Source organism: Anolis carolinensis, chromosome 2 (assembly GCF_035594765.1).
Source record: "Anolis carolinensis isolate JA03-04 chromosome 2, rAnoCar3.1.pri, whole genome shotgun sequence".
NCBI lineage: Eukaryota > Metazoa > Chordata > Lepidosauria > Squamata > Dactyloidae > Anolis > Anolis carolinensis.
In genome coordinates, this window is record NC_085842.1 from 217553507 (window position 1) to 217624570 (window position 71064).

Consider the following 71064-nt stretch of genomic DNA (forward strand, 5'->3'; position numbering starts at 1 on the left):
ACCAGCTACTGGTTGAGGCACGTGGTATGAAGCTCTGAGAAGGACTGAAAAAGAGAGAACAGAAGAAAAAATAGAAAACTTCTGAGTTGCTATGAGTTTTCTGGGCTGTATGGCCATATTCCAGAAACATTCCCTCCTGATGCTTCACCCACATCTATGGCAGGCATCCTCAGAGGTTGTGAGGTCTCTTGGAAACTAGGCAAGTGGGGTTCATATATCTGTGGAATGTCGAGGGTGAGAGAAAGAACTCTTGTCTCTTTGAGGCAGGTGTTAATGTGTGGATGGTTATAGAAATAAATAAATGGAAGCTTTACCACAGTTTCTGAATCAAGATAAACCCTGCTGTGGCGCAGGCTGGTGAGCAGCCTGCTGCAATAAATCACTCTGACCATGAGGTCATGAGTTCGAGGCCAGCCCATGGCGGGATGAGCACCTGTCAATTAAAAAATAAAAAATAGCCCCTGCTCCTTGCTGACCTAGCAGCCCGAAAGATAGCTGCATCTATCAAGTAGGAAATAAGGTACCACTTATAAAGTGGGGAGGCAAATTTAACTAATTTACGACGTTGGAATAAGGAAGTGCCGTCACAGTGTATGATGAAGCAGCTGCTCCCCCCTGTGGCCAGAATCGAACATCCCCTCAGGAGAAGGTTAAATTGCCTCTGCGTCTGTCTCTGTCTCTGTCTCGGTTCTATGTGTGAATGTTTTGCATTGAATGTTTGCCTTATATGTATATAATGTGATCTGCCCTGAGTCCCCTTCGGGGTGAGAAGGGCGGAATATAAATACTGCAAATAAATAAATAAATAAATAAAATGTCACTCAGGCTTGTGCAACAGGTAACAGTATCTTTACTTTAGTTCAAAAGTTCAAACAGGGCAACAAAATATGTATCAGTCTTTCTGAATTCACACGGAGAACATAAGTCTCTTTAAATATGCCTCATTTGCCTTATAAATAACTAGGCTTTGGAGAGTATGGCAGCCATTTCCTCCCTGACCATTTTCAGCTAGCGCTCCCCTCCCTCTCCTAGAGGAAAGTGGCAGTTAAAACTGTTGGCTTCGGCATCAAGCTAGAGGCATCAGGCAATAGGAATTCTGGCTCCTAGCTGGCTCAGCCAATCAGCTGTCGCCACATGCCATTCCAGTCAACTCATTCCATGATGGTGTCTTTTATAAACCCTTACAGACTGTTGCAATTGGCCACCTTGATTAGCACTGAATAGCCTGGCAGTTTCAAAGCCTGGCTGTTTACTGCCTGGGGGAATCCTTTGTTGGGAGGTTTTTTGTTTTTTTTTCGTGTCAGGAGCAACCAGAGTTGCTTCTGGAGTGAGAGAATTGGCCGTCTGCAAGGATGTTGCCCAGGGGATGCCCAGATGTTTTGATGTTTTTACCATCCTTGTGGGAGGCTTCTCTCATGTCCTTGCATGGAGCTGGAGCTGGAACTGATAGAGGCAGCTCATCCGTGCTCTCCCGGGTGGGATTCGAACCTGGCAGCCTTCAGGTCAGCAACCCAACCTTCAAGTCATAAGGCTTTTATCCCCTAGGCCACCGGAGGCCCCTGTTGGGAGATATTAGCTGGACCTGATTGTTTCATGCCTGGTATTCCCATTTTCTGAGTGTTGTTCTTTATTTAAACAGTAAACTTCTGCTTCAAAGGTGGAGTTGAAAGAGCCATCTTAACAAGTCACTGGGCTAGAGGCGGATTGTAATATGTTGATTCCTTTTTTTTAGGGTGATCTGACAGGAATAGCAACCTCAGGATTTTGCAACAAAGGGAGGCATTAGTTAGCATGGGTGCCCTAGTAGTGCCGTCCCGGATGAGGGCTTGAGGCATGAGAAATTTGCTGACATGTCAACCCGGACTACTTCATGGTTTCTGCTGGACTGATTTTTATGTAACCCTTCAGCTGAACTGGGAAAGAAAAATGAAGCAAACTTTACCCTGCTGGTCTGCCTCAATCTGGCAACACTTTGGCTGAATCTCGGAAGGCCTTGCTTTGACGTAACACCTGAAATAGGATTGTTCCTCAGAAAGAGGCAATAGAACTATGGGGTGGGGAGGCCCTGAAGCTGTGAAACTGTCATCAACTGTTAAATGCCAAGCAATAGTTGTGCCCATGGCTCGTGGAGCAGCAGCCAGACTCCATCCCAATGATGTGATTTTCAGCAGAAACCATGGCTAATGGGTCTGTGCCTGGTGAGCGTCTGCTAAACCAGATGAGCCAGAACAGAGGATGTAAGACTTCAGGGTTGGTTGAAGGCCTTCCCGACTGGCTTAGAAACGAGCCAGCTAGGATCAGTGCCATGGTTGGCCAGGAGTCTCCTTCATGTCACAGACAAGAAAAGGGGCTTCTCCTGGCAAGAAGACAAACAGCTGCTTATTGATAGGTTTCCAGGTTCAGTCCATTGTGGGGATACCCCCGTGGAAAGTGTGAAACAGAAGAGTATTTTTTTTTCATGTTAGGAGCGACTTGAGAAACTGCAAGTTGATTCTGATGTGAGAGAATTGGCTGTCTGCAAGGACGTTGCCCAGGGGACGCCTGAATGTTTTACCATCTTGTGGGAGGTTTCTCCCATGTCCCCGCATGGGAAGCTGGAGCTGACAGACAGGAGCTCACTCCGCTCCCTGGGTTCAAACCGCCAACCTTTTGGTCAACAGTCCTGCCGGCACAAGGGTTTAATCCACTGCGCCACCGGGGGCTTCACTGAGGAGTATGATGGTATGGGTATACAGATGCATCCACGATTGACTTAATGATGAGAAGTACAGAAAACAAAAGGTGATGATGCCAGATATCCAGAGGCCCGGTAACTCATTTAAAAGGCTAATTTATTGATTCCTTCTTAGCTTTGTCTTCTGTGGGAATCATAAGCACCTGGACATCTTGTCAGGTAAACAATGCAAAACACAGCCCTATTGATAAAGAAATTGTCTGTCTTTCACCAACACACAAACTGGTTTTATGTTTAGGCTTGGGAGATCACTGGAGGGATATTTCAGTGAGCTCTGTTCTCAGGGGTTTAGGTTGATAGAGGGGGCTGGATAACAGGTGCCTTCACAATACATTTGATTTGACTTTATACAATATCAATTAATACAGCATATACCGAAATAGCATTTAATATATTCATTTAAGGATTCAATCTCATAAAGCATGGGGTACAGTTGCTGCTGAGTCCTTCCGGGGCTTCTAACTTCTAGCAAAGCTTTGGTGAAGCAGAATGGGTTAAAAAGAAAAAAAATTTTTTTAAAATTAAATCATGTGCAGTTTTATACATATCTGGATTAATTTGGAAGAGGGTGTCAATGGCTCAATAACACCTAGGGTTTTTTTTTACTCTTAGATGGGTGAGCAGCTTGATGTTCTGGTACTGTATTAGCAATGGCTAGTCAAAGAAGGCAAGTTCCACCTGCGAAACTCAGGTCCTCATCTTGGTTTATGGAAGCTCTGATTACTGAGGGAAAGTCCCTTGTTCATATTTCCTGTGCCAGAGGCCAGAGAACATGTGCTTTCCTTTTGTCCTGTATCTTCAAGGTATGGAACAGTTAAGTGTGATATGTTGTGATACTAACACAAATTACTGTACTGCAAAATGGTCAAAATAGGGGTGGCTATCCGAGATGGGAATCGTGTGTCCCTCCAGATATTTTGGACGGCAAATTTCAGCAGCCCTAGGCAATAGAATTATGGACAATATTAGGAAATATAACCCCATATGATATGGAAGGCTGCATGAGTCCTGTCTCTGAATTAGGGACTACTGCTATATAATTATCAAACTTAGTATGATCATTAATGAATCAGAGTTAGAAGAGACCCCAAGTGCCATCCAGTCCAACACTGTCATGTAAGAACACACAATAGAAGCACTCCTGGTAGGTGGCATCCAGACTCTTTTTTAAAAACCTGCAGAGAAGGAGACTCCACCACACTCTGAGGCAGGGTTTTTTTCAGTGACAAACACTGTCCTGTATTTGTCCCTTTCCGGGTTTTGCTGCAAGAGACTAAAATGGCTTCTTCTCTAATATGTCACAATTACAAACATTCTTAATAATAATAATAATAATAATAATAATAATAATAATAATAATAATAACAACAATGATAATGATAATAATAATAACAACAACAGCTGGCACAACAAAACATTGCATGGAAAGTTCCTTGACAAAATTGAAGGAAAAGCTGACAAGGAGAAGACCTGGCTATGGCTCACAAATGGGACACTAAAGAAGGAGACAGAAGCCCTGATCCTTGCAGCCCAGGAGCAAGCCATCAGGACAAATGTAATTAAGGCCAAGATCGAAAAATCAGTTGATGACCCAAAATGCAGACTGTGCAAGGAAGCCGACGAAACCATTGATCATATCCTCAGCTGCTGTAAGAAAATTGCACAGACTGACTACAAACAGAGGCACAACTATGTGGCCCAAATGATTCATTGGAACTTATGCCTCAAGTACCACCTCCCAGCAGCAAAGAACTGGTGGGATCACGAACCTGCAAATGTATTGGAAAATGAGCACGCAAAGATACTGTGGGACTTCCGAATCCAGATTGACAAAGTTCTGGAACACAACACACCAGACATCACAGTTGTGGAAAAGAAAAAGGTTTGGATCATTGATATCGCCATCCCAGGTGACAGTCGCATTGACGAAAAACAACAGGAAAAACTCAGCCGCTATCAGGACCTCAAAATTGAACTTCAAAGACTCTCGCAGAAACCAGTACAGGTGGTCTCGGTGGTGATGGGCACACTGGGTGCCGTGCCAAAAGATCTCAGCTGGCATTTGGAAACAATAGACATTGACAAAATTACGATCTGTCAACTGCAAAAGGCCACCCTACTGGGATCTGCATGCATCATCCGAAAATACATCACACAGTCCTAGACACTTGGGAAGTGTTCGACTTGTGGTTTTGTGACACAAAAAACCAGCATAACTATCTTGTTTGCTGTGTCATACAATGTTGTTATGTCAATAATAATAATAATAATAATAATAATAATAACTTTATTCTTTTATCCCACCTCATTTCCCTGAAGGGACTCGGGGTGGCTTACATGGGAACCAAGCCCATTAATACTAAATTAAAATGTATCACCATAAACTACAGTTACATTACCTTGAATTAAACATATAAAAACATAAAATATCATAAAAACATAAACTCAGCAACAACCAGTAGCCAGTAGCCGAACACAGTGGGTGTATTCGGAACAGAAGGGCAGGGCGGAGCTTGAGCAACATACTACAGGGCGGGGCTGGTAATAAAATGCAAGAACCAGATATTATGTTAGGGCTAGAAAGGCCAAATGAATTGTTGAATCATTTAGTCAAAGGCACATTGGAACAACCAAGTTTTCAGGTCTTTCCAGAAGGTGGCCAGGGTGGGCATTAATCTAATCTCTCTGGGGAGCGAGTTCCAGAGCCGGGGGGCCACCACGGAGAAGGTCCTCTCCTTCATCCTCCCCCCCAACCGTGCTTGTGACAGAGATGGGAGGGAGAGAAGGGCCTCCCCAGCAGATCTTAAGAGTCCACGCAGGTTGATAATGGGAGATGCGATCGCAAAGATAGGCTGGACTTAAACCATTTAGGGCTTTATAGGTGATAACCAGCACCTTGAATTGGGAGCGGAAGCTTATCAGCAGCCAGTGGAGCTGTTTTAATAGGGGGTTGTCTGCTCTCTATAATTTGTTCCAGTTAGCAACCTGGCCACCGACAGTTGCATCAATTGTAGTTTCCAGGCAGCCCCACGTAGAGCGTATTGCAGTAGTCCAATCTGGAGGTAACTAAGGCATGGAACACCGTGGTCAAGTCAGACTTCTCGAGGTACGGTCACAGGTAGCGTACAAGCTTTAACTATGCAAAGACCCTACCGGCCACCACCAATGCCTGAGCATCAAGCGTCAGTGCTGAATCCAGGAGGCCCCCAAACTGCGGACCTGTGTCCTCAGGGGGAGCACGGGTAGCTATCCAATACCCCGATTGGTTGCACGACTGACAAGGACCACCTCTGTCTTTTCAGGATTAAGTTTCAGCTTGTTAGCCCTCATCCAGTCCACCACAGCGGCCAGGCACTTGACCCTTGCTGACATAGAAGCTGGATCTACACTGCCATATTATTCAGTTTGAACTGCATTATATAGGTCTACACTGACCATATAGTGTAGACCTATATACATTTAGGAGTCCTGGTGGCGAAGTGTGTTAAAACGCTGAGCTGCTGAACTTGCAGACCGAAAGGTCCCAGGTTGAAATCCCGGGAGCGGAGTGAGCGGCTGCTGTTAGCTCCAGCTTCTGCCAACCTAGCAGTTCGAAAACATGCCAATGTGAGTAGATCAATAGGTACCGCTCTGGTGGGAAGGTAACAGCATTCTATGCAGTCATGCCGGCCACATGACCTTGGAGGTGTCTAAGGACAACGCCGATTCTTCGGCTTAGAAATGGAGATAAGCACCAACCCCCAGAGTGAGACATGACTAGATTTAACGTCAGGGGAAACCTTTACCTTTACCTTAGATTCAGCCAGAATGTTATGGTGCTTCTTCTTCTTTATTCACATAGTCATTTCCGACTCTTTGTGACCTCATGGACCAGTCCACGCAAGAGATCCCTGTTGGCCATCACCTCCCGCATTTCCTTCAAAGTCAAGCCAGTCACTTCAAGGATACCGTCCATCCATCTTGCCCTTGGTCGGTCTCTCTTCCTTTTTCCTTCCATTTCCCCCAGCATCATGATCTTTTCCAGGCTTTCCTGTCTTCTCATGATGTGGCCAAAATACTTCATCTTTGCCTCTAGCCTCTTTGCCGTTGCACGTACGGATAAATTTTGTCAGTGACTTTCCTTGTAAGACACTTTGTGTATCCAACAAAGAGAGCTAAAGTTGTATAGCACGCTAATGACAGTTACACTTTGTTCGATATTGTTTTGCCCCACATGAAAGTAGAGTCCAAGTGCCATGGGGTGTTCAGCTCCAATGAAGTCCGTTCAAGCTGGAAGGACATGCTTTACAAAATAGACACTATCTTGGAAGAAAATTTAAAGGTGCCACTTCTGAAGTGAGTGGGATTCTGTCTTGGATTTCTTCTAGAGAGTTTCTATTTCAAGCCCACAGCGCCCATAACATGGTCTACTTTGTGACTAGGACTCATGTGGGAGGATCACTGACATTTTCAGATGTCTGTGTAACAGGACTTCCCATGCCATGGACGGCTCTGAATGTCTGTGTTGAGGGCTTCCTGACATGAGTCTGAAGTTGCAGAGAAGTGGATCTGTAAGCTCAGCTGGTGCTGCTTGGTCAAGTATAGGCAATGCCAGCATTTGGTGGAAGGGCACTCTGCTCTGCTACTAGGAGGAGAAGTGGGAGGAAGCCTGGAAGGGAAACAGACACTGCAGTGTGAAGGCAGCAAGTGAGTCACCGGAAGGGACCTTGGGAAACGCCTTCCCCATAGCCCAAGAGGTGGGGCTCAACACTTGCAGACCAAGGGATAAACTTTTCCCTAGTTTGCTGTGTGTTAGTATGCAGCCAGTTACACTTTCTGCATAGTAGGAATAAAATAACTTTACTAAAGTGATGAAGGACATCTCTGTGTGTTCATGCATACCTGAATATGCACCCACACAGAGGGAGGCCTGAGCTGATACATTTTCAGGTCTGATTATCTTTTGAATGGAACTGGCCATCTTTTGCCTTCACTGTGGAATAAAACCAGTTCCCATGTTAATGCATTAAATAGAGGTATTTATCAGGTTTTAGAAACTAGAAAGAGCCCCCGGTGGCGCAGTAGATTAAACGGCTGAGCTGATGAACTTGCTGACGGAAAGGTAGGCGGTACAAATCCGGGGAGTGGAGTGAGCTCCCACTGTTAGCCCCAGCTTCTGCCAACCTAGCAGTTCGAAAACATGCAAATGTAAGTAGATCAATAGGTACCGCTCCGGCAGGAAGGTAATGGCACTCCATGTAGTCATGCCAGCCACATGACCCTCGATGGATTGTCACCTTGACATGGTGAGGGGGCTTGCGTGTTCCAATGAACCTGCAGGCACAACCACGGGAGTCACACACTCCCAGGAGTGGCCACAGGGGAGGATCCAGACCAAGAACAATCCAAAGACCTCAACGGCGGAGCAGGCGGAGGATAACATGGTACATGTTACAACGGCTGTGAAGGCGGAAGAAGGTTGCAACAGACTGAGAAGCCACTCTCGTTGTGTTAATCACACCACTGCTGGGACCTCAATCTGTGAAGACTGTGTGTTGACCGGCCGTGCACCAACCTCCACACATTAAAAAAAATCACGCGCAGGCGTCTTCCAAGAAATGGAGGACCATCATCCTCGAACTACGAGGAATCGCCTAAGTAAGAAGGAGGTGCCTATGGACAATGCCGGCTCTTCGACTTAGAAACGAAGTTGAGCACCAACCCCCAGAGTCGGACATGACTGGACTTTTTGTCACGGGAAAACTACCTTTACTAGAAGATAGTTGTCTACCATTGGTTTATTAGTTTTTCTTATTTATGTAAAGGAAATTGCTTCCCAAAAAATACCCTGCTGAAAATACTCAGGCATTGGGTGAACAGAGGTGGGTTTTGATGTTACCATCACCGATCAGACTGGAAATATAATTTCATACAACATGGTGAGTAATCTTCCATTGCTCATATATCACGCATCGAATACCACGCATCCAAACAGAAACAAGAACCAATTGTGCATAAAAAGCCTCTTTATGAACCAACATGTAAGAAATAGTACATATATGAATTCATTAATGGAAATGCGGGATCGTAAGGATCATAGAGGAGTGAACTAGAAGTCATTGCAACTACCATCCTCTTTTGGATTCTTTTCTAAGTTACAGAGTGTTATAAGAGCCCTGTTTGGGGGGAAACCCAATTACTGCTTAAAAGGGACATTTCAATTTTGCAGTCATTATGAACAGATTTAACAGTTGGTGGGTCCACAGTGAAATCACTATGCAAGATGGACAAGAAAGAGTCTGCAATACGTAATGCACAGAAGAGTCTGTGCAGTATGTAATGTCCATGAAATGAGAGTCATAGACACAAACTGGTTTTATTTTTCTGCTTCCTCATCCTCTCTGTTGACGCTACCCTTCTGTGCAGTTATGATTCAGCGACGCTTGAAAATTTCTCACTCCACTGCAGCACTTCATCTTCTCCTTCACCCTTGTTGAGCACATTGTAGGTTTCATTTTTAAGGCATCCCGTCCGAAACAGCTGGAGACAAAAATGTGAAGGAATCAGAACTAGTAGCTATAGGTGATTCCTTGAATCAGCTGGCCACAGAACCAGCTAAGAAGCCAGCAAACAGGCCAGGACCATAAATAAGCATAGCTAGACATCTGCTGAGAGAACTGTCAACCTCTAGCCCAGTGGTTTTCAACCTGTAGGTCCCCAGGTGTTTTAGGCTATAACTCCCAGAAATCCCAGTCAGTTTACCAGTTGCTAGGATTTCTGGGAGTTGAAGGCCAAAATATCTGGGGATCCACAGGTTGAGAACTACTGCTCTAGCCCTACTGCTGCTTTGCCTTGGTGCTCCTACTTACTTGCACCTTTCCTCTGAGCATATAAGAATACAAAAGTGACCTGCATGCTTCACTTGCCTTGCTTTCTCTTCTCTACACAACTACATAGATTTAGACCACAAGAGGAATTCGGAAGGGGGGGGGGGTTCCATCTTCGCCCAAACACCTTCAAAACTGAAATTCTGTGCTGCTCAACATCTTTCAAAAGCCCTTTGACAAGAAGGATCTTGGAGCATGTAGCAGGATGTGGACACATCAAAGAAGGGACTGAAGTTGTGAAACACAATGATGATTGGTTTGAAGTGAATTTCTAAAAGAACTTACAATTATGATCCGGTGAAAAGATTGTCTGTGTTGCTCATCAATTTTATTTTTAAATAGAAGGTTGTATATGCTTCGATTTTCTCATTTGGGGGGACTGCTGAATCAAATGTGTATTGTGTGTATATGTGTGTGTGTGTGTGTGTGTGTGTACACATACACATTACAGTATCCCATACCATATCCAGACAGTGTTATGGGCCATTCCAGATGGCCATTAATATAGCAACAAACTGTTTCTCAAAGAAAAGCAGTTGGAGCCAACATATTGTATGTTGTTATATCTAAACCTGGTGAGCTTTAAACCACCAGAAAAGGAAGATACTGACAAGCTTTGTTGTTGTTGCTGCAAACACTGAAATCTTATACAGGCCCACACTAATATCGTTCAAACTCATATGTTGCCTGAAATGGACATTATAGTTCACATTTTTATTTTTAAAAAATGGCCAAGCCACTGCAAACTCACTGCTTTGCAATGTTGTACCATTCTTGCATTTGTGTTCAGTCTTGGATTTGTGGCAATTGTGCTGACCAAGGAGTCCCCAGTGGCACAATGGGTTAAACCCTTTGTGCCGGCAGGACTGATGACTTGAAGGTTGGGTTGTTGACCTGAAGGTTGTCAGTTCGAATTCAACCCAGAGAGAGTGTAGACGAGTTCCCTCTATCAGCTCCAGCACCACGTGTGGACATGAGAGAAGCCTCCCACAAGGAAGGTAAAAACATCAAAACATCTGGGCGTCCCCTGGGCAACATCCTTGCAGACAGCCAATTCTCTCACACCAGAAAAGACTTGTAGTTTCTCAAGTCACTCCTGACACACACACAAAATTCTTACCAAAATACCTTTGTGGCTTGAGTCTGTGCAGTGTAGATTAGGTAAGCACAGGTCTCTGGCCTCCTGTGCTTTTCATGTGCATTACAATTAGCAGCATTAATTACTATTATGTACGCTGGAACTCAATTGACAGACCCAGTCTTTTAAACTTGAACACGCCTATCTGTATTTTATAATGCGTTTATGAATGTCTGGTGTAAGTTAATTTTTTAACTGATTTATAGTGTATTGTACAATTTGTATATATACGTTTTATTGTAAGCCGCCCTGAGTCCCCTGTTGGGTGAGAAGGGCGGGATATAAATATTGTAATAAATAAATAAATAATAAATGTGCAGTAGCATTCTTGACCATTTCAGTTGAAGTTAAATATGCCCTGCTCATTTACAGTTTCAGTTGCAGCCATAGTGGGGCCCTTTCCATCCTGTCAGAGTTTTTATGATTGATTATATTCTTCCTCTTGGCTCTTAGATTTGATTATGTCAGGATAGAAATTTAATCAGTATTTGATATTATGTATAACTGTTATTTACTGGGTACATTAGGAACCCCCAGTGGTGCAATAGGTTAACCCTTGTGCTGGCAGGACTGCTGATCGAAAGGTCAGCTGTTTGAATCCGGGGATCGGAGTGAGCTCCTGTCTGTCAGCTCCAGCTTCCCATGTGGGGACATGAGAGAAGCCTCCCACAGGATGGTAAAACATCTGGGCGTCCCATGGGCCATGTCCTTGCAGACGGCCAATTTTCTCACACCAGAAGCGACTTGCAGTTTCTCAAATCACTTTTGACACGAAAAAAACCTGGGTACATTTTAGATGGCGTTCTACTTTTGTTTTGTTTCCTTCTTTATAAGTCTTCCTGGGGGGCAGAGGAGATTTTAAAGGCAAGATAGGTAAGTCATGAACAAATGAATGAGTCAATGGAGAAACGAATGAAAAAAAGAAGGATGAGTATTGCAATTAACAGGTGGGAAGTCCTCAATGGGGTAGTGTGAGATTTTTATGCGCTACAAAAATTCCATTTGTTTCTGTTCTCAGTTTGACTTTTGAAGACGTTCCCAGAGAAGCACTGACTAAAAAGGTGAGGGGGAAAAAGACAAGTAATTATATTTCTAGAAACAGCCTCCCACTTTTGAAGGGTTCCTGAAGAACTACGGGGCTGCCCACTCACCTTCTTCTTATTGAGGGTGTACTCTAGACACTGCTTGCTCTTGAAAGCACAATAGGTAGGATGTTGATTTCCTTCTGAGTCACAGATCTGGGATGAATGAAATAACACATAGAAGTGGGGAGCAGGAAATGAGAGGAACCATCAAATGAGGGGCGAGGGGCAGCTGATGGTTACCTTGTCGGGGAAATCTCCTCCTTGAAAGGAGGAATATTCTGACTGCAACCAGAGCGCTGCACGGTAGTCGTCACAACCGTGGGTAGCCAGGCGACCACACCAGTACTCGGTCTGTAAGCCACCATAATCCTCAATCCCATAATACTCATTTTCCACCGAGGTGATCTGATGGCAAAAGAGGTAAAAGGAGGATCTGGCACCAAAACACCTGCTCTTTCTTCAGTCATTCAGCAAAAGCTTTACCTTACCATAGGGACCATGGCCTTGTGCTGGGCCAAGATCCCGGGATTGATGTAGTCACTAAACTTGTCGCCTTCACAGTGGGTGCGTTTCAGGTTGGTAGTCCCTTGACACTGCTCTATCTTCAGGGAGCAGAATGCACACCCAGTACACAGATTTGTGTGCCGTCGACCAAAGTTGTCACATACCTAGAAAGTGATGGAGCAGTAAGAAGGACAACGGTAACATTAATTTAATTCCTCAAACTATTGTGTGGCATTTGGCAAGTTGGGCGTGGGATGGCCAGCAGTCTTCCTAACATGCTCCTTCTTGATCTCCAGGAATTACTAGCACTGTTACTAAACTCAAAGTGAAGATTACTCTAGCTAAAAGCCTCCAGTCTCTCATATTTTGCAGATGTTCTAGAAAGTGGCACAAGCATTTGAGTTGGGGTTACAGATGTCAGTGTCTTCCAAGTGATGGACTCTGTTGGAGGGAAAATGAGGCTCGTATCGAGAACTGAAGCTTACCAAATCCCCATAGCCAAAGAATTTTGCTTCCACTTCTTGCCAGGCCTTACTAACAGCGGTAGTTATGCAAATATCTTGCAGGACTGAATAACACAGAATCACCAATGCTGCATTCTTGTCAAGAGATAAGATGCTAATGCAACAAGGGAGAGAAGAAGAAAACCAAATTGTGAGAACTGACAAGTAGAAATGTTTGGATTTTGAACCTTTCCCTCTCCCCATTTCCCCCCAAAGTAGAGGCAACTGACCTCTGGGTTATCTGAGATTTCGACACCAGATTCTAAGTGGGTTTTATGGGAAATATAATTCACTGCTGAAAATTGTAGCTTTCATATAATTAACCTCCACCATGACTACTTACCACTAGGGAAATATTTACCTTTGGGGATTTAGCTCCCTGAGAAGAGGAAGCACGCGTTCTTATTTCTCTGCAGTCCCAAAAAGTTGGGCCAGGTCTAATGGTCTGAAGCTACAAGGCAGTTGTGGTTGTTGTGACAGCTCAGGTCCACCCTCTTTAAAGATTTCAGCAGGGATCCCATCAGGTCCACTGGCTTTGTTATTTTTATTTGGCTGTTGGCTTTGCTGACTTACAACTCCACCAGTTCATTGAAAACGTGTGGGTGAACAAGAAAATCCCAGCATACCTCAAGGATGCTACCACCACCATCCTCTTCAAAATAGGGGGAGGGGAACACTGTAGAAAGTATTGAGGTGTCTCCTTTCTAACCTCCGCTGGGAAAATGCTCACAAGAATCCTTGCAAACCACCTTCTACCTACTTCAGAAGACATCCTCCCAGAATCCCAGAACAGCTTCCGCCCCTCCAGAGGAAAAGTGGACTTGATCTTTACTGCATGACAGCTCCAAGAAAAATGCAGAGAACAAAATCAACCTCCGTACATGGCATTCATTGACCTTGCAAAGGCATTTGACACAGTGAATTGCAATGCTGTCTTCTTTTAAAAATCAGATGTCGTGAACATCCTGCATGATGACATCAAGGCAACAATCTTGGATAGCAATGACTCCCAAAGTGATCCATTTAAGGTGGAATAAGGTGTCAAACAGGGATGTGTTATTGCCCCAACCCTATTTTCCATCTTCATCACTATGATACTGCACCTTGTTAATGGGAAACTTCCCACCTGCGTGGAAATCATCTATTGGACAGATGGCAAGCTATTTAATCTTAGAGCACAGATATCTATAACTGAGATACACGAGATAGTATGTTGTTGTTATACAGTAGAGTCTCACTTATCCAAGCCTTGCTTATCCAAGCCTCTGGATTATCCAAGCCATTTTTGTAGTCAATGTTTTCAATATATCATGATATTTTTGTGCTAAATTCATAAATACAGTAATTACAACATAACATTACTGCGTATTGAACTACTTTTTCTGTGAAATTTGTTGTATAACATGATGTTTTGGTGCTTAATTTATAAAATCATAACCTAATTTGATGTTTAATAGGCTTTTCCTTAATCCCTCCTTATTATCCAAGTTATTCGCTTATCTAAGCTTCTGCCGGCCCGTTTAGCTTGGATAAGTGAGACTCTACTGTATTTGAAACATCAAATGTGTTATCATGCGAACGGCAACAAATGGATCTCCAAGAAACTTTAAATTGACTTTTGGAATCATCAGCTATATCCTATCAATATATGGGACTATTGTGTTTATTAAGAGGAGATTGATGTCTCTCATCTGAAATTTATGTGAATACTGACATTTATTTACGATAGAGATAAGAGTTGCACCTTTATATTGTGTATATAAGTAAAAAACCTGTCGCATGATGCCACATTTGATGTTTCAAATATAACAACATACTATCTCGTGTATCTAAGTTATTTAACCTTAGCAGACTCAAAACCAAAGTAACAACAACATCTGTTGCAGCAACCTGCACTTAGAATCATTTTGAAATTGGTATTTTTTGTGGGATGGAAAATGGTGTGTTTTCCCGTTTTCAGTTCATTTTGTGATGTTTCAGTGTGGCATGCATGCGGGTGGTCTCTTCGTGCTCCTTGATGCTCCTGCTATTACTCCTTGATCACAGAAAGGGACTAGTAAATAAATCTATCATCCCTTGTTTTTTTTAACTGTGCAATTTTGAACCTTTGACATTCCATCTTACTGATAATTTCCTGTTTTGAAAGCTCTTCCACAATTTCAAAGAAAGGACGCAACCCCCCCCCCCCCTTGTGATATGGGCACTCCCTGGATGATGGAATGGGAGGAGACAACAGCTGTCTGTGTGATGAGGAACGAAGCACATGATTTAACTAGAAACAGGTAGAGGCGCATCCTGTGTGGTGGGGTGAGTAAATTATCTGTCTTCTTTCAAGACGAAACACCACGGAACGCGATGAGAAGAAGACACTACCTCCCACTTTCCCTCCCTTGAGTGAAGAGATCCAAAGACACCCGCTCATGCAACTTAGCAACTAGAAACTACACAAAGGTGCTTTTAAAAAGTATATAGTAAGTGCTGCTTTTCCCCCATATACAAGCCAGGGTGTCTGAAGAATGACCCAGGGCCTTAAACCAACAGCCCTGTTCTCTTGATGGCTTTACAGCAGTGGTTCCCATCCTTTGGGTCCCCAGATGTTTTGGCCTTCAACTTCCAAAAATCCTAACAGCTGGTAAACTGGCTGGGATTAGAGTAAAAGATAAATAAATACAGTAGAGTCTCACTTATCCAACACTCGCTTATCCAACATTCTGGATTATCCAACACATTTTAGTAGTCAATGTTTTCAATACATCATGATATTTTGGTGCTAAATTTGTAAATACAGTAATTACTACATACCATTACTGTGTACTGAACTACTTTTTCTGTCAAATTTGTTATATAACATGATGTTTTGGTGCTTAATTTGTAAAATCATAACCTAATTTAATGTTTAATAGGCTTTTCCTTAATCTCTCCTTATTATCCAACATATTCGCTTATCCAACGTTCTGCCGGCCTGTTTACGTTGGATAAGCGAGACTCTACTGTAGAAACAAATGGGACATGGAGACTTTTATGCAGTAGTGCCTTGTCAGTTGACATTTTAAACTTCGTAATTTTGGGGAAATGATGTAAAGAGGGGAAAAACCAAGAGGATAAAAGAAAGAATGGCATGAGGCATCTTCTTCAGGGTTGGGCAATCTTTGGACCCTCAGACATTAATAAACTACAGTTTCCGTAATCGGTCATCACCTATCAGGCCTAGAGGACCACAGTTTCCCCACTTTAACCTGGCATAGAATCTAATCATCCATTTCATGCTGCTGGGACTGGTTTTTTTTTCTGAAAATGGCTTGCTATTCCCTTTATTCAATCATAATTCAACATCAAATAATAGTTATCAGCTAAAGAGTCGATAAAAGTCCTGGCCTGGGAATGAGATGGCTCAGCTCTTCTGCTCCATGCTGAGCTTTGTCCTTACCTGCCGCTGGTACTGTTCTCTGAAGCTGCTTCTTGTTCGGTTTTTACATCTTTGTCTGTTGGCACTTTGTCCGCATTCAGAGACTTCTCCAGTGAAAAGGCCTTGGCAATTAGGCGGTGGATGCTTTGGTGGAGCTCATCGTCTGCGGATGAAGGCACAACAAGCTCTGCGGAGCTTGTTGTGCCTTCACTCTTTTGGCTGTCTGAGAAGAGCATTTCAGCAGTGAGTGTGGCAATTTGAGCGCTTGAGAGTTCTGGCTGATATGCTGGGGTGGTAGGTTCAAGGATTTCCAGGATGCTTTCCGGAACTGGTGTGGGCTTCCTAGGCACAGGCGCCTCGCCAGAGACTGCAAAGGCGTATTTCAAAATGGCATCAATGTTGGTGCGAAGGCGCATCTCAGGAGAAGGTGAAGTAGTCTCAATTGGCACAGGTATAGATGTGTCAGGGGCCTTGCTTGTAGCTGAAGAGACGACAATTATCTCTTCTAGGACTGGAGGCTCAAGGCATGGGATCCTCTATTGGGGGTAGAATGGAATCTGGGTCAATATGACTGCATTGTATTGTCGAAGGTTTTCACAGCCCAAATCACTGGGGTGTTGTGTGGTTTCTGGGCTGTATGGCCATGTTCTTGCAGCATTTTCTGCAGATGTTTCGCCTGCATCTGTGGTTGGCATCTTCAGAGGATCTTTGAACATGCCAGCCACTGATGCAGGTGAAATGCCAGGAAAAAATGTTGCTAGAACACAGCAATACAGCCCAGAAACCACACAACACCCCCATGACTATATTGTTTTGCATATACAATTTTATATTATATTTCTTTTCATTATCCCATACAGAGCTGTTTCTCGAAAATGTTATTCCTAATTACCTGGCATGGCTTGTGCTTTACTTTATTCCAGGCATCTCTACTTCCCTGCCCTTTTGCCGCTCCCAGTCTGCATTCCCATTCTAGCTCTCTTCTGGATGACCTCACTATTGAAAATACCCTGTTTCCCCGAAAATAAGACAGTGTTTTATATTAATTTTTGCTCCCAAAGATGCGCTAGGTCTTATTTTCAAGGGATGTCTTATTTTTCCACAAAGAAGAATTCACATTTATGGTTGAAGTTTTAAAAAAATGAAAATTTATTATCTACTGTACAGTAGTTGTCATCACAAACCAGCATAACCAAACTGTGAATCCTTTCAATAATTTCTATATTATATTTTATTGCTATACTGTTTTTAAATTACTGTTTTAAATTTCTGTTTGTATGTTAATTTATGTTGTTGTTGGGCTTGTCCCTGTGTAAGCTGTCCTGAGTCCCTTCTGGGAGATGGAGGTGGGATACAAGAATAAAGTGATTATTACATCATTATTATTATTTCTTGCTACTACCTTTATTTCCATGTACAACCATCTATGATGTGTACATTTACCGATCCTGCATGCTTCCAAACAAAAACTTTACTAGGTCTTACTTTCGGGGAGGCCTTATATTTAGCAATTCAGCAAAACCTCTACTAGGTCTTATTTTCTGGGGATGTCTTATTTTCAGGGAAACAGGGTAGCAAGTCTTCACCGTTTGTTAATGTATATATTTGCTACCCTGTATTGTGTGTGTGTGTGTGTGTATTGATTTGCCAGTTTGACTGTACTTCTTTGGTGTGTGTGTGTGGAGAGGGCTATAGACATGTGATTGTACTGAGCATGTTCAGACTCAAGACTCCATTTTGTTATCAGTACGTGTTTGGCCTTCAGTGGAACAAATCTGCTTTAGACCTCAGTGAAGGTGGGTGCATGTATATGCTTTTGAACTTCAGTGGATACAGCATGATTTTAGACTTCAATTGTACTTTGGACTATGTGAAAATAAGACTATGGACTATTGATTAAGAATGATACCCAGTGTTTACAATACAGAGAAACTACATCCTATCTATAACTGAACTTTAATAAGAAATGTGCGTGTATGGTGAATTAATACAATATGTTTGTGAGTAAACAAGATGTGTTTTTTTTCAGAGAAAACTTTTTTATATATATCTGAGTGCATATTTTAAACTAAGAGGTTTCAAGGGAGTATATATATTTTGGGCAAAAGCAACTGTAATTTCATCTTCAAAGAAACATCTTTAAAACTCTGTAAACCAAATATATTTTTGTAGTGGCATGTCTTTGTCTTTGGCAGTTCAAAGACATGGTTCTTCAGTTTAACAGCTGAGTTATCTGTGTGCCATTACACTAATGCTTGTGAATATCACTTATTTAGAGGGTTGACTTCTAACAAAGGTCATGCCTTTTCTTGACTAGTGGCCTGTAGCTGCCTTTGGACTGATTCACTTGCTATGCACAAACCATAGGGAGAAGTAAATTAAATACAGAAGACTTAACTCTCCCTAATTTTAGGGAAATTCTTTTCCTTGCAGTGATTTTCTTTTAAAAAGCAGCTAAAGTCTCTAGGTCAGTTCTGGTCTGCCTGTTAACTGGGGAACAAACACCTTAGTAGTTCTTCCCCACTCACCCTAGCATAGAAGTGGTGATTTAAGCACCGAGACTGTGCAAATTCACAAAAGTTCTCAAAACGTGTGTACACAGGAAAATCAGTGCAGATGGGACCTGGAAGAATAAAGATGAAAATTATTACAATTGGGCGAGAGGTAGGGAGAGTTCATACCGAATCCTGGCAACATCGGAGCCCTAGATTTTTAATTGAGAAAAGAGGACAAGCTCAAGCTATGTACAAGTAATTGCTTATTTTCACAAGCTTTCCTGGGGTGTAGGCATGGCACAAGGAGATAGTTCTTGAAATGAAAATTTGGAAGCATTTAATTAAAAATGAGGGTTTTCGGATGTATGAGCATTTTCCTGTAAAATATGAAGAATCTTGAATGTATTGCTGCAGACAACAAAAGTTCCTAAATACCATTGGCAAGTTATAAAACTCTGGGTTGGGTGGAGTGGATGTTGATACATAAATTCAAACTGATGTGCAATTTAGGTGTACTCTTGGACTCAGCACTAGAGCTGGAAGCCCAGGCCTTTGCAGTGGCCAGAAGTGCTTTTGCACACTCCAGACTTGAGACATCTGATCTGTCCATGGTGGCATATTCCTCAATTCAATCAGATTTGGATTACTATGACAAGCTCCATGTGGGGTTGCCTTTGGAGAGTGTTTGGAAATTTCAGCTGGTCCAAATGGCTGTGGCCAAATTGCTGACCAGAGCTGCATAACTCAAGGAGTGCATAACCCATCTATTGCAAAAGCTTCATTGGCTGCCAGTTTGTTTCCGAGCCCAATGCAAAGTGTTGATCATTACTTATAAAGTCCTCTACAGCAGTAGTTCCCAACCTTTTTTTGACCAGGAACCATTTTGACCAGGGACCACTCTCCAACATTAGTACCAAAAGAGTTACGAATAAGTTTTTGGTCAACTTATATTCAGTTTGGTTATTTGGGGTGCTGATTCAGAAAACTGCATTGGATAGACCACATCAGCTCTAGTTTCTGATACAGAACATGTGCCATCCAGAAGTCTCAATCTGTTTGCTCACAGAAAAACCATATTTAATAATCTAGAGCTGATGTGGTTTATCCAATGCAATTTCCTGAATCAGCACCCCAAATAACAGGCCTAATAACAGGAACCGGCCTAAAAACAAAGACATCAAGGCACCCCCACTTCCAGGTACCACATGAATGGCTTCGCTCAGGAGGACGAGGGAGGAGGAGAAGCAGCAGTCAGGAGGCTTGTTGTTGCGCCTTTCATGGGTAGTCACCATCTCCCCTCCCAACATCCCCATTGCCTCAGCAGTATAAGAGAGTGTTGCAACGGTGAGGCTGTGGACCATATTTTAATTCATAGGTACCACTGGTGGTCCATGGACTGCAGGTTGGGAACCACTGCTCTACAGGGTCCAGGCTATTTGGCAAATCGCATCTGTGAGAGGGGACCTATTTGGTGACTGCCGCACAACATTGGGACTCTTTGCCTAGGGAGGCCATTACAATGAGCCAGGGGTGCTGTATAGTGTTTTATGTATTTTACCAAGTTCTTGATGGTTTTAACTACTAATTTTAATAGTTCCATGTTCAATTTTATATCTGTGTTTATATATCTTAGGTTTTAAATAGTACATTGCATTATTTTAGCACTGCTAGCTGCTTTGAGTTTTTTAATAGAGAAAAATAAGATACATCTGGCAGAAATATTAACATTAACTAGGTATTTTTAATTACAAAAATGTAGTCAAGGGCGAAAAAGGGTTAAATGGGCTGGTGTCACTTTGAGAAGAGTTAGTTGCGCGAAGCCTGTTAGAGTTGGTGGGCCAAAGCTAGTGTCCTCCTGAGCAGTAAGAGAACGCCTCAGTGTGAGGTAGGCCTTAGTGTCAGAGAAGGCTCAGTAAAGTTAGTGTCATCCTGAACAGTGAGAGAAAACTTCAGTGTGAGGTAGGCCTCAGTGTGAGAAAAGGCCTAGTGAGAGAAGCCTCAGTGTTAGAAGGCCTCTGTGCAGAAGGCCTGGTGTGAGAGGCTTCGATGTGTGAAGCCTCTCACCCAGGTTGAAGGCCTCGTGGATGAGGCTCCAGTGTGAATGCTGCTGTGTGTAAAGATGCTGTGTGGAGCTCCTGTGAAAATTCAGTGTGAGAGGAGGCTCTGGGAGAGCGAAGCTGTTTATCTGCTTAAGAAAGAAACCTATTGTAGAAGCAAAGATGGACATATAAAGAACTTTATTTGTGTTATGTAAGCCTTGTTTCTGTGAGTAGTGCAACCATATTTTTTTGCTACAAAGAAAAGCCTCCTAAGGAAGAGATAACATTGGTCTCTGTGTTGTTCTTTTTATCACTTATGGCTACTGGTGCTGGGTCACCCTGTTTCTAATAAGTTACTCTGCTGTACATTTATGGGGAGGGTCTTTTGTTAATAAGCCCACTCGCCCAACAATATCATCATCACTATTATTATTTCAGTGAATATTTACAGCTATGGCACTGGAAATCAAGGCGGTAATCTTGTACAGGTCAATTTCCTGGTGACTACTCCTTTGAGGAAAGTCAGTGAGCACAAGCAGATGAAAACACAGCTTCAGTTTCCAAGGTTCTACAAAGATAATAAATTATTCTAAAACTGCAGAACATATATGTTTTGGGAGAACACTGAGACAGTGTGGTGTGATTGGGAGAGTATGCGTATAAACAACTGAAATGGATGTAATGTTAGGGTTCAAGATTACTTTTGTTTGACCACAGAAAGGCTTCGAAAGAATGTTCAACCAGTGGTTCTCATCACAAAAAGGTGCTGGAGGGAACCTGAAGAGAGCACCATTGATTTGCACATACCCTCTGGGATCTCGCCATGATTTTCGAACTGATCCAGAGGCATTATTCTAGGATCATTGCACCCTTTGCTGTGCCGGATCTGACACAAGTGGTTTGCCTTCCATACGGGCTTTTGGAACGAGAAAAAGGTATCATACTCTTCCTCTGTGAGAGGGGTGCCTGGGATTGACGACAGAACATTTGGAGTTAACTGTGTCAGAAAGAGTAGGAGCCCTAAAAGAAAAACAGAGGGAAGAATATTAAAGCAGGCGAGGGGAGAGTTCCACAGTTATCCTATCACTGTTCCTGGCCCATGAAGTTCACTCCCACCCAAGGTTCTCTTGCCATTCAGTGCTAATAGCAAATTAAAAATGCAGACCTGCATAAAATATTATTTCAAATACAGGCTTTGTAAAAAGGATGAGATAAGAACAGGGCAGCCAAGGTCCTCTTTCTAGCTTTCAGGTGTTATCCTGCAACACACTTTCCTGAAAGCCCCATGAGCAAAGATGCCCATTCAATAAAATAAGCCCATGTGCCTTTCAGTATTGAACCACTAGGTTCTATAAGACTAGCAGAAGAGAGCCATCTGTCGTCCAAAACAGAAATGTAATTTTAAATATATATATTCTGAAGCCACGGAATAAGTGACCCTTCTCAAACCTAAGCTTCATTTACTAATGAAGACTTCTGCAACAGAATTAACATATTTCTACTGTTCAGTATGAAAGAATAAACATCTCAAAAAGGGGTTTTGTTCTCAAAATGATCTGTAAGGTAAAAGGTAAAGGTTTCCCCTGACGTTAAGTCCAGTCATGTCTGACTCTGGGGGTTGGTGCTCATCTCCATTTCTAAGCCGAAGAGCCGGCGTTGTCCGTAGACACCTCCAAGGTCATGTGGCTGGCATGACTGCATGGAGCGCTGTTACCTTCCCACCGGAGCGGTACCTATAGATCTACTCACATTGGCATGTTTTCAAACTGCTAGGTTGGCAGGAGCTGGAGATAACAGCGTCTGCTCACGCCGCTCCCGGGGTTTGAACCTGGGACCTTTTTCGGTCTCTAGATCAGTGCTTTTAACGCACTTCGTCACCAGGGCTCCTTAATTTCTGTACCTGACAGAAATTAAAGACAAATATTATTTTTATACAGGTACATACAGGAGCCCCTGATGGCGCAGCGGGTTAAACTGCTGAGCTGCTGAACTTGCCAACTGAAATGTCGGAAGTTAGAATCCGGGGAGTGGGTTGAGCTCCCACTCTTAGCCCCAGTATGAAAACATGCAAATATGAATAGATCAATAGGTACTGGTCCAGCAGAAAGGTAATGGTGCTCCATGCAGTAATGTCGGCCACATGACCTTGGAGGTATCTACTGACAACACCGGTTCTTTGGTTTAGAAATAGAGATTATCACAAACCCCCAGAGTCGGACAGGGGAAAACCTTTATCTTTACCTTACAAGTACAGTAGAGTCTCACTTATCCAAGCCTCGCTTATCCAAGCCTCTGGATAATCCAAGCCATTTTTCTCATCAATGTTTTCAATATATCGTGATATTTTGGTGCTAAATTCGTAAATACAGTAATTACAACATAACATTACTGCGTATTGAACTACTTTTTCTGTCATTTTTTTTGTATAACATGAAGTTTTGGTGCTTAATTTGTAAAATCATAACCTAATTTGATGTTTAATAGGCTTTTCCTTAATCCCTCCTTATTATCCAAGATATTCACTTATCCAAGCTTCTGCCGGCCCATTTAGCTTGGATAAGTGAGACTCTACTGTACATAATGGGAATAGATTTATGCTTGAAGGGCTTCTAATAGCAATAAAAAGGAGGAAGAATTACAATTCTGTATGGTGCCCCAATTCAAGACACATTTTTTTTAAAAAAGCAGGTATTTTGTAATTACAAAATCCTGTTAGAAATTATATAGAAACTGTGCCTATCCCTCTAGATCAATGGTTCTGAACCTGTGGGCCCCCAAATATTTTGGCCTACAACTCCCAGAAATTCCAGCCAGTTTACCAGCTGTTAGGATTTCTGGGAGTTGAAGGCCAAAAACATCTGGGGACCCCAGGTTGAGAAACACTGCTCTAGATTCAAGAACTACAACTTTTTCTTCCAATATACTAAATTGGATAGAAATACCAACTGCTTTCTATCCCATAAACTGGTTCAGTAATGTGAGACACGTCTTTGGGATTCAATGAGTAGCTCATTTATAGGCCCCTAAAAGAGCTTTATGGGCCTCTCTGTTGGCTTTTGACTTCTTTGCTTGTCATAGAAGGCAGGCCACCAACGCAATGTTAGTTATAGGTTCTGTGAATCCAGTTGGATGGAAAGCTGAAGGAATCCCATTGGGGCGGACACTCACCCACCAGGAGGACCCATGGTGGGGGCTTGAGTCTCAGCGTAGGCATTCTGCCTCTTTTACTTCAGGTGGCCCCACTTCCCACCAACACATCCATCCATTTCAAGGGCTGACAGAATCAGAAGCTGTTGGAATGAGAACACAGTGACCTCACAACTGAAGCCATGGCAAGAGAAAGGAGGGAGAAAGGGAGGGTGCACATGCAAGTAAGAAAACAACACTGGTCTTCTCTGTCATCAGGTTTGGGCTGCCATCAAGGGCAGCACACAAATCTGACTAATGGAGCATTGCCTATTGTAAATCTTTCACTGCAATCCCCACTGAAATGAATGGCATGGAACAGCCTAAGAGTATGAATAAACCTTCATCCAGCTGTAATCCATTTGGAGGGCAGGGAGGATTATGCAGAAGGCTGAGTTATACGAATCCATGGGAAGGTGGCATATTTTGCTTCTTATCCTTTGGTGTCAAGTCTTCTTTAGAGACAGCAGTGATAGACATACCAAATGAATTGAGAGTATTTAAAGAAAGCAGAAGAAAAGACACAGCAACACATAAGTGACAAGGTGCAAAGGGTAAACTTTATATCCAGGGCAACGTAGTCACAGTACGTTCCCCATATTTGATAGATGGCTATAGATTTTCCCCAATAGAACCTGCCATAATCTGCTATGCTTTTATCAGAGGCTTGCACATTCCCTTTTCGTTGTGTCAGTGGTTGTGGATGTCATTAGATCAGCATTTAAATTTAAACTGGAAATACACAAAGTATGAAAAGAGTGTCATGTCAGTATAAAATGCCACTCAGGAGTTAGTGGTGTTCCAATATTTGAGGGTCCTCCACTATATTAAGTACTAGTTATACAAACTATTTCATTCAGTACAGAACAGAACACAATCCAAAATTTAAAGTGGATCCAGGCGGAGACCTACCAGAAGCATTTGCTTTTCAAATTACAGTTCTTAATTATTTACTGTTGCTCTCATCTGCCTACTTCCAAATAACCCATGCAACAGTTTCTAGGTACTCTCACAGTAAAATCAAAGAGTTTACCAAGGATTGTAAAGGCAGTTCGATATACTAGTAGCTGGAAGACAGAACAGTTAAACATTATTCATAATCTTCACCATCAGAATTTCAATTTACATCAGTTAAAGGACTTGTTTCACTATATTCTGTACTCACTGAGATATTACATCCATGGCGAAAATGGCTCCACTGGCTACTGATCCAATTCTAAAAACAATTTACACTAAGTACCATAGTGATGGTACTTAGGTATAAAGATGTTTGACTTGGACTCTGATCCATAAGGGAGTAACTGGTCACCGACAAATTCAAATACCTATCTTCAGAAGCAAAGTAGATTGCAAATACAGGCAGAATGTATTTTTAAGCTGTGATACTTTATGGAACTCTTTAACCAGTAAGCTTCAGTTAGTTCCTATCTTATACATTAAGGAACTACACAATGAAGTTCTCCTAGGCCTTATAATCACATTTGTAAGCCCTGTCTTGTGCTGCTGTTAGTTATGTAAAGGTAAAGGTTTTCCCCTGACATTAAATCTTTTTTTTTTGGTGAAAATATTTTTTATTGTTATCACATGAAATAAACATATTAAAAAACATTAAATCTAGTTGTGTCTGACTCTGGGGGTTGGTGCTCATCTCCATTTCTAAGCCGAAGCGCCGGTGTTGTCTGTATATGCCGCCAAGATTATGTGGCCGGCATGACTGCATGGACCACCATTATCTTCCTGCCGGAGTGATACCTATTGATCTACTCACATTTGTATATTTTCGAACTGCTAGGTTGGCAGAAGCTGGGGCTAACAGCAGGAGCTCACCCCACTCCCCAGTTTCAAACTGCTGACCTTTCAGTCAGCAAATTCAGTAGCTCAGCGGTTTAACCCATTGTACCACCGGGTTAAATGTTAGTTATTTTACATTATTCTAGTTTGTCAATAACCTTCCAAAGTTGTGATGCCTAGAACTGGACACAGCATTATTCCAGATGAGGTCTAACCAAAGCATGCATTCATACGGTGCTACTAGATCTACTCTGCATTGCTGCCAGTGGAGAAATACACCCCCAAATCTCCAATAACATCTTTATGGCCACAGCTGATTATTTTGGTCCCTTCTGATAAATGCCTTATAGTTTCTAAACTGGCAACTTTATTCTGCCTCAAATCTTAGCAACCAGCTACTTATAATTTTCGTTTCTTTCTTCCAGTAAAATTCCTGTTTGCCGCCTTCTTCTCTTGGTCTCTCATTGTAATTTTTCACAAGATTATAGGCAAATACAGGCAGTTTCCATGTTACAGCCATCTGACTTACATCTGGCTCATGATTATGAAGAGGGGCAAGACAACAGAAAGTGAGGCCAAATCTACCCCTGGGAAGGGAAATTCACTCCTGGAAGAGTTATACAGTAGTCTCACTTATCCAAAATAAACGGGCCGGCATAACGTTGGATAAGTGAAAATGTTGGATAATGAGGGATTAAGGAAAAGCCTATTAAACATCAAATTACTTTATGATTTTACACATTATGCACCAAAACATCATGTTTTACAATAAATTGACAGAAAAAGCAGTTCAATACATGGTAACGTTATGTAGTAATTACTGTATTTAAGAATTTAGCACCAAAACATCACAATGTATTGAAAACATTGACTACAAAAACACTGACTACTAAAAGGCAGACTGCGTTGGATAATACAGAATGTTGGATAAGCGAAAGTCGGATAAGTGAGACTCTACTGTAATGGGAAAAAGGTGTCTCCATTAAAGCTTCCTTAACAATCCTTATTTCCATAAGTCAAAATTTTCAAAATCTAATTGTCATAGGAACAGAAACTGAGGTGAAATTTTCTGAATAAGAGCAGACAACAAAAGAAATGTCACATGGATGTTAACCCTTCCCTGTGCTATCCAAAATATTTTGGGTGGAGTTACACTTGAAAAATGTACCTGCTACAATTTACATACAAATTCAATTGAAGAACAGACCCACAGAACCTATCTTGCCCTTTGCCCTGGGCCGGCCTGTATATAGAGATGTTTTCATATTCAAATTATCACAAATAATACTGAACACAAAAGGACACTTCCTTGTCAAAAAACTAATTGCTGATCATATCATGCCTACTCAAAATTGAAAAGAACTCCCAACGCTTGTTGAATTGGTTTTATTTATTTAATGCCATATGTTACAAAGGGTTTCCCCCCCAAAAGAAGCACCATCAAGAGAGGAGAGAGCTGGACTGGCCTCCTGTACAAAATCTTTCCATTCAGCAGGTGGCAGAGAACTCTCACCTCACAAAAAGCCTTATCCCTTGTAGAAGATGAGACACGCTTCCAGCTGGTTCTAAACCATTCCTCTCCCTTTGAAAAACGGAATGTTGTGGGATGGGGAGAAAGAATAAGAGGCCCATCTTCTTAAATCACTTACTGCTAAAAGGGCTGGCTCTGCTGCCCCCATTCCGAGACCCAGCTAGGAAATCTGGAGGGAACATTTTGTTCTTCTTTAGATATTCAGGCATCATTCCTTCTCCCACCAATAAGTCCTGTTTTCCTTTAGTGGAAACCTATGGAGGGTATAAGGCTGTAGAAAAGAAGAGGGCTTACTCTATCTCCCTCCAAGAGCAAGCGGTGAGTGTTGCAGTACACACACAAGGGGACCATCGTATAGGTACAAACCATTCACAGGTAACTCTCCTCACCAAAGGTGAGGCCCCCTAACTATGAGGCCCCACAAACTGGGGAAAAGAGTGCTGAAGTCCAGGAGCAGAGCTGGATGCTCTAACAACAGTATCAGAACCTTAGAAGACTTGATTTTTATTTCTTCTTCCTCTCCTGGGAACAACGAGGACAGAACCTGTAGCAGAAAGACAAGGGAAGTAAGTGGCAAACAAATAGCAATTCACGGAAGGCACTGCATATCAAAACATTCATAATATTTATGTAGAAAACCATGTCAGGTAAATTGGGTATACTGAACACATAGTGAAATGGCATTACCATTAAGAAATCTACGACAACAATTTAGAGTTTGGATGCTATTAAGCACAGCATAAAGGGAGATAGTTTGTATCAGTGCTTCTTAAACTGTGGGCCCTGGCCTCAAATGGGGTTCCCTGAGTTGAGTGTTGGGGTCACAAAATAATGGCAGCAGTAAAATGTTTCTGAAGGCCAGCTAGTAGCTGTTTTAGACATTTACACGAATCTGTTGTGCAGTGTTTACAGTGGACTCTGCAGAAGTTGCTTCAGCTGCACTCCTGTTCAGCAAGCCTTGCCAATGCTGATTTGCTATCAGTAAATGTGTGATTTTTATTCCTATTTTATATGCCTATATACCTAGGGTTGTGTAATATTTTTCAGTCCAAAAGGGATTCCGAATGGAAAAGGTTTAAGATGCCTTGGTTTAAATCACTGGTTTAAATGACTGGGCATACTGCATTATGTTTTCTACTGGAGAGTGCTTTATGATCAGAGAATAGAATTGGAAGGAGACAGTCATCAATCCAATCCTTTGTAAAGGTAAAAGCACTCTTGTTTAAAAAGTCTCCAGGGAAGGACAGCCAATGCTGCCTGTCCCATGATCAAACAACATTTATCATCAGGAAGCTAATGCCATAAGGAAACAGGAGTGGCATTTCAATTTTATTTATTTAATTTATTTTTTATCCTGCCTTTCTCCCCATAGGGACTCAAGAGAGCTGGCTACCAGTGATATGACACAAAATAGTTTAAAAAGCAAGGCAAATACAGACACATATGAATATAAAATTCAACATACAATTAAAATACAATTAAAAACTAGAGCTCTGCAGGACTGAAGTATCTTAATATGATTCCATTCATATATTTCCTTAAGTTATGAGCCTTGTTAAAATCTGTGAGGCCCTTTTAGAATAGAGATTTAAGTAAAACTGACAGAAGACTGGGGCTACATGGAATATTTGGAAACACAAGGGAAAATCTAGAAAAATTAAAATAAATAGGAAATAAGGCCTCTACAAAGAAAAAGAAGTCTTTCTCTGGATCTAAGCCCTTGCAAGACTGTATTGTTGTTGTGTGCCTTTTTGCCCCAAGTCATTCAGTGGGTTTCCATGGCTAAGCGGGGATTTGAGCCCTGGTCTCCAAAGTCACAGTGTAATGTCCAAACATTACATCACGCTGATAAGGCCTTGTAAAGTAGGGCTGGGAATGGCCTTACTTCCCAGATGTCAATGAACTGCAACTCTGAACAGCTCTAGCAAGCACAGCCAATGGGATAGGATAATGGGAAATTACAGTCCAACATCTTAAGGGCTACATGTTTCTCAACCTTGTTTTAAACCCTGTGTGTAACTAGGAAACCCCCAATCTCTCTTTCTTCAAGGTTTCAGGAGTCCTAAAATGTCACTAAGTAAGACATCATAAACTAAAAACATTCACTTTGGGACTCCATGCATATTAACATCTAATGCCCTTTGAATGAACTGAAAAACACTTGATTATCTTTCCAAAAAGACAATACAAAGTCTTAACTTCTATATTCTTTCCTGATTAGAATTCATTAACTACAATTTTTTAATAAGGTCAGAGCCTGGCCTCCAGTCCAGACAAAGACAGCCCAGCTCTCAATAACCGGAAACCCAAAGGACTCCCCATTTGCTATGCATCTACCAGACAATGTTGAAATAAGAAACCTTCCCCTTATAGATATTGTTAGCTCTTCTGAATGGTCTGTCCCACTGTCAAAGACCATAATTTCAGTATCTAAGATTCCCCAGTGTGTTGGGCATCAAAAAAAAACCTATCAAGTATATGGAGAGCTAGTTACTCACCATTTTCCTCTTGGCTTTGTCGTCAAGCCCACACAAGCAAAATGGAACCATTCGATTGAGCACTAGAGAAGAATATAAAGACATTACTACTTTTATTAATACTACTCCCACCGCCACCACTATTAGCTTTATATCCTGTTTGTCATCAAAAAATGGAACTAAGCTACTAGCACTGAAAAACAGTTTAAGACATACAATCTAGATTATAGATCTACTAATAGTCACTTTTTGTAATCAATGTTTTCAATACATTGCGATGTACTACAATATAGTACAATATAGATGTTTTGGTGCTAAATGCGTAAATACAGTAATTACTACATAATGTTATCGTGTATTGAACTGCTCTTTCTGTCAATTTGTTGTAAAACATGTTTTGTTGCTTAATTTGTAAAATCATAACATAACATAATTTGATGTTTAATAGGCTTTTCCTTAATCCCTCTTTATTATCCAACATTTTCGCTTATCCAACTTTCTGCCAGCCTGTTTATGTTGGATAAGTAAGACTCTACTGTATGTCATAGTTAATATGTGCTTTTATAGATATATTTGACTATGTTGTGCCTTGCCTCGAGCCAAAAAGTGAAGCAGATAATGAATAAACATTATTATGACTATTACTACATAATGTGTCACTTTGTTCCAAGTTTTAGAATCCTGAATATTGCCAAAAATGTTAAATGTTATGTATACACTCACATTTGCAACTATTTACTGTTCCCTAAACAAGAGGGAAAAAACAGCATTTACTAGTTTTATTTCACAGCCCCCCAACTCCCATCCCACCCCCAAAAGTCTCTTACATCTGGGTTGTCACAACCAATCATCTCCCCATAGGAGACCTGGTGGCAGAGGCAATAGGTAGGCTCATTGGGATCCACAGGCATGTCCAGTACGTCAGAGGGGTGCACATTGCCGAAGGTAACTGAAGGCATCCCGTACTCTGTGCTGCTTCAAGGGGGAAAAGCACAGTTAAGTCAGTCATTGACAACAGGTCCTCACTACTTGCACAGTGAAACCCCTGCGGGTGAAAGCTACCTTCCATCTCACCTCGCCCCAGAATCTGCTACTTTAACCTCCCAGATTACTCAAGAACTTGCCAGACTGACATTTCTCACAACCTGGCCTTCACTTCTTCCCATACCCCAGTCAAAGAGAATTTCTAGTCACAGGAAAAACAAAACAAGAAGCATGTGCTAGAATGGATTAAAATGGAGCAGACCTGATCTTAGGGGAGCTCAGGCTGTACCTATGGGCATGAACTAGTCAGGCTTTTATTCTGCCACATCTTCCCAGTCACTCACGTGCGGACTAACTTCAGCTTCTTTTGTGCTGTCTTTGGTGCCTCCTCATCCGAATTCTTTCCCTTGGAGCGAGCACGGGCGGCTTTCTTCTCTTTCTGGGCCCGGCCTTCTGTGCACACAATATAGAATATAGAATATAGAAAGAGAGTAACAAATATAATTTCTCCATCAGATATAGAGAATTTATTTGCTTAACTAGTATGCTTTTACAACACACAACTAAGAGAGATGATAGCTTATCAGCTTATCTATCCGAACATATCTCTCTCTATAAACCATCACAGAGGTTATGATCTTCTGGAGAGGCCCTGCTCTTGTTCCCACCTCCTTCGCAAGGGCGGTTGGTGGGGATGAGAGACAGGGCCTTCACAGTGGTGGCTTCTCGGCTCTGAAACTCTCTCTCCAAAGAGATTAGATCAACGCCCTCCCTCTTGGCCTTCAGAAAGAAAACAAAGACAAGGTTATGGAATCAAGCTTTTGGCCAGTAAAATAATGCAGTGCAAGAAATAAATAGAGATATGTGAAATTGACAATTGGAACAACCCCAGTCTACGATTTTGGATCATGTGATTTTAATGTTTGTACCAGGTGTTTTAATTCTATGTTTTAATGTCTTAATGTTGTTTATACCTCATGTTTTAATTGTTCTATTGTTTTAATGCATAGTGATACGTCTATTGTTTTAGATATATGATTTCGTTTACTTGTATGTTTGGCATTGAATTTTTCAATTATGTTGTAAACTGCTTTAAGTTCCCTCAGAGGTGAGAAAAGCGGTATATAAATACAGTAAATAAATAAATAAATAAATAATGACAAGACTAGGATGAAAGAATGTGATTGGTCATTACCCAGTATTCTCCTTGAATAAAAGTCTGAACTCAGATATATCCAATTCAACTCTTATCACATGCCATACCTTCTTTGGATTACGGTAATATCCTCAACTTCAACTTAAGACAATATAATGTACTCAACCTCAATAAATATCTTTCTATTTATCCCAAAGTCTGAAATCCTACTGTCACAGAACACCTCACACATCCCCCATCTAAAGTCCAACCAAAGTGTACAAAAACAGGAATTCCCAACTCACTTTTTTTGCCTTTGCTGGATGAGCTGTCATAATCACTTGATTCAATTTGTTTCTCTTTCAGGTCAGCTTCAAATCGGGCAAGATCTGTGTCTAACCGCCGGATGTGCTTATCTACCTGCAAATATATTAAAAGACAGAACAAGTACTTAAGCCAAGATGCCACAAACAAGTAGGATGACAACAGGGCGTGGTGGTGGATGAGGCTCAGACACTGGTGGAATTAAATGCTTAATAGGACAAGAAGTCAACTAGGCCAAAGAGGAAGGCTTTCACCTAATTTGAAGGTTCTTGCATTAATAAAAGTGACCACCCATCAGATCCCACCTCTTCAAACCCATGAATCCCCTTTTGACATGCCTCTTACCATCTCATAGGTTTGCATAGCAAGCTGCACTTTGTCATCCCCAAACTCCTTGCACTTCCCATATGCTTCTTGGATTTGCTTTAGAAGGCCCAGTTTCTCCTCTGAAGATAACGTCCGTGCATTGCTGATGTACTCAGTGGCCAATTTATCAATCTCCGATTTAAGATCTGAAACCAAAGGCAGGACAAAGAGTTTTAACAGAGGCAACTATTGAACAACGGCGGATCGAATAGAGACAAATACATGTTGTCCTTTACATGCAATAAAGATGACAGTCATTTTTAACTGGCTGCTCCCAGCACGGTTCCCAACTCACCTTCTGTTCGTTGGTCGAGGTCTCGCATAAGTTGGAAGTTTCTCTGCAGCTCAAATGGCAAATTTTCAATACCTAGGAAAAGGAAAGAAATCGTGAAACACAGAAGACAGCCATCCAGATGGGATCTTCCAGAACCATCACAAATACTTTCTTATAGAATGACCAACACCAAATTATCCACACAGATGAATCCCACATCATCTGCTTTGAACTGGAATATATGGCAGTGTGGACTCAGATAACCCAGGGCCCTTCCATACAGCCATATAACTCAGAATATCGAGGCAGAAAATCCCACAATATCTGCTCTGAACTGGGTTATCTGAATCCACACGGTCATATACTACAGATCAAAGCAGATGTGGAATTTTATACAACTGTGTGGAAGGGGCCTGAGAGAAGAGTTCATAGAATCATAGTATAGTAGAGTTGGAAGAGACCTCATGGGCCATCCAGTCCAACCCCCTGCCAAGAAGCAGGAAATCGCATTCATAGCACCCCCGACAGATGGCCATCCAGCCTCTGTTTAAAAGCCTCCAAAGAAGGAGCCTCCACCACAGTCATCTTCAATGAACATAATGTCTGTTTACATATTAATCACCCACAGGCAGCTTCAGTGCTCAATATTTAGCTTGTACCGTGTTTCCCCGAAAATAAGACAGTGTCTTATATTAATTTTTGCTCCCAAAGATGTGCTAGGTCTTATTTTCAGGGGATGTCTTATTTTTCCATGAAGAAGAATTAACATTTATTGTTGAACAAAAAAATTGAACATTTATTATATACTGTACAATAGTTGTCATCACAAACCAACATAACTAGACAAACTGTGAATCCTTGTGAATTTCTTGTTACTACCATTATTTCCATGTACAACTGGTATGTACATTTACCACTCCTGCATGCTCTGGTGTTCTGTTTGGCAGGCGCTGTGCATGCTTTCAAACAAAAACTTTGCTAGGTCTTACTTTCAGGGGAGGCCTTATATTTAGCAATTCAGCAAAACTTCTACTAGGTCTAATTTTTCGGGGATGTCTTATTTTCGGGGAAACAGGGTAGGTAAAGGTAAAGGTTTCCCCTGACGTTAAGTCCAGTCGTGACCGACTCTGGGGGTTGGAGCTCATCTCCATTTCTAAGCCAAAGAGCCGGCGTTGTCCGTAGACCCCTCCAAGGTCATGTGGCCGGCATGACTGCACGGAGTGCCGTTACCTTCCCGCCGAAGCGGTACCTATTGATCTACTCACACTGGCATGTTTTCGAACTGCTGGGTTGGCAGGAGCTGGAGCTAACAGTGGCTGCTCAGTGGGTTTGAACCTGGGACTTTTCGGTCTCCAGCTCAGTGCTTTAGCGCACTTCGCCACTGGGGCTCCATTTAGCTTGTACAGTGTAGAAACTACCCAGAATAAGAAAAGAGCCATCTTTGTGAACAGCCTTAAGAAGGTCAGACATTTGAAATGTTATTTGTTGTGAGTGAGGGCCCTTCCAAACAGCCATGTAACCCAGAATATCAAGGCAGAAAATTCCACAATGCCTGCTTTGTGCCATATATTCCAAATCAAAGCAGATGTGGGATTTTATTCAGCTGTGTGGAAGGGGCCTCAGGGGCCCTTCCACAGCCATATAATCCAGAATATCAAGGTGGAAAGTCCCACAATATCTGCTTTGAACTGGGTTATCTGAGTCCACACTGCCATATAACCCAGTTCAAAGCAGATAATGTAGGATTTTATTTGGCTGTGTGGAAAGGCCCCAGTTCATATTGTGGGATTTTCAGACTTGATATTCTGAGCAATATGGTTGTGTGGAAGGGCCCTTAAACGTAGTAATGGACGTAACACAGGGGCGCTAGCAGACCAAGGCTGTCAGGCCAAAGCATTGGCCACAGTGCTTCATTCAGAGGCTCTTTGGGTCCGACTCGCATGTGGGTAACATGCCTAACGTGTGAATGAACGAGGAGCGCCCCCGCCTCCTCCTCTTCCTCCCGAGGCGGCCGCTGGCTTCCTCGGCCCTCCTCCCGCTCCGCTCCCGCGCTTACTGTCGAGGTAGTGCTCCAGGTACATCCCCGCCGCCATCTTGGGTTTCGGCCAAGCGCCCAAGCTCCTCCCGCTTCCCGCTGTGGCGTCACTTCCGCCCTTAATCAAACCGACTTCTGGGTGGGGCTTACGGCTCACTTCCGCCCGGTTTGAGCTTCGGTTTTGAGCGGGAGGACGAACTGAGGCTGAAGACGATACAGAACTTAAAGAAAACATTTCAGAAAAGGGGACATTTACGGACATTGGGTCCTTACACAGCTGTATAAAATCCACATTGACCTGGAGTATATGACAGTGTGGACTCGGATAACCCAGTTCAAAGCAGATATTGTGGACCAATATTGTGGGCCTTGCTTGATATTCTGGGTTATATGGCTGTGTGGAAGGGCCCATTAAAAAGGTTCAGTAGAGTCTCACTTATCCAACATAAACGGGCCGGCAGAACGTTGGATAAGTGAATATCTTGGATAATAAGGAGAGATTAAGGAAAAGCCTATTACACATCAGATTAGGTTATGATTTTACAAATTAAGCACCAAAACATCATGTTTAACAACAAATTTGATAGAAAAAGTAGTTCAATACGCAGTAATACTATGTAGTAATTACTGTATTTACGAATTTAGCTCCAAAATATCACGATGTATTGAAAACATTGACTACAAAAATGTGTTGGATAATCCAGAACGTTGGATAAGCAAGTGTTGGATAAATGAGACTCTACTGTACTCTGCCTTTCGTTGTGGCGTGCCTTCAAATTGTGGAGACCCATCTTCACTGACACTTCAAAGTTTCTGAATGGTCTGTCCCACTGTGTTGTCGAAGGCTTTCATGGCCAGAATCACTGGGTTGCTGCGATTTTTCCGGGCTGTATGGCTATGTTCCAGAAGCATTCTCTCATGACGTTTCGCCCACATCTATGGCAGGCATCCTCAGAGGTTGTGAGGTTTGTTGGAAACTAAACAAGTGGGGTTTATATATCTGTGGAATGGCCAGGGTAGGAGAAAGGACTCTTGCAACTAATCACCTTGATCAGCATTGAATGGCCTTGCAGTTTCAAGGTCTGGTTGCTTCCTTTGTTGGGAGGTGTTAACTGCCCCCAATTGTTTCCTGTTTGGAATTCCCCAGTTTTCTGAGTGTTGCTTTTTGTTTACTGTCCTGATAGTTTTTAAATATTGGTAGCTAGATTTTGTTCATTATCATGGTTTCCTCCATTTTGTTGAAATTGTCCACATCCTTGTGGATTTCAGTGACTTCTCTTGTGTAGTCTGACATGGTGGTTGTTAGAGTGATCCAGTATTTCAGTGTTCTCAAAAAATAGCCTGTGTCCAGGTAGGTTCATCAGGTGCTCTGCTATGGCTGATTTCTCTGGTTGAATCAGTCTGCAGTGCCTTTCATGTTCCTTGATTCGTGTTTGGGCAATGCTGCTGCGTTTGGTGGTCCCTATGTAGACCTGTTAGCAGCTGCAGGGTATATGGTAGACTCCTGCAGAAATGAGAGGATTTCTCTTGTCCTTTGCTGAACGTAGCATTTGTTGGATTTTCTTAGTGGGTCTGTAGATAGTTTGTAGGTTGTGTTTCTTCGTCAGAACATAAAGGCACCAGAATTTAAAAAAAACTCTAAAAATCAGGACAGTAAATAAAGAACAACACTGAAAACTGGGGAATTCCAGACATGAAACAGGGCCAGTGAACACCTCCCAGCAAAGGATTCCCCCAGGCAGGAATCAGCCAGGCCTTGAAGCTGCAAGCTTTTCAATGCTTATCAAGGTAATTAATTGCAACATTCACACTTGCCTCCAACAGACAAGAGTTCTTTCTCCCACCCTGGACCTTCCACAGATATATAAACCTCACTGACCCAGTTTCCAATATACCTCACAATCTCTGAGGATGGCCGCCATAGATGTGGGTGAAACATCAGGAGAGAATGCTTCTGGAACATGGCCATACAGCCCAGAAAACTCACAGCAACCTGGTCCGTCCCATTGTCAAAGACCATGATTTCAGTATCTTAAATTCCCTAGAGGACAGTGAGTTGTGTTGGAAATAGCAGACTTCTTCAAACCTCCACTAGTGATTTGTTTTGTATATGATTCTGTTTGCTTACTGTATTGCCTATGTATGTTTTGGTATGCAGCTTTCCCTTTACTCTATGTTTCTTGAGGTTGTGGGAGGGGCTGCAGACCACATGATCAGATCTGGGACTGCTGAGAATGAAGAAAGCTTTAGCTATGAGATGCTATTAGACTACGGACAGTTGAAAGCAAACTCATGTTGCTGTTGATTATAAGAAGGGTGCCCTGTGTTATCTGCACAGAGAACCACTTCAAACCTATCTATAACTGAATTGACAAGTTATGTCTTAGGCGATCCCTCGTAGTTCGAGGATGATGGTCCTCCGTCTTCGCTATCTTGGGGATGGATCCGTAGATGGCTGAAGAGACCTATTCTTGATCTGCATATTCTCCCGCAGTGAGGACATCGGTTTCCAGGTGGAAGGCGGTCTCAGTCAGGGTTGGCTTGACGGGCCTTCCTCTTGGCACGTTTCTCCCTTAAGCCCTCCATTCGTGCCTCTTCGAACTCCGCAGCACTGCTGGTCACAGCTGACCTCCAGTTAGAGCACTCAAGGGCCAGGGCTTCCCAGTTCTCAGTGTCTATGCGACAGTTTTTAAAGTTGGCTTTAAGCCCATCTTTAAATCTCTTTTCCTGCCCACCAACATTATGATTCCCGTTCTTGAGTTTGGAGTAGAATATCTGCTTTGGGAGATGGTGATCGGGCATTCGGACAACGTGGCCAGTCCATGCTGAATACATGAAGGTTGTGAGTAAACCAGATATGTTACTTTTAATGAAGTCTACCTTATTTTTGTCTTTTGACAATATATTTTATGGGAGAGTAGAAGCACTGAAAAGAACACTTCCAAAAGTAGTGGGACTGAGAAAAGAACCCCTCTTGAGGATCTCTGGTCTCAGGCAGACTCAGATAGGAAATCCTGGATCCCTCCAGGATCAAGCTCAGGTAGATGCCATGATCAGGAATGCTTACTACCAGCTTCAGCTGATACATCATCTGCACCTCTTCCTAGAATGTGAGGCTTACCCAAAGTTCTCTCACAGGTGGGTTTCCATAGCCAAGTGGAGATTTGTACTGCAGTTCACTCCACCGAAAGGAAGAACAAGGAAATGGTAGGGTTACTGCAGGCGATGGCAAAATGCTAATGATACAGAGAAAAGGCAAATCTGCTCAATACCTTTTTTGCCTCAGTCTTTTCTCAAAAGGAAATTGGTGTTCAACATGAGCAATATGGAGCAGAAGAGGTAGTAGGGGAAATGCAACCCAAAATAAGTAAAAAAGTAATCCAGGCTACTCTAAATGAATTCAAGTCTCCAGGGCCAGATGAACTACATCCAAGGGTATTGAAGGGAACTAACAGAAGTAATTTCAGAACCACTGGCAGTCATCATTGAGAAGTGTGGGCTAGGCAATGCTACTATTAAGTGGATCTATATTTGGTTATGTGACTGAACCCAAAGGGTGTTTACCAACGGTTCCTCTTCATCTTGTGCAAGAAACAAAACTTGCAAAAAAAAAGCAAAGGTGTCGCTATCTCAGTTACCTATGTGAACAATTGTGGATTCTGAGAGCATTTTGAAACTGGATATGGGATGCTCAACTTGTATTAAACACCTCAGTTACTGGATGATCCTTAACATTACATAATATAACAATTTACACACAATTTCTTCATTTTTATAATGCAAAACACATGGACAACATTAAATTCAGAATAAAATAGCAACACATGAAGAGACATAAAAAAAACTTACAAGTAATGGTGCTTAAGACGAGAGACAACAGCAAGAACAAGAACAAGACGGTACATGCTTCATAGAGCAAAAAAAGATTTTCTAACATTGTTTTCCAAATATCAAATAAATTAGAGGCTATAGTCCTGTCATCTATTATCCTCTCCTTCAGTCATGGGCTTTAAAAAATATAAGAGACTCAGGTAGACCAGGGTCTCCAGAATCCATGAGACCCAGTTCTGCTCAGAACCATGGAGGAGACTGGTTTTCCAGGACGCTGGAGGCCGCGGAAAGCCGCCTTCTCTTCATTCCAGCTTGAGATCTTTTCCAGGCCAGAGGCTTGAGGAGGAGTTACCAGTGAGAAGATCTCATTGTTGGGAATGGATTGACTGGGAGGTTCTGGATACGGCTGTTTCTCTGAGATGGTGGCTGGAGCAAAGGAGGCACAACGCAAGCACCCAGTCTGGAAGCCCCTGTCATCTGCCACTGTGTAAAGAATGAGCAAACAGAAAAGGCATAGAATCGTAGAATCATAGAGTGGGAAGAGACCATACAGGCCATCTAGTCCAACCCCCTGCCATGCAAGCAAAGCACAATCAAAACACCCCTGACAGATGGCCATCCAGCCTGTTTCAAAGCCTCCCCCACATTCCAAGGTAGAGAGTTCCATTGTTCATCAGCTCCTTTTGCCTTGTAAGAGAACTATCTGACTAGTACCAACCTAAGATGATGATAGTAAAGGTAAAGGTATCCCCTGACGTTAAGTCCAGTTGTGACCGACTGGGGGTTGGTGCTCATCTCCATTTCTAAGCCGAAGAGCCGGCATTGTCCGTAGACACCTCCAAGGTCATGTGGCCGGCATGACTGCATGGAGTGCCATTACCTTCCCGCCGTACCTATTGATCTACTCACATTGGCATGTTTTCGAACTGCTAGGTTGGCAGAAGCTGGAGCTAGTAGCGGGCGCTCACTCTGCTCCCGGGATTTGAACCTGCGACCTTTTGGTCTGCAAGTTCAGCAGCTCAGTGCTTTAACACACTTTGCCACCGGGGCTTCTTAAGATGATGATACACCTTAAGAAATAAGAAAACATGAATTGTACTAGGATTAAGCAAATCAAAGCATTTAAATTAGCTGCGGCTTCCATCTACTGTACAAACCCCAACAAATCTAATTGCATATTTTTGTCTTATGAAACCCTAAGTATGCACCCAGTTTCCGTCTCATGCTGCTAGTATGAACCCGGGGCCGGGCTGTGGCACAGGCTGGTAAACAGCTGATGCAATTATTCACTCTGACCATGAGGTCATGAGTTCGAGGCCAGCCCGTGGCAGGATGAGCACCCGTCAATTAAAAATAAAATATAGTCCCTGCTCGTTGCTGACGTAGCAACCCGAAAGATAGTTGCATCTATCAAGTAGGAAATAAGGTACCACTTATAAGTGGGGAGGCAAATTTAACTAATTTACAACGTTGGAATGAGGAAGTGAGGAACTGCCATCAGAGTGGATGATGAAGCAGCTGCTCCCCCCCTGTGGCCAGAATCAAACATCCCCTCAGGAGAAGGTTAAATTGCCTTTGCGTCTGTCTGTCTGTTGTCTCTGTCTCGGTTTATGGGCATTGAATGTTTGCCCTATATGTACATAATGTGATCCGCCCTGAGTCCCCTTCGGGGTGAGAAGGGCGGAATATAAATACTGTAAATAAATAAATAAAAACCCCACAAAAATCATTGCAGCTTGGCCACTATAGTTCAGAAGTTTTAAGCATTCACATAGCTTTAGGATTTTTTCAGAGGTACACCCAGGAAGAATACTCAGCTGTACCATTACATCTGGGCTTGATCTGTTCCCTTTTCAGTTTCTTCAAAGGCAGGAAACAGAGAAGAGAGCAGATTCACTCTGTCTGAAGATGCAAGAAAACTACCAGGCATTAAAACGGGAGGAAAATTCCTATGTAAAACTCAGCTTCTCATATGAAACAACTCCCAGTGTTATTACTCTGCTGTATGGAAAGAGGAGGGAAGGCTTTCCGCCCGAGTCTAAATTCAATGTCAGGCAAGTTTAGGGTGGCAGAGCGTGCCATGGTTGGTGGGCCAAAACACCTGCTGATGGTAACCTAGGCCCCTTCTGACCTGAACTGGATTATATGGCAGTGTAGGCTCATATAATCCAGTTCAAAGCAGATAATCAGGATTATATGGCAATGTAGAAAAGGCCTAAATCTTAAACTAAGCATTTCAGGTGGGGGGAGCCACCTAACAATGGTATTCTGAGAAAGCGGAGCTGCTGTCTGGGAAACTTCAGAGGGATGGATTGGGGCATCAGGATCCCCAACCTTATTCCACGCCATTCCCACCTATAACTCTCACCTGCTAGCTGCAAAGTTTGGATCCGCTTCACAGTCATTTCAAGAAGCGCTGCCTTGTCCGTGCGAGAACTGGGGAAAGACTTATGGGAGAAAAATATACTTTAGAGAGGAATAATAGAATCAAAGAGTTGGAAGTGACCGCAAGGGCCATCCAGTCCAACCAGCTTTGCCATGCAGGAACACAATCAAAGCACTCCTGACTGATGGGCACTCAACCTCTGCTTAAAAACCTCCATAGAAATGGATGCCACCACATTCTGAGTCAGCAGCATATTCCACTGTCAAACAGCTCTGTCAGGAATTTTTTCCCTAACTTTTAGATGGAATCTGTTTTCCTGCCATTTGAATTCATTGTCCTGTGTCTTAGCTTTTGGAGCAGTAGGAAACAATTTTGCTCCGTTTTCAATATGACGTTCTTGCAAATATTCAAACGTGGCTGCTATGTCCCTTCCTAACCCTCTCTTCTCCAGGCGAAATACAGTAGAGTCTCGCTTATCCAACATAAATGGGCCAGCAGAAGATTGGATAAGCGAAAAAGTTGGATAATAAGGAAGGCTTAAGCAAAAGCCTATTTAATATCAAATCACGTTATGATTTTGTTGTGTTGTTGCTGGGCATGTTGCTGGGCAGTAACACATTGTTTTTCTGGGCAGCAGTGCGCCCATACGAGATGTGGCCAGTGCAGGCCAACAGGAAAAGTCTGCGCCGATCACATCTTGACCCTTCCAGTGGGCACCCGACATGTAGAGAGGCCCACTGCGCGTTGCTGCCTAGAGAAACAGCTGTGGATCCGAGTGGGAGACCGAATGCGTTGGATAATACAGAATGTCAGATGAGCGAAGGTTGGATAAGCGAGACTTTTATACCCAGCTCCCTAAGCTGCCCCTGATAGGAATTTCTGGCTATGAGACTTTTTGCCAGTTTGGTTGCCCTCTTCTGGACAAACACAGTAACCCTTTTTAAAAATATATATTTTTATTAAATCTTCAAAAATGCAACTTAAATCCAGCAAATTAAAAATCAGAACTACAAAACAAAGACACTAAGATAGAAAACGTAACTCGTATATATGACTCCTCCAGCAGTTGTAATACTGGGAACTATCGTCTTGGATCAAATAAGTGTGTATTTACACATTTCAGTTTGCAGAATTCCAAAATCTAGAATTATAGCATGTTATAAACCGCACGTATTTACAGAGGTAATTAGAAACAAACTGACTCCTCTTACAGCATGAACAGGAAATGGGAAGGAGGGGGTGGAGGAGAAGGGAAGGGATTTAGCAGCACCTTTAAGAATAACTCATTTCTTTCAACCTAAGCATTCATGGATTTAAAAATAATTTCTTCAGGTTCATCTGAAGTAGTCGGCTAAACTCGTGTACAACTTATTGAAAGGATGTTGCTAGATTACACTGCATTTTGTGTGATGTGTTTTACAGTGTTTCATTGCACTACCACGTGCTTATAAACTGCTCCAAGTCCTAAAATCCCCTAGGAATTTTTCCAAGAATAGTAATTTCCCTGGTTCTTGTTATTGGTGTATTGCTTTTTCTGTGTGCATATACCTCTGTGTGTACAGAATATTTTCATCTTTCCCTCTTTGTACTGTATCTCTCACCCTGTTGGAAATTACAACCTTCTTCAAGCTTCCTCTAATAATTTGTTAATCTATGATTCTGTTTGCTTACTGTTTTATATACAAGGGTTATCCAGAAAGTAGATTACGTTTTGGAATTAAAAATGAACAAAGTATAGGAGAAAACATTTACCATATGCAGTTGAAAGCCACACCCAAATACCACTTCTCAACATAGTCGCCATTCAAATCTAGACACTTATCATAGCGATGAATGAGCTTGGCAACTCCTCCCCCACAAAACTCTGCCGCTTGCGTCCTCAACCAGCCGGTCACCTCTTCCCGTAGCTGCACGTCATTGCCAAAACGCTGCATTGAGAACGCAAGCGGCAGAGTTTTATGGGGGAGGAGTTGCCAAGCTCATTCATTGCTATGATAAGTGCCTAGATTTGAATGGCGACTATGTTGAGAAGTGGCATTTGGGTGTGACTTTCAACTGCATATGGTAAATGTTTTCTCCTATACTTTATTCATTTTTAATTCCAAAATGTAATCTACTTTCTGGATAACGCTCGTATATGTTCTGATATGCAGCTTCTTTTGCTCTATGTTTCATGAGAAGTCGTGGAAAGGGCTGCAGACCACATGATCTGACTTGGGACTGCTCAGACCTCAGACTCCATTTTAGAGATTCTTCTTAGACTTTGGACTGCTAAGATCAAACACTTGTTGTTGTAAGAAAGATGCCCTGTGCCATCTGCACAGATAAACTATCTCAAATATATCTGAAACTGGACTGATAAGCTATGTACCTATGTTATGCTGAACACATGAAGGCTATGAGTAAACCAAATAGGTTATTTTACCAAAGCCTACTTCATTTTGTCTCTTGAGTGCACGATATAAAAGTAGTTGTTTTATGAGAGAGTTGTTATATTTTTGGTCACTGAAAAACACTTCTGAAACTGCTGTTTTTATGCATTGACATGTTGTCTGTTCCTAACAGATCAGAGACAATAGGTTCAGTCTAACAACTGAAGACATTGCCTTGCACAATACATTTGGTTATGCCGTATGAGAAGATTCTACTTAATTGGGTTTTTGGCGCTTCTCTGAAAAATCACTTTTCCAAAAGGTTATGATCTCCAAATGGTTATGAACGCCATTTTCCACCCCCACCCCCCTATGTATAATATATGTATATGTGGATATGTAGACGCCTTGCTGGGTGTTCCCATTCCTCTTCCAGGGAGGCCCCTTCTACACTGCCATATAATCCATATTTGTGTGTGTGTGTGTGTCAGGAACGACTTGATAAAATGCAAGTTGCTTCTGGCGTGAGAGAATTGGTCGTCTGCAAGGACGTTGCCCAGGGGATGCCCGGATGTTTTGATGGTTTACCATCTTGTGGGAGGCTTCTCTCATGTCCCTGCATGGGAAGCTAGAGCTGACAGATGGGAGCTCATCCCACTCCTCAGATTTCGGTCAGCAGTCCTGCTGGCATAAGGATTTAACCCATTGCCACTGAGGGCTACAATTATCTACATTATCTGCTTTGAACTGGATTATATGAGTCCACACTGCCATATAATCCAGTTCAGAGCAGAGAATCTGGATTTTATATGGCAGTGTAGAAGGGGCCAGTGTTGCATAATTGTGGTTCTTTGCCTTCGTGTGCGTGTGTGCATGAATTCCAGTTTGTGCACATATATTTTACATGTATATGCGCTTGCCTCTGCTTGTGTAGTTATGCGTGTTTTCCATCATTGTTACTCTGTGTATGTCTCCTTTTCTCTTCCTTCTCCCTTTCCATCTGCTTCTCTGTCTGTCTCTCTGTATTTCCGTGTCTGAGTGTGTATATCCAATCTCAGTCTGTGTGTCTATTCCCCCCTCTCCATCTCGGTCTCTCGTCTTCGCAGATCTGTGTGTCCTGTCCATCTGCTACAAGTCATTTGGCAGCAAAATATCTCCTTAAACTAGAGACCTTGTGCCAATCAATTTGTGTGACAGCTCTTCTCGAGCAGCCCAAACGTCTGGTTAGCAAAAAGACAAGATTTCTCTTCAAACCATTTGCAAGCACGAAATTGGAACCGAAGTGAAGCTGACAGAGGTGTCTCCTATCTCATTGGGTCGTGCATGACAGTAGCCGTGATGGTTAGGAGAAATGTAGGAGACAAGATAATTTGAAAAGCCATCAATCAGGATGCTTTAATAATAAGGATACCCTTTTTCCACAGACCAGGCCACAAGACTACAGTTTTCAGGGATCGTTGGATTGAAGAAAAAGTGGCTATGTCACTTTAAGTCCACAGCGTATGAGGGCTCATGATGAATACTTCACCTCCCCATTGGACTAGCACCGGACGTCCTTACCTTGTTGCCTTGATTGGGCACATCTAGCAACAGAGCCTTTAGCTGGTTCAGAGAATGGGCAATGCGATCTCTTCGTTTTTTTTCCATAAGCGGTTTAATGATCTGGAGATGAAATTTTTTTGCATTAATAGCATTACTGATTAAGAAGGCATGGCCATGATCCAGGAGCATTCTTTCCTGACGTTGTTTTATAAATGAGTGGTTTTATTTTGTATTGTACTATGTGTTTATTTTATGCATTGTTTTAGGTACCTTGTGCCATATGTAAGCTGCCCCGAGTCCCTTCAGGGAGATGGAGGCAGAGTACAAAAATAAAGTTGTTGCTGTTGTCGGCGGCTCTGATAATTTCTTGTCTGGAATCTCTCCCTTTTAATTTTGTCCTTTATTTACTTTCCTTTTTTCATGTCAGTAGCGACTTGAGAAACTGCAAGTTGCTTCTGAGTGAGAGAATTGGCTGTCTGCAAGGACATTGCCCAGGGGATGCCATGTTTTGACATTTTTACCAACCTTGTGGGAGGCTTCTATCATGTCCCTGCGTGGGGAGCTGGGGCTGACAGAGAGAACTCACCTGCTCTCCCCAGATTCAAAGCTCCGACCTGTTGGTCAGCAGTCCTACCTGCACAAGGGTTTAACCCATTGCACCACCGGTGGCTCCTGATTTACTGTCCTGATTTTAGAGTTTTTTAATACTGGTAGCCATACTTTCAATGCTAATCAAGTGATCAGTTGCAACATTCACACTTGCCTCAAGCAGACATGAGTTCTTTCTCCCACTCAGGACATTCCACATATATATAAACCCTAGTTGACTCGATTCCAACAGACCTCACGAACTCTGAGGATGCCTGCCTTAGATGTGGGCGAAGCGTCAGGAGAGAATGCTTCTGGAACATGTCCATACAGCCCGGACAACGCACAGCGACCCAGAGCTAAATTTCCCTAAGGACCTTGTCCCAAACATGATGCTGATTTTCTGCTACTCTGCTGCCCTTAATGATGCCCCACATTCTCCATTTGGCTGCACCCAAATGTGGAAAAGAGCAAACCACATATCACTTACTACAATGCAGCCTGAGCCCTGCCACATGCACTATGGAGGGCCTTTTTATAGCAACACCAGAGGCACTCCAAGTGGCCAACTACTGGTCAAAGGACATTTACAGCCTCATCACACTAAAGCATGAATTCACTTTAAATCCAGTTTCTGCCTCCTGCAGAATTATGGGGTTTGTAGTTTGGTGAGACCCAGGACCAGTCTGGCTGAGCTGTTTAAAGGCTCCTCCCTAAAGTGGATTTAAAGTGGATTTAAAGAGGATCCAAGTGCTAGTGTAATGCCAGGTTTTTAACTTTGTCTTTTCAAATACATTACAACTGTACCCTCGCTTTGCTTCTGACCCAATAAATAAATGCACCCAAGTGAAGCTAGCTCAGCAGCCAGACCGTTACAGACACCTCCTTTTAGTCTAGCTTCAGGTCTCCCCCCTCCAATTTTTTTTTTTAAATAAACCTTACCTTTTTGTACACCAGGCGTTTGGGCTGCTCTAGATTTGGCTTCCTCTTACCATGGGCCCTTGGTGACTGCATCCTTGCCTGCGAAGTTTCACTGGCTTCTGTCTCAAAGTCCATGCTCCGTTTCTCCAATACGATTTTCAAATTTCCCTCCTTCTCTCTATTTAATTTATAGGGCAGGCCCAACGCAGCTGTCACGTTGTCTGCAAATCCCATCTTGCCCCCCTGTCCCCCCACCCCATAGGAGCGGCCAATGACAAGCTAAAGGGGTCCTTTTGTGTTTGTGAGGGGGGACTGTGGTGGCATGCGAGAGGTGGCTCAGCACACCAATAAATAGAGGAGAAGACGGCCTGGAGGGAATTTCAAAAGGGACTCTTCTTTTCTGGCTCGCCAGCTGCTCCTTTAGGGTAGGGGATAAAGAGAGTAAAAAGAGCATGAAGAGAGATGAATAGAGAAAGGGGAAAAAGCCATTGAAATGGAAATAGGGCAACAGACGGTGTGTGTGTGTCTGTTGATGCTGTGGTGTGTGTTATGTTTGTGCTTAGGATGAGGTAGAATTTTAAATGGTAAGCCGACTCTCTTGAAGCAGAACAATTGGGCCTCTATGTAATTTCATAAGATTGTCGAAGGCTTTAATGGCCGGAATCACTGGGTTGCTGTGAGTTTTCTGGGCTGTATGACTATGTTCCAGGAGCATTCTCACCTGACATTTCACCTGCATCTATGGCAGGCATCTGTTAAGGATTGAAGATGATGTTAAATAGAAGCTCTTATGTCCACCTGTGAACCAAAGTCACCCTGCAGGGTAATGATGTGCCACTCAGCTTTGTAGAACAATTGACAGGAACTTTACTGACTTCAAAATGATCAAACAGAGCAATAATATTTACAATAGTCTCTCTGATTGCTTACAGAGAACAGTAGGAATAAATAGTCCTTTCTAAAAATATTATTGAAAGGTAAATAGTTTTGATTACAGTAGAATCTCACTTATCCAACATTCGCTTATCCAACATTCTAGATTATCCAATGCATTTTTGTAGTCAATGTTTTCAATACATTGTGATATTTTGGTGCTAAATTTGTAAATACAGTAATTACTACGTAGCATTACTGCGTATTGAACTACTTTTTCTGTCAAATTTGTTGTATAACATGATGTTTTGGTGTTTAATTTGTAAAATCATAACCTAATTTGATGTTTAATAGGCTTCTCCTTAATCTCTCCTTATTATCCAACATATTCGCTTATCCAGTAGGGTAGGTGTAGGGAAGGTGTAGGGAATAGTCCTTTTATAGTCCATTAAATTGCCTCAGTGCCTTAGAAATAACAGGGCCACTGAGAGCCGGCAGGCATCTTCTCTCCCGGCTATTTCTAGTCAGCACACACACACACACACACTGAGGTAAAACCTGCTCAAATCAGTTCCCCAGTAGCATGGCAGAGAAATTGACCAATCAGATTGCTGGCTGTTTGCAGGCTCAGCCAATCAGCTTCTTACACGTATCTTTCCAGTTTACTCATCCATTATGGTGTCTTTATAAACCTCAACAGCATCCTCAGAGGTTGTGAGGTCTGTTGGAAACTAGGCAAGAGTGGTTTATATATCTGTGGAATGTCCAGGGTGGGAGAAAGAATTATGTTTGAGGCAGGTGTGAATGTTGCAATTGGCCAGCATGATTAACATTGAACAGCCTTTCAGTTTCAAGGTCTGTCTGCTTACTGCTTGGGAAAATCCTTTTGTTGAGAGGTGTTAGCTGGCCATAGCAGAGCACTTGATGAAACAACCTGGACACAGGTTGAGGAAAGTGTGAATGTTGAAACTGACCAGCTTGATTAGCACCTTGATTAGCATTGATTGGCCTTGCAGCTTCAAAGCCTGGCTGCTTCCTGCCTGGGTGATCCTTTGTTGGGAGATGTTAGCATGTGCACAATTTCAACAGAAAGGAAGAAACCATGAAAATGAACAAAATCTGGCTACCAGTATTAAAAAAACTCTAAAACCAGGATAGTAAATAAAGAACAACGCTAAAAAAACAGGAATTTCAGAGAAGAAATAATCTTCTTCATCTTCTTCTTCATTCACTCAGTTATTTCTGACTCTTTGTGACCTCCTGGACAAGCCCACTCCAGAGCTCCCTGTCGGCTGGCTGTCGCTGCCCTCAGTTCCTTCAAGGTTGAGCCAGTCATTTCAAGGATACTGTCCGTCCATCTCGCCCTTGGTCGACCTCTCTTCCTTTTTCATTTCATTTTCCCCAGCATCATGATCTTTTTCAAGCTTTCCTGTCTTCTCATGATGTGGCCGAAATACTACATTTTTGCTTCTAATATCCTTCCCTCCAGTGAGCAGCCGGGCGTTAGTTCCTGGAGGATGGACTGGTTGGATCTTCTTGCGGTCCAAGGCACTCTCAGGATTTTCCTCCAGCACCAAAGTTCAAAAGCGTCTATCTTCCTTCGCTCAGCCTTCCTTATGGTCCAGCTCACGCATCCATAGGTTACTATGGGGAATACCATTGCTTTAACTATGCAGACCTTCGTTGACAGCATGATGTCTCTGCTTGTTTCAGTAAGAAACAATCAGGGCCAGCTAAGACCTCCCAACAAAGGATCGATCCCCAAGCAGGAAGCAGCCAAACTTTTTTTTAAAGATATTTTTTAAAAAAATATTTTTAATTGAAGTTTTACCTTATAAGATAGAGTAAATTAACATTGAAAGAGTGAGAACATTTGATGGCATAGAAAGTAGGAAAACTGAGATTTAAAAAAGATCAAAAAGGGAGAGAGAGAAAAAAACCCCAAAAACCAAAAACAAAGCTAAAATGTCCATATTTATATAAAAAAGAAAAAAATCTGAACAAATCTATATATATAAAAGAGTGATGGCATCACGGCGACCCACAAAACAACAAAACTACAGGCCCCCCAACCTCGAAATTTGACAACACAACCCATCATCCACGCCTCTAGGTTGATACAACAAAAAGAAAAGAAAAATAAAGTTCTAATTAGAGGGAGAGGAATAATTGCTTTTATCCAATTGCTGCCAGTTAGAAGGCTAAGCTCCTCCAACTTGGTCTCCTAGCAACCCAATAAAAAATATAAAAAAACTAAAAAATAATAAAAACCACTAAAAATTAATACAATAAAATACTATAATAACAGAAAATAACTAAAAATAATACAAGAAAATAATAAAATATAATAAATAGTAAGATAACTTACAATAAAATTAATAAAAAATACAAATAACGTCAAATAAAAATTACACAACAATTTTTAACCAATACCACCACCACTTTGCCACAGCAACACGTGGCCGGGCACAGCTAGTGGCGATATAAAAATGCAAAAGTACTTGGCAAAGAAACACACCAAAAAGCAAAAGCAAAAAGCATTATCACTGGAATTACTGGCAGCCAAACTTTCAAGCTGCAAGGCCATTCAATGCTAATCAAGGTGGCCAATTGCAACATTCACACTTGCCTCAAATAGACAATAGTTCTGGGTTGCAGTGAGTTTTCGGGGCTGTATGGCCATGTTCAGACATCACAACCTCTGAAGATGCCTGCCATAGATGCAGGTGAAACGTCAGAAAATAATGCTTCTGGAACATGGCCATACAGCCCCGAAAACTCACAGCAATCCAGTGATTCCGACCACAAAAGCTTTTGACAACAGCCAATAATTCTTTCTCCTGCAAATAAAGGTATTCAAAAATCCTTTAAAAAACCAAACACTTCTGGTCCAAAGCACGTTGGACAAAGGAAACTCAATCTGGGCCGCATTCTTATTTGTCTTAAGTGACATTCCAACTGCCCCTCACTCCAAGCATGGTGTCACGTTTTGCTTCCTTTCTCTCCAATGATCTTTATTGATATGACGGGGTGCATTTTATTGATCACCCACCTTTTGTCCTTTTGTTGCCTGACCAATCTCTTTTCCTGACCCTCTTCACCTGCCTCCCTTTGCTGCCATCTCCAGATTTGGCACCGGCAGGCGGTTACCATGACAACATTCGGGGATGATGATTCAGAGGCAGTAAATACAAGAAGCTGTCCCTATAGCTTGTTTTTGCTCTTGAAAATAAATGCCAATTGCAATATTTCTGTATGTTCTCAACCACTTTATAAAATAAGCCCCACTTCTGTGGCCTAATTTCCAGGGTGCCCATTCTAAGCAGCCTGATAGCATTGGGAGGCTGACCTCTTCAGTCCTATACACCTATATATATGTATATGTATATATAGGTTTCCCCTAACATTAAGTCCAGTTGTGTCTGACTCTGGGGGGTTGCTGCTCATCTCCAGTTCTAAGCTAGAGGGTTGAACGAGGCGGGCTTTCGTTTCCCGCCTTGCTCTGTTGGCCCAATAGGGAGCTGCTTTTTGTCCCCACTCGAGCCAATCAGGGAGGAGAAGGCGGGAGTTATTGAAACAATGAAGTGACTGAGCAGGAAAGATCGGATTAATTCCTGCCCGGCCGATTTCTAAAGGGATTAATGACAGCAATCAAGGGTTCCTGTCACGTATACAGATTTCAGATATGCCTTGGGGTGTCAGAGGTGGAAGTAGAGATGGGTGGTGATGGGCCATAATTGACAAGCTCTGCAGGGCGCCTTCCTGAGGTGTCCTGGATTTTTTTTTGGAGGAGATATGACAATGTCTGCCTTGGGGGCGAATCACCTTTTGTTTTTGGGAAAGGAAGCCTGGGTCATAGGAGCTGGGATGGGTTCTAGGGTTCAGGTTGAGTTCAGAATATTTCCTATTTGATTTCATGACTTGACAATTATATGAAATAAAATGAAAAATAAAACAAAGTTGGAATATAAACCCTGCTGGGAAAAATACATATTTTCCGGGGATCCCAAAGAGTACAAATACATATAGGCAGACAGATAGATTTCATGGAAATAAGGGAGAATCCATAAAAGTGAGTTACATTGCATAAAGGGGAATCATGAGTGATATAAACAATTGAAAAACATTTGATAAGTACGAAGTTCATAACATCTGGGGAACCCAATATGAAAATTCATAAAAGTGGAGTTTTAGCAGCATGATTTTACAATTCATGAAGTTGTTATCTCTTGCCTCAGAGTGCAGGGATAATCCACAGTAAACTCCAGTAAAAAGTCTCAATCACCTTCTACTATATGGAATATAGAACATAAAGTCTTGATTTTTGAACTATCTTTTACAAAGTCCTGGGGGGGAGGGTGGTCACCTCGATCACAATTATGTGTAGTTGTGTCCGACTCTGGGGGTTGGTGTTCATCTCAATTTCTAAGCTGAAGAGCCGGCATTATCCATAGACACCTCCAAGCTCATGCAGCTGGTATGACTGCATGGAGCGCCATTACCTTCCTGCCGCAGCAGTACCTATTGATCTATTCACATTTGCATGTTTTTGAACTGCTAGGTTGGCAGAAGCTGGGGCTAACCGCGGGAGCTCACCCCGTCTTGTGGATTGGAACAGCAAACCTTTCAGGAGCTCAGCAGTTTAATCCGCTGCGCCAGCGGGGGCTCCTGGGGACTGCCTGTACCATTTAAAAAAATCTCATTTCTTTCTCTCTCTCTCTCTCTCTCTCTCTCTCTCTCTCTCTCTCTCTCTCTCTCTCTGTAGACGTATGCTCTCTCTCCTTCCATCCATCACACTCATTGCATTGGGTCTTAAACTGACTATTCCATAACTGCTCAATTTTACCTCCCTGCTGAGCTACATCAGAATCATAGAATAGTAGAGTTGGAAGAGACCTCATGGGCCATCTAGTCCAACCCCCTGCCAAGTAGCTGGAAATCGCATTCAAAGCACCCCTGACAGATGGCCATACAGCCTCTGCTTAAAAGCCTCCAAAGAAGGAGCCTCCATCACAGTCTGGGGTAGAGAGTCTAGGGGAGAGAATAATCAGGGATTATTATTATGATGTTTATTTATTTATTCATTTATTTGTTTCTTCAGCTATATTTATATCCCGTCCTTCTTACCCAGAAGTAGACTCAGAGCAGCTTACAAATTGGCAACAGTTCAATGCTCTATGAACAAACATATAAAAACAATAAACATATACACTGAGCCATAAAAGTTAAGAAAAAAAAACACCTGTGCATTAAAACCAATCATTAAAAGCACACAAATCCAAAGGCAAAGTCCAGGAACCTTGCACTTATTTCATATCCTCTTATTTCACTAAGTTACTATGTGAAAGCTTGGTTCCACAGCCAAGTTTTTAATTTCTTTCTAAAGATCAGGAGGAAGGGGACTGCTCTGAATTCACTGGGGAGATCCACGACTGAGGGGCCACCACTGAGAAGGCCGTGTCTCTCGTCCCCACCAGTCATGCCTGTGAAAGAGGTGGGACTGAAAACAGAGACAGTTGAGACTGCAAAATGGAAGGGAGTCTACGGTAGCTTAAACTCCTGTCCCAGCTGGCAAACCGGGGAGACTGTGAGTTTTTCTCCTGTGCTCTTAAGGCTGTCACTAGAGAAATGGGCCGAAACTAACAAAATGAAGTTCAACAGGGACAAATGCAAGATACTCCACTTCGGCAGAAAAAATGGAATGCAAAGATACAGAATGGGGGACGCCTGGCTCGACAGCAGTACGTGTGAAAAAGATCTTGGAGTCCTTGTGGACAACAAGTTAAACATGAGCCAGCAATGTGATGCGGCAGCTAAAAAAGCCAATGGGATTTTGGCCTGCATCAATAGGGGTATAGCGTCTAGATCTAGGGAAGTCATGCTCCCCCTCTATTCTGCCTTGGTCAGACCACACCTGGAATACTGCGTCCAATTCTGTCCGATGTTGACAAGCTGGAAAGCTTCCAGAGGAGGGCAACTAAAATGATCAAGGGTCTGGAGAACAAGCCCTATGAGGACAGGCTTAAAGAACTGGGCATGTTTAGCCTGCAGAACAGAAGTCTGAAAGGAGACATGATAGCCATGTACAAATACGTCAAGGGAAGTCATAGGGAGGAGGGAGCAAGCTTGTTTTCTGCTGCCCTGGAGACTAGGACGTGGAACAATGGCTTCAAACTACAGGAAAGGAGATTCCACCTGAACATCAGGAAGAACTTCCTGACTGTGAGGGCTGTTCGGCAGTGGAACTCTCTTCTCCGGACTGTGGTGGAGGCTCCTTCTTTGGAGGCTTTTAAGCAGAGGCTGGATGGCCATCTGTTGAGGGTGCTTTGAATGCGATTTCCTGCTTCTTGGCAGGGGGTTGGACTGGATGGCCCATGAGGTCTCTTCCAACTCTACTATTCTATGATTCTATGATTCTATGTATACTACACAAAATGATTCATACAGGTAGGAGTAACCCATATCCAAAATGTCTGGCACAAGAAGTTCTTGGGATTTTGGAATACCTGTAATCGCATATACCACTATAAAAGAAGACATGATGGCCATGTATAAATATGTCATAGGGAAAGTCATAGGAGGAGGGAGCAAGCTCGTTTTCTGCTGCCCTGGAGACTAGGACGCAGAACAATAGCTTCAAATTACAAGGAGATTCCACCTTAACATTAGGAAGAACTTCCTCTGTGTGAGAGCTGTTCAGCAGTGGAACTCTCTGCCCTGGAGTGTGGTGGAGGCTTTTAAGCAGAGGCTGGATGGCCATCTGTCAGAGGTGCTTTGGATGCGATTTTCCTGCTTCTTGGCAGGGGTTAGACTGGATGACCCACGGAATCTCATCAAACTCTATGATTCTATCATTATAATATCTTGGAGATAGGACTTAAGTCTAAATATGAAATTCACCTTTGTTTCATATACACCTTATACATACAGCCTGAAGGTAATTTTATATACAATATTTTTAATAATTTGGTTATGAAACAAAGTTTGTGTCCATTGCACCATCAGAAAGCACAAGTGTTAAAATCATAGAATCATAGAATCATAGAATAGTAGAGTTGGAAGAGACCTCATGGGCCATCTAGTCCAACCCCCTGCCAAGAAGCAGGAAATCGCATTCAAAGCACCCCCGACAGATGGCCATCCAGCCTCTGTTTAAAAGCCTCCAAAGAAGGAGCCTCCACCACAGTCTGGGGGAGAGAGTTCCACTGCCGAACAGCCCTCACAGTGAGGAAGTTCTTCCTGATGTTCAGGTGGAATCTCCTTTCCTGTAGTTTGAAGCCATTGTTCCGTGTCCTAGTCTGCAGGGCAGCAGAAAACAAGCTTGCTCCCTCCTCCCTATGGCTTCCCCTCACATATTTGTACATGGCTATCATGTCTCCTCTCAGCCTTCTCTTCTGCAGGCTAAACATGCCCAGTTCTTTAAGCCTCTCCTCATAGGGCTTGTTCTCCAGACCTTTGATCATTTTAGTTGCCCTCCTCTGGACGCTCTCCAGCTTGTCAACATCTCCCTTCAACTGTGGTGCCCAAAATTGGACACAGTATTCCAGGTGTGGTCTGACCAAGGCAGAGTAGAGGGGGAGCATGACTTCCCTGGATCTAACTGTCTCAGCCAACCGTGTGGACAATTTCAGATTTTGGAAAACTCTGAATCACATAATTCCAGGTAAAGAATGCTCAATCTGTATTATATTGTAAATTTCGTTTTCCCGATAACAATACGTCCTGACAAAGAAAGTACTTTTTGGAAAAGCATTAATGACTGCTCACCCCCTCTCCCTCTGCTTAGCAATACGTTTCAGAAGATTTTGAGTAGTGAACTGTAAGGCTCAATATATGTGGTTTTTTTTTTACTTGTATAAGGCTTACCTGGCCTTTTTTGTATTTCACATGAGCATACAGTTTTGAAGAAAAATATTGCTGAAAGATGTTGAAGTACTCCTCTTGTCCGTGGGTTAGAGCCTTGTTCTCTCCATGTTATTTTTGCCTCTAGCACCAAATGTTCTGTTAAAGGAGTAAAAGAATACAGCTACCTTGAGAAGTGAGGTAGTACTTCAGAACAATAAAGGGCTACTGTTTTAAGTTTCCTTTTAATCACAAGTAAGATGCTCAAAAATATATCAAATATTATATGATTGTTAGGATCACAGTTAGTTCACATCCTTCAGGGGCTGAAAATCTGTGGGTGTGTGGCAGTGGATACATGGATTTTTATTCATTCTTGTAAAGAATTTTTTAGTTTACAGATGTCATGTTTAATTGTGTTTTAAAAGTCATGTTTAACTGTGTTTTTTAAAAAAGAGGGTTAATATTTCAGTTACTCTGCACCATGGGCTGGTTGCCACGGAGAAGGGGGCGGAGCCAACTGGGTTAGCTGAAGAGAGCAGAATTTGGAGGGAAAAGTCAGTCAGTCAGTCTGTGGTCAGAGAACCATAGGGAAGGTTAGTTTTTAGAGTTGGTGCCCTTATGAGGTACCGGGAGACTGATTCTGGTTAGGGGATCAGGGATAAAATAAGTTTGGTAACTTATTTTAAGGTAGTCTGTAATCGGAGGAATTGCAGTTAAGACTGATTCTCAGTTGGAGAATCAGGGTGGCTCAAAGGTTGGATTTAAAATAAGTTTGGTGGCTTATTTTAAGGTAGTCTGTCTCCTGACTAGGAACAGATATTCTGTAATTGAAGTGGAATTTTAGGAAGTTTGAAACACCTCATTCTGTTATTGCAATTGTTAAGGAAAGTGCCTCTAAGTGAGAATTGTATCCATTAAGCTTGTGCCTGAATAAACTTGTTATTATTCCTTCAAACATCTCAGTCTCTGTCATACATACACACATCAAGAATAAACAAGAAGAAAGGAGAAAAATAAAAGTCTCCTCTCTAAGTAGTTAGTGGCACTGGCTACGTATTCCTATAGTGGTGGCAAGAGTTGATGATCCCCTTGACATCTGGTGGCCGCATCATAAACAACTTTACCTCTGGTGGCAGCGTTTAAACAAGACATCTTTAATAACTGGTGGCAGCGGATATAGTTATATATATATAATATAATTAATTAATAAAAACAACCTCCATCTCCACATCTCCGCAATCGGTGTCAGAGGTGGGATATTTTAAAAAGATTTCTCCTCCTGCCTGACATCTTTACAATTCTCTTGTCTTCCACTTTCAGATCCAGAAGAAATGTAAAAAACCTTTGTCTTTTGATCCGAGTTTTCTTCCACTTGAACACTGGTCAGACGTGAGGTAGAAAGTGTAAGTGTTGTTCATGCAGTAAGAAAATGCCATTATGTATTTTGGTATACATTCTATTGAGATTGATGGACAAACGAAGTGAAGATTAGAACTAAGGGGAATACTTGCACTTATGAATATACGTTTCCAAAACTTGCCACATGCCATTTTAAGACAATAGTTCATTATATGTTGAACTATCAACCCATGCATGCAGCTCTTGAGCCCTGGAGCAGACAGGATTATTATTTCCCTGCGTTCTTCAGAAATCCTACACAGAATGAGTCAGTTGTACCACCTCCCATCTCATCCTGTAACTGTTCATCTCCTCCAATACATATTTTTCTTTTTCTTTTAATCACATACTAGGTTGGGTACCACGTACCAGCATTGCCTGGGGTATTTGAAAAAGTCAATTTTTAATTGTACAAAATGCATAAGGTTGTGAGTAAACTATAGCTCACATCATGCCATGTTAACCCCGAAAAACTCCATCAGTACTTAAAGTTTGTTATGTGGGGCAACTTTGCTCTAGATGCATCATTGGTGGGGTTCAGTGTGCTCTCTGGCTGCAGGGTAAACTACAATTCCCACCATGGTGAGTTAGTCCCCTCAAGCCTCTCCAGCAGGTTGAGTTAGTCTTGGGGGTCCTGTGTGCCAAGTTTGCCCCAGGTCCATTATCGGTGGAGGTCACAGTTTCCCTGGTTGAGAGTGAACTACACCTCCCAGAAAGGAAGGTCAGCCCCCCCCCCCCCCCGCAAATGCCTCCAGTAATCAAATTTTGGCATATCAGGTATGTGTGCCAGGTTTGGTTCAGATGTGTTTGGGTTCACAGTGCTCTCTAGATGTAGGTGAACTACAACTCCCCCAAATCAAGGTGAATTTTCCCCAAAAACCTCCAGTATTTGTTGCTGGTCATGGGGGCTTCGTGTGCCAAGTTTGGTCCAATTCCATCTTTGGTGGAGTTTAGAGTGCTCATTGATTGCAGGTGAACTATAAATCTCAGTACCTACAACTCCAAAATGTCCAGGCCAATTCTCCTCAAAACCCAACAGTATTCAAATTTGGACATATTGGGTATGCATGCCAAATTTGGTCCAGATCCATTATTGTTTGGGTTCATAGCGCACTCTGGATGTAGGTGAATTACAACTCCTATACATTCCTCCAAAAACCTCCAGTATTTTGTTGGTCAAGGGGGCTCTGTGTGCCAAGTTAGTTCTAGGTCCTTCGTTGGTGGAGTTCAGAGTGCTCTTAGATTGCAGGTGAATGATACATCCCAGTACCTACAACTCCTATAAATCATGGTGAATTCTCCCCAAACCTCTCTAGTATGTTCAATTGCTGATCAATTCCTCTGTTTGCTGTGTGCCATAAAAAATAATAGGAAAGGGTTATGGGAGAGGCAGTGGGTGGGGCCATGCAAATTCCACACCAATTGTCAGACCCTAGGCAGCGGAGCACCAAGAACCAGACGCAGAGGCCAATATCTATCTAATATCTTTATTAAGTAAATATATAAAAGTAATAAAAACAAGTGAAGAATATAGTTCAGAAGCTGACCTATCAAATGAGGTCAAATAAAGTCCAGAAATGTATTGTCCAATAATTGATATTAGAGTTCAAAGTTTTAAATCCAATAACCGAAACACACACTATTGCCAAGCAATAGTGTGGGGAAAGCGCCCAGAGTCTTTGAGGTCCAAGGTAGCTAGAAAACAAGGCTGGAAACAAACTTGAATCATTAAACAAGGTCCGTGACTAGGAACAAGGCGTTACAGAGATTCTAAGAACAAGGTCCGTGGCTAAAAACAAGGCTAGACCAATCTTGAATACTTGATCCGTGAAGCAAGGAACTGGGGTTACGGACTTTGCGAAGTCCACACAAGGCTGGAAACACGAAGTTGCTTCTGGAGCTGCTCAGTTGACTCCGCAACAATTCTAACGTGCCAGGCACCTATATTGGGGTCTCGTTTTCCCGCCAAACAGGTGTTCAGCGTCCTCTTTCCCTAGAGAACAGGGAACGAAACCTAACTTTGCAGATGTGAGACTCTCTGGATTTTCCCAGGGGAAACATGGCTAATCAGTGTCTTGTTTGGCAGCAATTCTTAAACTCCTGCGAACCCGCTCTTTAACTCCCCTGTCTGCAGTAAAGGAATGTCTCCTAGCGAAGGGAGGTGAGAGCTGTTCAAGGTCGGTTTTAATTGGCTTTTGGGCAAGAACATCAACATCAGGCATTTTGAAGGAGTCCGGCTGTTGTTGATCCGGAGAAAACCCCATGTTTTCATCCTCATCTGCCACAGTGACACTAGGAACGGGACTACAAGGCCCATGAGGCATCACACCAATGGAGACAGTAAGAAACACTGGGATGTCTGTGGTGGAGGAAAAACAGAAAATCTAGGATGAAATTGTCCCCGTATGAAAGCCTTCACTTGGGTGGTGGGCAGTATGGTGTTTGTGGAGGACATTGGCAGGGCTCTTGTACATGTTCATGGCACTCACTATAACCTGAAATGTCATTGGAGGGAAAGCCTTTGGTGGCTCCTGACTAGTGGGAGCTATAGCTATTTGTATAAGTTGATACCCCAGCTACACATACATATTTTGACTTTTATTATGTGTATATTTATTTATTTATTTATTTACAGCATTTATATTCCGCCCTTCTCACCCCGAAGGGGACTCGGCGGATCACATTACATATATAGGCAAACATTCAATGCCTTTTAACATAGAACAAGACAAACAAACATAGGCTCCGAGTGGGCCTCGAACTCATGACCTCCTGGTAAGAGTGATTCATTGCAGTGATTGATTGCAGCTGCTCTCCAGCCTGCGCCACAGCCCGAGCCTGAGATAGATTATTTCTTGTTTATTAAAGGTGCATCTTGTTCCTTAAGTTAATGGGAAAAATTGATTATTTGTCTCTATCGGAAAACTGCACAAAAACAACCCTCAGTATCCACGAAGTTTTCATTCCAGGACCTTCCCCGCTTCCATGAGTAGCAAAATCCATAGATGTTCAAATGCCATTATTTATAAGAACATGGTCATATGGTGTCCCTGATCTCAAGTGGCAAAATCAAGCTTTTGGGAATGTATTTTCTGGGGGAATATTTCAAACCATGGTTGGGTTGAATAAGTGGATAAATGGTGGCTTATCTGTACATTTAGTGTTAGGAGTAGGCTGCAAGCATAGTGCAGGTTCTCCAGTCTGTACTACATATGATTCTGGATTCATTTCCTGATTGTCCCAATTTCTGAAAAATAATTTCAAGCACAGGTAGTGCTAAGACATCCTTGGGAGTGTGGCAATGCAAACTGCAGTGTTAGCACTAACAGAGAATAGCTAGAATAGCTTGCCAATGGCTGATAGAGGACCTTGAGCATGCTGTACAGTGACTCGTCTCTTGTTTTAAAAAATAATTTTATTAGGTACACAAACAAAAATAAGGGGAGGAATACAAAACTTTTTAAAACTTAAAACTAATTACAAGTTAACAGGGAGAGGGACCATTAGGAAAGGATAAAAGGGAGAGAAAAAAGAAGAAAGATAGAACGAGAGGGAGTAGACACACAGGGATAGTTGTTGACTTCCGATCTCTTCCTCTTGGGGTAGGTCCTTTGTAGTCTTACTTCTTTAATTTAAATTCTCTTTATCATAATTTATATTTCAAATGAACATTTTTCTAGTCTCTGAGTATAAGTAGTCTCTGAAACAAGTCCATTCCATTTTTTAAATTGGGTTAGCTTGGTAGCTCTTTAAATATGTTATTCATATTCATATTATCCATAGTTTTTTTAATCCAATTTTCTATGTTAGGTGTTTCTTTGGCTTTCCATTTTTTTGCATATTCTATCCTAGCTGCCATGGTAAAATAAGTAAATAATTTATCTTGGTTTTTATTAAAAATTGAATTTGTTATTCCTAATAGAAAGTACTCTGGTTTCATTGGGAATTTCATTTTTTTTTTAATTTGTTCCATGTATAATTTTCCAAAACTTGCTTGTTTCTTCGCATGTCCACTTTATGGTAAAAGGTACCTACAGTAGAGTCTCACTTATCCAACATTCTGGATTATCCAACACATTTTTGTAGTCAATGTTTTCAATATATCGTGATATTTTGGTGCTAAATTCGTAAATTCAGTAATTACTACATAGCATTACTGCGTATTGAACTACTTTTTCCGTCAAATTTGTTGTATAACATAATGTTTTGGTGCTTAATTTGTAAAATCATAACTTAATTTGATGTTTAATAGGCTTTTCCTTAATCCCTCCTTATTATCCAACATATTTGCTTATCCAATGTTCTGCTGGCCCGTTTACGTTGGATAAGTGTGCCTCTACTGTATATGTTTTTCACATTTCCAACAATTTGGCTGTAAATTTTTATAACATTTCACCAGTTTGTCTGGTGTCATATACCACCCATATTGCATTTTGTACCAATTTTCCTTTAAGTTATAAGAATATGTATATTTTAACTTCTTGTTCCAACATTTTCCCCAATCTTTCATTTTTATATTAATGGCCTATTTAATCATACAATCCTTTACTTGTTCAGTTTCTGTCGACCATTGCAGTAGAATTTTGTGTATTTTTGTGACCAATTTTGTTTGCATTTTTAATATTTTGTCCCGTGCTGAATCCTTCTCTGAAAAGCCTACTTTTTATCTTTATTAAAGTATTCTTTTATTTGTATATATTGAAACCAGGATACATTTTTGTACTTCAAATTTATTTCCTCTTGAGATTCCAGAAGATAAGTATCCGTCTGGCCTCTTCATGTAATGAGCAAAACCAGAATTACAGTATGTTAATCTGCAGAATGCTGGATTTATACCTAGATAGCTAAGCCTGTCTTGAACATCTCAGAACCTCACAGTCCTCCTTAAGCATATCACACATTCTCAGCCTCCGAGGAAGGCAAAAGCAACTCTCCTTTGAACAAATCTGACCAGGAAACCCTTCTGATAAGGTCACATCAGGATTACCATAAACTGGAAACTTCTTGAAACCATAGGACAACTTGTGTCATCAACCAAAGACAGATAATGGATCACATTCTTGGTCTGGTCTTCCTGACTGGAGAGGAAGGTGGAGAAGCTACTTTGTCACAAATTTTTCCTTACAAAATTTAGGCTCTGTCACTCATACCTTCATTCTTTTCTACTCTCCCCTTCACCTCACACCCTTGTAACACTTGTTTCTTACACTCTATTATCATACCATTCATTCTACTTCTCACCTGCTCCTTCCTTGGCCTCACTTCACACCCTGACATTGCATCCTTCCCTTTGTTCTTGCATTCCACTGCTCTTGCTTTCTCCGTCTCCTTTCCTTGCGCTTTTGCAATGCCTTCCATTCTTGCACCCTGCCTTTGGCTCTTGAACACTGCAACTAGCACTGTTTGTTTACTCTTTCCCTCTTACTCTCTTTCTTCCCTTCCCCTAAATCCCTTTTCTCCTACATTCTGCCATCCTCACTGTTTACTCTGCCATCTCTCCCTCCCTTCCTCCCTTTATGCCTGTAAGTCCGGGGTGCATTTGTATTTTGCAGAACAATCTGATGAAATAATGTCTTTCTGCTTATGTACTGAATTTATATCTTGCCTTTCTCTCGAGATGGGTTCCAACTTGGGACTTTTAAAAATTCAATTCGGCACCCTATCATCATTTTTACAAGCATGAGAAACTTTTTTTTAATGGAAGTATTGAATCTGAGTCAAATGATAAACCAAATAGGCACTTAAGGCCTTTCCACACAGCCATATAACCCAAAATATCAAGGCAGAAAATCCTACAATATCTGCTTTGGATTTGTTTATCTGAAGGCCCTTCCAGACAGGCTCTAAAAAGGTAAAGGTTTCCCCTGACGTTAAGTCCAGTCGTGACCGACTCTGGGGGGTTGGTGTTCATCTCCATTTCTAAGCTGAAGAGCATTGTCCATAGACATCTCCAAGGCATGTGGCTGGCATGACTGCATGGAACGCCGTTACCTTCCCGCCGGAGCAGTACCTATTGATCTACTCACATTGGCATGTTTTCGAACTGCTAGGTTGGCAGGAGCTGGGGCTGACAGCGGGCGCTCATGGTTCGCAAGTCAGCAGCTCAGTGCTTTAACACACTGTGCCACCAGAGGCCCCAGACAGACACTATATCCCAGTATTTGATCCCAGGTTTTCTGTTTATCCCAGATTATCTGGCAGTGCAGATTTATATAATCCAGTTTAAAGCAGAAAATCCGAGATCAGATCCTAGGATATAGGGTCTGTCTAGAAGAGCCTTGAGTCCACACTGCCATATATTCCAGTTCAAAGCAGAAAATATAGGATTTTATTCAGCTGTGTGGAACGGGCCTAAGTGACATGTCTAGAATTCAAGTAAAACTCAGTTATCTGGGTGATATGGTAACTCCATTCACAAGCTATGCAAGGAAACCTTTTAGTGATCTGCTAATCCGATGAGCCATTTTTAAAGAAAAAGATTACATCCTATGGCAGTACAAGATGCTACTTTGGATTTGTCCAAAACATCCTTTGGTCCTGAGGTTTTATGGTGTGGGATAGATGAGTTTTGAATGGGTAAGAACAGCTCTACATTTGCCAGATCCCCAAGGACGACAACAATTTTGCAGGGCAAGGTATTAGTGCTATCAGTTGGCCTCACATCTAGATTTGGCAATAATACAGCCTTGTGACTGGGTGACCTTAATCTACCATCTCAATTACCTTCAATACAGTTGTGGATACTATCCCCGATATTGGATTTAGGTCAGTGCCAAGAAGCATGTTCTCTGACATGATCTTGCTTGTATACCAACATCTTCCTTCGGAGATTCTTCTTCAGTTTTGCACTCAGATGTAGCTGAACCTATTAAATTGACAACCTGGAAGCCCCCCCCCCCCCCACTACCATTGTAATCCCTAACACTCTCCTCTTCCCAAGGGGTGATAGTTTGACATCTGCTGGTACTACTATGTCACAGCACTGGGCAGGGGTCCTTTTACTGCCCATTTCAAATAACAGTTTGGACAAGCTGCATTTATGCTGTCACTGTATTTCCACTGTTGCTGTATTTCTTGTATTGGCTGCCGACATATTTTATATTGGGATGCCAATCTCATTTTCACCTATGGCGACATCGTTCTTATGGTTGCCTTCAAACAACTCTTTGTAAGACTGTATAAATGTAACTATGTTGCCCTGGCATTGAAGGCCTCACAGGCTATATAAAATGACGTGGCGGACCAGATTTGGACCACAGGTCTTGTGTTTCAGTGTGTTCTATATCAAAGAAAAAGAAATATACATATTTCCATAGTATATAGCAAATTCAACTCATCTCAACTTAGTCTGGATTTCTTTGCCACAGAATATTAATTACTAGGTATGTGCGATCCCGCAGACCCCGGAGCGCAGTGTGTTAAAGCGCTGAGCTGCTGAACTTGAGGACCGATAGGTCACAGGTTCGAATCCAGGGAGCAGAATGAGTGCCCGCTATTAGCCCCAGCTTCTGTCAACCTAGCAGTTCAAAAACATGCAAATGTGAGTAGATCAATAGGTAAGGTAACGATGCTCCATGCAGTTATGCCGGCCACATGACCTTGGAGGTGTCTACGGACAATGCCAGCTCTTCGGCTTAGAAATGGAGATGAGCACCAACCACGAGTCGGACACGGCTGGACTTAATGTCAGGGGAAAACCTATACTTTTACTATGTGCGATCCATTAAAACATTATCCTAAACTGTGTTCAAAAGTAGGGGGTGCTGGTGCTTCGTTTCTAAAGTTCTTTCCAAATTTTTGGGGTAAAAGTTTCAAAACACTGATGAAACTTACGAATCTTCATAAGGACTTCGTTAATGGCAGTCGCTAATGCGCAATAGGGAAAACATCACTGGCAGTGGGGAAACTTCAGGGGTTCTTCTCTCCCTCATTTTTCAAGCTATCCTGATGAAGCTTGCTATAGTGGTAGAACACATTTACCACGGTTAGCCCACCAAATTTTACGTTTGACTTATCCATGGATTTTTGGCAATTTTTAAAAGTTTTTAAAAACATTTTTTAAAAACCTAGAAGAGCGATCTCCTTGCATTTTCTATCCAATGACACAAGATTAACAGGGGATAATTCTTCCCAACTTTCAGAATTACTAGTACATCTACTGATTTAAGGGATTTTTTTTAAAGTCTTCAGAAAATCGAACAGTTTAGGCGGAAAGATAATTTTCTCTCTCCTGATTGGTGCATTCTCATCCCAAGGCATACTGGGAAATGTAGTTTACGGCAGGGCCTTTCGCAATCTCTACCATTGGGGGCTTGGTCTTGCTAAAGTACAGTTAAGATGGCTGTGATTAGCCACACAACCTCCCTTATGGCAGCGCCAGTGAAGATAAATTTAAATATTTTAAATATTTTAAAAGCAACTTTACCAAAGTTGCTTAATGGTTATAGTGAAATTAAACTGACCTCGGGAGACATCTGAACATTACAGAACATTTTCAGAAAAAATAGGTGATTCAAATTCTAAATCCCCTGCTTCCTTGAATGCCTTGGAACCCACCTTCATATGCTCAGATTTAACGAACCAGATCTGAGTTCCAATCTAATCCGAAATTATGCTCAAGCCTATTAATTACTATCAGGTTACATACAAACTTCAGTATTTCTTTGGGGATGCAAAAAGCCAGACAAAACAAACCAGTGCTGCCCTGGCGGATTGTGTCAAACCTAAAATAATGGGGGGGGGGGGGGGGGGATCTGCGACATACCCATTGCAGGTGGGAGATGAGAGAGGCCTTTGTGTAATGTCCATAAAGACATTTAGGTTAGCCAGTAGTGGTGTGCATTTGTATGGAATCACTGTTCATTTTGTTTAGTTTGATTCATTTTGTATCAGTTTTGTATTTGTCCGTTTCTGCAAAGGGGCACTTATACAAATAGAATTTTTGTCTTGCTTACGAAAAAAAATTGAAAATTTTCGAACCATTGGCGGCAATGGGAGGGCTTCCGAAGCTCACCCCCCCCCCCCCCAGCTCGGTTTTTGGGCTAGAGGGATGAAAATCGCCATGCATGGAAGGCATTTCAACCCTTTTAGCCCACCAACTTTTAAAACATTTGGGTCTTCCCCAGAGTACCATTGTAATAAATAACATTATCATTATTAACACCCATTGGCACACATCAGCTGTTATGTGGAAGCAGACCTTTCTCAGACTTAGCTTTGGGTCTCAGAATAACTATTGTTATTAATATTAATATTATTATTAACACCCATTGGCACATATCAGCTGTCATGGAGAAGCAACCCTCTCTCAGACTTAGCTTAGGGTCCCAGAGTAACTATTATTAATATTAATATTATTATTAACACCCATTGGTACACATCAGCTGTAATGGGAAAGCAGCCCTCTGTCAGTATCTGCTTATTGTTACACAGTCCAAAATGAAACGAAAGCAAGCACGGTGATCGTGCAGCTTTCTCTTTTGTGTCACCTTTTGTTTTGTCCAAAAATGGCATCTTTTTTTGTGCATCCAAATGTATGATAGTAAACCAATAGATGAATGAAACAGATGAAACAAATACTGCACACATCACTATTAGCCAGATCCAACAGACACTTTCACTCTATGATACAGAAGCTGGCAACTGGTAAGAAATAAAGCATGTTCAATGCTTTTCCAGTGTTCACAAACACAGATGGGCTCCAACGTGTTTCTGGAGCTTCTAATTTTGTTTCAGTCTGCCTTGAATTTCAGTCTGCACTGAAGACAGAGGGTGCTTCTATTTGTAACACTCATCCGGCCATAGGAAAATTTGACCACACACAACGCAGTTCCATGAAGGTTACGAGGGCTTTTGGAATTTATTTTTTTTGTAAAAAAAGTAATGAAATTAAATACAAAAAGTTCTAATGCAATATTGAGGTTGGAAATTTCAAACACCCCTCTCCCTCTGGGAAATGCAACATGAGAGGCTCTTAAAGAGTAGTTGAAAGTTACCCACCCTGAACTGATGTGGTAATTCCAAAAGGTATGAACAAACAGGAAATAGTCTCCTTAACATTCACTGACCCAAATTCCAGCTATTCTTCTCTCCCCCGATGCAGCATCCAGTACGGCACAAACATTGCCTTCAAAACATTTGGCATTTCTTGACTTGGTGTGTTTTTATTGGCTACCTTTTAACATTTTATCTGTGGAGGTGCTTTATACCAAGCATAAAGAAACTTGTCTCCTCTCAAAGCAGTTCCTACTATTCATTTTTGGCCAAACTCTCCTCCTATTTCTATAGCAAAGAGGTAGGGATGGCAACCAGCAAAACCTCAGGTAAGGCAAGGAAGGGCAATAGAGGGGAACTGACAGGAGATTCTTCCCATACAAGGTTTTTTCCCCCCACCCAATAATCAATAGTCTACACTGACTCAACCTGTGAATTGTAGCCTTTTCACTCCAGGTGTTAGCAGGAAGATGTTGTAAACTCCCTCAGGCACCAATGCATGGGACACTGCGAAGCACAAGGCCACAGCTTTCAACCTCAATAGTCCACACCTAATTTAAAAACTCCAACCCTCATTAGATTAAGGGCTACAAGCCTTGCTGTGCTTTAACCTCAATCACGATAGTTGGCTCTTCACAGCCTTAACACTGAGAACAAGCTTAAGATGACGGTTGCTTACATTTCATCCTGGGAATAGAAGCAGCAAGCTCTCCGTTTTAATAAGATCCATAAGGGCTCAAAGCATGCAAGCTGGCTTTCTCACACTCGCTCCCTCTTTTGTGTCCATCGCCAAGTAACAATGCACATTTTTATTACTTCCCAACAGTGCAAGCAGCACAGAAAACAATTTTGCAGAAATCTGACACTACCAGAAAGCCACTTGTGCTTATGAGACAGGCACACCTTTCCACTGCATTCTACAAAGGTTTTCCCTGGGATAATAATAATGGTAACAAGCAGGAAAAGAGCACGGATACATGTTGCACAGGCTTATGCAGTATCCTTCTACAATACCTTCAGAATCTTTAAACAGTTTTTATTTGCGAACAGTCTTAAGCCAGTGAAAGATCTTCGCTCCTGATTCTGGCAAAAGAAACCAAAACCCAAACCGAAACCCCACCAATGATGTTTGCAATGTTCATGAAGAAATATTGCTAATTGTACAGATATAGGAGGAGCTGGAAATACAACCCTTGTGCCATCACATCAAATGAATGTTAGCAAGGACCATTGGTTCTCAACATATGGGTCCCCAGGTGTTTTGGCCTACAACTTCCAGAAAACCAAGCCAGTTTACCAGCTATTAGGATTTTTTAGGAGTTGAAGGCCAAAACATCTGGGGACCCACAGGTTGAGAACCATTGGCATAGACAACTTCACTAATCTATCATGATTGTGGCTAGCCCAAGGAACCTGGTATACTGTTCTCCAGTGCTCAACTCAATCTTTGTGCATAGAAAAAGGGCAGTGTCAACCCCTATAGCTCCAACAATGCTTGCCACAATAACCAGACATGTACAACTGGGACCAAATAAATCCAACCCAGAATTCTGCCAAAGTAGCGTGCACAAATGAAGCACAGGGACACATGCACACAAAGTCATACTCATGCCAGACAGAAACAAGGCACACGCACTCAAGTTCAACATAGTCCCTGCACCTAAACCACGATCTTGAAATGTCAGTTCATCCTTTCATCTCCACTGGGTCTGTGTGTAGTCTGAGGAAGGGAGAATGGAGAAGAGAATAAGGAAATGTTCATCAGCTCTGGTTCATCCCGTGTATGCAGAATGATCAGGACACTTCTGGGTTTCTTCTTCACCACACAGCTGCTGTGTCTACACTCTAGGAAGTGGAGTGTGTTGCATAGAAGGGGGTGTCCACAATGCTCTGACTGGGTTGGTTCTCTCATAGATGGCAAAAGGACATTCTTGCCTTGGGCACAATACCACCAATTGCCAGGACCTTCATTCACATAGAAAAATATCTCAACCCATTTATTTTTATGCACCAGTCTTTTAAAACACCACAGTCCTCCCAACCGCTAACCCACAGTACGGGCATGCCTATCTTTTCCCTAGTGCGATCCTGGTTCCTTTTTCTGTGGCTTCTCATCTGCCCTGGTGACTGAAGTGACAATCAGAACATTGAAATGATGCCATGGGGAGCCACAAGATTCAAGAGAGAAGGGGAAGAATCAACCTGAAAATGAAGAGAGCAAGTGGGAGGGAGAAGGAGGGGACAAATCAAGGAGGGATTTTTTAAAAAAAAAAAGTGCGCAAGGATAATGCATTTTATAAACACAGATAGAAACAGTTACAGCAAGGACAGAGCAGGCTGGATGGGGTTGGGATGTGAATAGATATATCTATCTATCTGTATATATATTTATAGATATTTATATATAAATTCAAGGAGGGGTCTTGAGTCTGTTCTTGGGGTTTCCCCCCTTCTCATTGGTCTCTCCGTGCAGGGGTGGGCTTTGCACCATCGCCTCTTCTCCACTGTCCACCCTCTGGAAGATTCCTCTGATTCTTGCTCTCCAAGTGTCACCACCACAGCCACCTCATTCCAGTCTGCCTTGGCAATAAGGAGAGTGAAGGAAGCATCTGGATGATGGATAGAGAGGAGCAGATCAACAGTTCCCTTTCCCACCGGCCCCTCAAAAAGGTCTCCTGGGGGGGAGGTTGCAGCTTGTGACACTGGGGGTGGGGAAATACAGGGACCACTTCTTCTCCTCCTTTCTGAGGGAGGGAAGCATGTTCATTTTGGCACTCTCACCCTGGCTGCTTTTTTTGGTTCAGGTTTGTATTTCTATGCCTGCAGCAGGCGTCTCATTCTGATGGTGCTTAAGCCACAAAAGGCGTCAGCTGCAACCTTGCCCACCCCCAGTTGCTAATTCCTCTTGTAGTTGGCTGAGAAAAGAGTGCTCCCCCACCCCATCCCCTGCCATCTAGAGTATTTTATTAGACAGTAACACCCCCCCATCATCATGGTACAGCATGACGTGTAATATGTCATGCTTAGGACTGGAGTAATTCATTTTTCCTCCCACACACATGGGAATTAAGGGACAATCAAAGCAAATGTTTTCCACTATACACATCCCCTTACTGGATGCCTTCACTGACCAGGAATCAGTCAAAGCTGAATCCCCTTCTAACTCCTAGCTTCCCAGGAGATGGTAATGGGGGGAGGCTTTCCCCTTATAAGCCAAACATGTTTGCTGAATGGGAAAGACTGCTCTCACAAGAAGGGAGATCTCTTCGTTCCCAGTTTTAAAACGTGATGTTGTGCCATGTTGAGGCACTAATGGTGAAGCCAAGAAGTGGCTACAAGTTGAGATATAACCAACCCCCATTCCCCTCCCTAAAAGGGAAGCTGTAGAAGAGGCCAGAAATGGTTGCATGAGGAGAGGCCATCACACAAGAAATACCCTTGGGCATAGTATGTGCAAGAAGTTTTCCACTTCCCTCTGCCAAGGTCTCTAGGAGCTGGAAAGATGCTCCACTTGGATGGTGCTGGTGCTAACCGTGAGACAGATGTCTTTGTGATGCTCCGAAGTCTTGTATGGGGTAAGGTCAAAGGAACACTGAGGTGGGGGGTTGGAAGGGTTGTCGCCAGATGGACCCCCTGCTCCCCCACCACCCTGCGACTGGAAGTGCTGTTGCTGCTGCTGCTGCTGCTGTTGTTGCTGCTGCTGCTGCTGCTGTTGTTGTTGCTGCTGCTGTGATGCTTGCGTTTGGGCCTGGACTTGAGCCTGGACCTGGGCCTGCACTTGGGCCTGCACTTGGGCTTGGACAACAGCCACCTGCTGCTGTGGGTCTGGGATGTTGTGTTTCCTCATATGTTTCATTAGGTATGTCTCCTGTGGGAGAAGGGAGATTAAAAATCAATTCAGAGGTACAGATGCAGACTGATCACCCAACCAGCTCCTTCAACCACCAAAGAAGCTCTACAGGGATTACAAAAGGAAACTATCATATTTACTCAAGTATAACGTGACATTGATTGTGACGTGCACCTCAGTTTTGAAGGTGTACATTGCGAAGAAAATATTTGTTGTCAAATGTTAATGCACAGCTCCTCTTGCCTGTCAGCCATTCTGCTATTCGCCATGGAACAGCCAACAGGCAAAACCCTCATTCACAAGATCTTCAAAACCAAATGGAAATAAATATACAAATAGAAGAGTGGCATAAGGAAGTATGGAAATTGGCAATAAATGATAAGCTGACATGTAAATTAAAAGTTAAAAGAGGGATATGGAAACAAAGTGATTTTGATGATGTATGGAGACAATTTATTGAAAAAGGATTCAAAAAGAAAGACGGAACATTACCTCCACAAGAGGAAATTAAATGTTGACAGATGATATATAAAATGAGTGGCTCAGGGGGAGGGGAACACAGTGGTGAGGGACAGAAAATATATATAAGCGT

The 71064-nt window shown here is 42.3% G+C and overlaps 4 protein-coding genes across 12 annotated transcripts in view; all 4 read right to left on the reverse strand.

Moving 5' to 3' along the window:
* Positions 1 to 9070: 9070 nt before the first annotated feature.
* On the reverse strand, positions 9071 to 24523 carry acrbp (acrosin binding protein). Of its 2 annotated transcripts, none has more exons than XM_062971770.1 (9): positions 23943 to 24523; positions 21578 to 21790; positions 18765 to 18859; positions 16258 to 16772; positions 12813 to 12945; positions 12312 to 12491; positions 12064 to 12228; positions 11890 to 11976; positions 9071 to 9253 (listed from the first exon to the last, which is right to left on the reverse strand). In XM_062971770.1, the coding sequence occupies exons 1-9, from the start codon at positions 23953 to 23955 to the stop codon at positions 9140 to 9142; spliced, it is 1515 nt and encodes a 504-aa protein (XP_062827840.1). In that variant the 5' UTR covers positions 23956 to 24523; the 3' UTR covers positions 9071 to 9139. The 2 variants fall into 2 exon arrangements, with proteins under 2 accessions (XP_062827840.1, XP_062827839.1); XM_062971769.1 differs by having other exon boundaries at positions 23939 to 24518.
* A 2595-nt stretch (positions 24524 to 27118) lies between these two features.
* ing4 (inhibitor of growth family member 4) lies at positions 27119 to 35014 on the reverse strand. Of its 4 annotated transcripts, none has more exons than XM_062971771.1 (8): positions 34895 to 35014; positions 32860 to 32931; positions 32544 to 32710; positions 32180 to 32294; positions 31084 to 31189; positions 30583 to 30727; positions 29777 to 29838; positions 27119 to 27822 (listed from the first exon to the last, which is right to left on the reverse strand). In XM_062971771.1, exons 1-8 carry the CDS (start codon positions 34929 to 34931, stop codon positions 27783 to 27785), a joined length of 744 nt encoding a protein of 247 aa, XP_062827841.1. In that variant the 5' UTR covers positions 34932 to 35014; the 3' UTR covers positions 27119 to 27782. The 4 variants fall into 4 exon arrangements, with proteins under 4 accessions (XP_062827841.1, XP_008117497.1, XP_008117496.1 ...); XM_008119290.3 differs by having other exon boundaries at positions 30583 to 30730; XM_008119289.3 differs by having other exon boundaries at positions 31084 to 31192.
* A 3615-nt stretch (positions 35015 to 38629) lies between these two features.
* Positions 38630 to 49624, reverse strand: LOC100564611 (protein deadpan). Its single transcript, XM_003226460.4, has 4 exons — positions 46535 to 49624; positions 45023 to 45124; positions 41073 to 41151; positions 38630 to 39187 (listed from the first exon to the last, which is right to left on the reverse strand). Exons 1-4 carry the CDS (start codon positions 46745 to 46747, stop codon positions 38901 to 38903), a joined length of 681 nt encoding a protein of 226 aa, XP_003226508.2. The 5' UTR covers positions 46748 to 49624; the 3' UTR covers positions 38630 to 38900.
* A 16839-nt stretch (positions 49625 to 66463) lies between these two features.
* Positions 66464 to 71064, reverse strand: part of znf384 (zinc finger protein 384) — a 25964-nt gene continuing 21363 nt past the window's right edge. For 3 of the 5 annotated variants that reach the window (XM_062971773.1, XM_062971772.1, XM_003226462.3), the window contains 2 exons: positions 70155 to 70490; positions 66464 to 69231 (listed from right to left, as the gene is read on the reverse strand). In XM_062971773.1, the coding sequence (XP_062827843.1) occupies positions 69172 to 69231; positions 70155 to 70490 (396 nt within the window). In that variant the 3' untranslated portion in view covers positions 66464 to 69171. Of the gene's footprint in view, positions 70491 to 71064 lie in introns of all 5 variants that reach the window. The other 2 variants (XM_008119293.2, XM_008119292.2) reach the window with 1 other exon arrangement.

Bases quoted from the DNA above. Each gene is read 5' to 3' on its own strand.
- acrbp (XM_062971769.1), bottom strand. From the start codon at position 23,984: ATGCCTACGCTGAGACTCAAGCCCCCACCATGGGTCCTCCTGGTGG. The intron at 21,791-23,938 runs GTGAGTGTCCGC...TTTTTCTTTTAG, and splicing joins ACCATGGGTCCTCCTGGTGG to GGCTCCTACTCTTTCTGACA. The intron at 18,860-21,577 runs GTATGTGCAAAT...TTATTCTTCCAG, and splicing joins TCATGGCGAGATCCCAGAGG to GTCCCATCTGCACTGATTTT.
- LOC100564611 (XM_003226460.4), bottom strand. From the start codon at position 46,747: ATGGGATTTGCAGACAACGTGACAGCTGCGTTGGGCCTGCCCTATAAA. The intron at 45,125-46,534 runs GTAAGGTTTATT...TTTCATCTCCAG, and splicing joins AACGCCTGGTGTACAAAAAG to ATCATTAAACCGCTTATGGA. The intron at 41,152-45,022 runs GTAAGGACGTCC...TTCTCCCATAAG, and splicing joins TGCCCAATCAAGGCAACAAG to TCTTTCCCCAGTTCTCGCAC.
- ing4 (XM_003226458.4), bottom strand. From the start codon at position 34,931: ATGGCGGCGGGGATGTACCTGGAGCACTACCTCGACA. The intron at 30,731-31,083 runs GTGAGTGACTGG...TCCCCCTTGAAG, and splicing joins AAGCTGAAGTTAGTCCGCAC to CAGCACAGAGTACGGGATGC. The intron at 27,823-29,776 runs GTGAGTAACTAG...TTTCTGCTACAG, and splicing joins ACAAAGCCAAGAGGAAAATG to GTTCTGTCCTCGTTGTTCCC.